Source organism: Ornithodoros turicata, chromosome 2, assembly GCF_037126465.1.
Source record: "Ornithodoros turicata isolate Travis chromosome 2, ASM3712646v1, whole genome shotgun sequence".
NCBI classification, from domain to species: Eukaryota; Metazoa; Arthropoda; class Arachnida; order Ixodida; family Argasidae; genus Ornithodoros; species Ornithodoros turicata.
Genome location: NC_088202.1, coordinates 29,088,070 through 29,160,158, shown reverse-complemented (window position 1 = coordinate 29,160,158; position 72,089 = coordinate 29,088,070). Strand labels below are relative to the sequence as shown.

Here is a 72,089-nt window from a genome sequence, read left to right as displayed (position 1 = left end):
CGAAATAACGTAGCATAATGTAGATTCCACGTTGTTAGCACCCATAACGATAGTGAGCTGGGACTCTGTTATGTGAACGCATGACTTCCCTGCCTTATTCAGCCGTTTTGCCCCTTGCTAGGTAGCAATGAATCGCCACCAAACATCGAGCCTGCTGAATGTGAAAGTGGTTCTGCTGTATGTGACAGTGACAGTGTGCAACTCTCGTCATTGGAACTACCAAGGACTACTAAAGATGATGGTGTTTGTGAACAAGAGGTACACTGCAGTTGCTGCCGCCAAAGAGGAGAAACTGTGCTTTCCAAGGATGCTTCAGTCCAAGCCGATTCAATGGAACAAAAACTGAGAAAACTCACCCTAGCAGACTTAATTTCGAGCAAAGGTGCCTTGCAGAAGTTCACTGGTGTTCCCTCCTTTGAGCTGCTTAACAAGATTGTGCATCATGTAGACAATTTCAGTGGTACCAAAGCCAAGTTATCAACAAACAGCAGGGTACTCCTCCTGCTTGTACGTCTTAAGACTGGTTTGTCCTTTAACTGCATGAGTCCTTTGTTTGGTGTAAGTGAAGCTTCCGTGCACCGCTATTTCTTCTCAACACTGCCCATCCTCGCACAAGTAATGAGGGCCGCACTTCCCTGGCCCTCAAAAGAAGAGGTGATGCAAAACATGCCACTGTGCTTCTCGTCATTCACTCGAGTTAGGGTGGTCCTAGATGGAACGGAAGTGCAGATTGAGAAATCACAATGCCTTGCGTGCCGCATCAAGACCTATTCCCACTACAAAGGATGCCACACTGTGAAATTCCTTGTTGGTGTCTCTCCTGGAGGTCTCATCACGCACATCAGTGAGGGCTTTGGGGGAAGAGCCTCAGACAAGACCACAGTTGAACAATCTGGTATTCTCAAGAAACTGTCCGCTTACAAAGATGATGTGATGGTTGACAAAGGGTTCGCGATCGATGTTGCTTGCAGTGAGAGTAATATTGGTCTCATCCGGCCGCCGTTTCTGAGGAAAAAGCAACAATTCTCTGTCCAGGAGGCAAAAGAAACATCAAAAATTGCTAGTGCCCGTGTCCACGTCGAGCGGGCTATTCAAAGGCTGAAAGTTTTCAAGTTGTTAAGAGGCCCCATTCCATGGGAGTTGCTTTCCCACATTGACAATTTAATGATAGTAGCAGCAGGCCTAGTGAATCTATCTGCACCCATCCTCAGTTGCGACAAATTTTAGAGGTCTACTGCGTAGTATGTAAATGTACAGGGTTCGCCAAGATAAACTTTGGGGTTTGTAACGAAGATAAAACAAAAAAGAACAATGTCGGGAAGCTAAAGTAGATGTTAGAGGACATATTATGTCCCAAGATTTTATGTCGATACTGCCATTCGGTCCGTTCCACTGCGGATAAATCGTGAAAATTGGAAAACCGCCGCTGCCTAGTCAGCTATACCTGTGTTTCAGCTCCTTTCCGTCAGATGGCGAAACGGTCGAACGCGGCGTCACAGACGACATCGAAATCTGAACAAGTGGAACTGAATGCAGAATCGTACTCTGCAACGCCGCGTTCGACCGTTTCGCCATCCGCCGGAAAGATACTGAAACACAGGTGTAGCCATTTAGGCAGCGGTGATTTTTTCAATTTTCACGATTATCCGCAGAGAAACAGACGAAGCGGCATTATCGACATAAAATTTCGGGGCATAATACGTCTTCTAACATCTACTTTGGCTTTCCGACACTGTTCTAATTTGTTTTATCTTCGTTACAAACCCTGAAGTTTATCTTGGCGAACCCTGTACATTATTTTCCCAGCACCAATGTATGCTGTATGACTCTAGAGTGTGTATGTATGTTTTCTGTATATCTATACAATGCACATAAAAGTTATTCACAACACAGGTTACGCATCACCACAAAGCTGCTACGGTGAAATGGATGCATTCCTTAGGCTGCGTTGCTAACTTGCCCATCAGTTATAGGAAATCTATCACAATGTTGTAGAGGCTATTAACACAGAACTGGTGCTTATCTCTATTAAATATAAGTGTTTTTACTTCAAAATAGATATCACAGACTTCACAACATTGCACAGAAATAAGAATCACTCTTGTACCTTGCATAGTGTATCTCACATCAGCTTCTCGAAAGTACAGTGACTAGATTTCAGACTGAAATACTTCCCTCAATAGGAAGCATATCCGGTCAGGTTAGGAGGTACTAAATCACCTTCTAGCTTTTGTAGTCAACCTTGGCAGCACGTGGACAAAATACACATAGTACAGTTTGTTGAGCATCTCCCACAAGTACTCATCGTCTCGGTTCACAATGATAAGGAGCGACGTAACCTTTGAATAAATGTAAAAGTGGCACTCATGCAAGTTAAGCAGGAAGAGACCCAGCTGCACTTGAGAATAATAACTATGCCCCTTTTTCAAACGAATATTTTCACCATCACTGCTGAGGTAACGCACTTTCTTCTGCTTCACCAAATCCACAATAGCATGTTTCTCACCCAATACTGGGCTTTTAACTTCAAGCAGCACCTCTGGCACACCATTTTGATGGATGATTCCATCTGGACTATATCCGAGCCAGGGTACTGAAGGATTGACAACAAAGCCCATAGTTTTGACAACATTCCCTGTTTCATCACTGTATGCTTTCAAGGCAGCTGGCTCACTTTTCTTCCCATATTCAGTTGCCGCATTACCTTTAAATGGCACACTAAAGTAGTGCCTCTCCACTTTTGGTTCCCACAGCATCACATCATTAGGCTGAAATGTGTACATTGCATGGCAGATGGACCCAGTTATCCGGAGCCTCCTGGATGTATGCCAAAGCGAATTATTTTGTGATTCGGTCTGCAAGCAAAGCTTGGCTGCCTCATACGTATTGAGCACAATATGAGCATTGTAAAAGTCCAAACATTCATACTCTAGCTGCTCCAATGAAAATTTTCTAACGATAACTGACGTCATGTCGAGGAAGATGCACGTGTGAAATTTTAAGGAATTCACTGCTGCTACTACACTCGCTGCAGTAGCTATGGCAGAAAACATGGGAATGTAGTGATCTAGAGATGGACTAAGCAGCAGGGGTTGGGATTGCAATGTCACTCGTCCTTGTGCGTGGAGAGCCAAAGCTGACGGAGGTTCAGCCTCGATGAAATCCTTTCTGAACACGTCAAGGGTGTCATCATCAACAGTAAATGGGTTTGTACGTTGTTTAACATGGCAGAGGTGCTTGACACAGCATGGCTGATACGGTTTCCTGTTGCGGGACATTTTCCCCCATTGTTGCTGTAATTCAGTAGATGACATCTGCTCGATGCTCTCTAATCCGTACCTGTGGACAGAGTAGGAAGTTTCAGCATAAGCTGCGTAGAAAAGAGCAAAGATTATCTAAGGGTTGTCTTCTACGGGGTGCTGAGATTTTGCAGTGAGAGTGACACTAAAACGGTGCTGGTTATTGGCATTTGTACAGAAAAATTTATTGGTGTGAGAATTTTTGGTGTGAGGTGGAGTGTTGCAAAATTTAATGTGTGTACAAGGAAGGCGTGGGGGAGTGTTGTAGTAAATTCCCTGCAAAAGGGGAGGCGCGATACTGTCGAATGTAATTTTCACATTAATTGACACGAGAAAATAGACATTTACTGCTATCAATTACGTACCTGTGCATGTACAGCAAAGTTGCGAAGACATGCTTACAGTGGCCCCAGTTTCCAGCCTTGCATTTGCAGTGCGCCTATGAATACAATGACTCGTATCTTAAATTGCAAAACGAGCGATAGGACATTTACCTTTATGGTGCAAGAATCCTCGAGCCTAACTAACACTTCCGTGGGATCGCCGTTTGGATTGCTCGTTGTAAGGACGAGGCTGACGTACTTTTCGTATGTCGCTGATTTCTCAACGAGGCCGCATGCGAGGACATGCTTTGCTTCCAGCAGTCGTTCACCCTCAATTACACACCTTTTCCCCTCGTTTTTCGAACGTTTTTCGGTGTCACCTTGCGTCGTTGGACTGTCATCATCAGCATACAGCAGTATAGCTGCGAGGGAGAGCTTTCTACGTTGACTGTCCGCTCCATCCATCCCTCCGGCGCATACGACACTACAGCAGCAACCCCCGAGATGGCAGCCATATTGAATCCCGCGCAGCGACCCCTATGATCCGTGAAAGTTGCGAATTGAATATCACGTTTTATGACAAAATATGCCATGAAGGAACTGGAGAGAAAGTAAGAAAATGTGTGGATGTGAGTAAAAAGCGAGTTAAAAGTAACTTGGAACTTAAGTTACTTTGGCAAAGTTACCAAAAAAAAAGAACGGGTTCCTCTGAAAGTTACCACGGCGCAAAAGTACCGAGTTACGTTACAAGTTACCAAAAAATGAACTTAGTTACAGTAACGAGTTACCTCGAACTCTGGAAATATTTGTGCAGAAATAAATGCCAAAAAAGTACGAGAATTGCTCACCGCTAAGACGTTGATGGAATGGTACCCCTTATGGCAATAGTAGTTTCCATCCACGAAGCGTGGATCAGCAAGGCTCGGTTGCTGTATTGCCACTTGGGTACCATCAATTGCACCTGCGAAAAATATACACTCAAATAATGAGGATGTTCCCCTCTGGGGTGATTCTCCATGATCACGAATGCTGAAGCTAATCACCATTACTATTTCATGTTATATCCAGTTTGTGTTTTTGTATAGTGACTTTTTGTTACACATTGCATTTAGGCAAAAAAAAAGTGAAACGGAGGAGACGTGTTATTCATCATGATTCTTGCATGCCTTGTGAGAGGCACTCCTATGTTGTTTGTGGAAAACAGGGATTGCTTACCTAGGCACCCAGGAAACCCAGCCAACTCGTAAAACCCGCGCTTTACTTCCAGCTTTTCCTCTGGAGTCGAGGGGAACCGGAGATACTTCCGCGCAAGGTTCATTGTGATGGGTAGGCTCACTGCGTGGAGAGCCTCGGATATTGCATGCTTACTGCAAACGAAGCTCTATTCCCTCGCAATGTTGCCGAGGAATGCCCCAGTGGCGTAGAACCGTAGCGCCATCAAAACTCTCTGCTCGATGCTGAGGGTTGTACGACGCCACTGCTGAGCTGAAATGTGCCGTTGTTTAAAAATGGGACTTCTGCATTGGTGCACAAATGCAGTTAGCAAGTGCACTGTACGAGTTTCTATAGTTATACTTACGCCGCTCTAGACCCGCTTGACAGCTTCGCAGACCTCTCTAGCAGCGTCCTTAGACAAGCGGAAGGTCGCAATGAAGTTGTCCTCTGACATCGTAGCGAAAGCATCGCTGTAAGTGCGATATGTGCGTTCCGGGTCACGATCGTGGATGCCCTCCTCGTCAAAAATGACGAACAGATCCGCCATTTTGATCGCGAACCCCGATGAGGTTTGGGTCCTCCTACCTCCGCTCACAACGTGTAAACTACCGTACTTGTGTACTGGAACACAACAGTATGTGTTTCCAAGCTGTTTTTTGGAAGCCTGCATTCTAGCTTCAACGTATGCATGTATTTCTTTCCTGTTATGCTGTTGAATTGTGTACGTTCCCGTGAACCTGCATCTGATTTTCTATCACGATATACATGTTTCTTCTTCTTCTTCTTTTTTCTAGCATAACTGACTCTCTTCTTTTCGTTCTGCATGGAATATAGTCCTTTAGAAGCATGCATAATATTTATACTTCCATTTCTTCCAGGCGGTTACAGGCGCGTCTCATTTCCTACAGACACTCTGTTTGTGGGTATGAAAGTACCTCGAGAAATTTAACAGGAGGCTGCTGTTTCATGTGTAGTGAGCACACTAAGGCAACACTTGAAGCACTTAACACCTACAGGGGTTTTACAGGGGTTCCATCTAGCGCAGAAACAATGAATGAAGTAAATGTCATTGCAGCTGACTGTCTCAACTCAGAACGTTTCAATTCAACAGAACTCCGGAATAGGAGGGAAAGATGGAAGTGCACATTGGACATTCTCATGTGGTCAACAACAACTTCATTTGGAGATGATGAATGCTCATTATTTCATTCCCTACCTCTGCTCCACTACTGGGGAGCTTCATCGCCAGGGGCGATACCGAACAGTGGTGGAGCACAGGTGGTTAATGAAATAATGAAGCCCTTCAAAATAAGAATCGAAGTCCTGTGGCGTCCAAAAACGGCAAACGAGCTTTCTGGTCTGCCGTTTTGAAGCGGTATACTTGCAGAATTGGCTTCTTGTCAATGACGTATTTATTCCTGCGTGTAAATACACTCCAAGTCGGGAAACAGCACACTATGTGAACATTCTGTGGAGCAATCCTGTGGATATCCATTGATTAGTGCCATCAACAAATGCATGGCGCATACACACCGAGCTGCGCCATCTTTACGGGTACCAGTATCTGGTGACGTGGCTTTTCTCTATTTTCAATTCGTCTCTCAGTTATCGCCACCCTCTTACCTAGTGATGTGGCACGTCTTAGAAATAGGATTGGATAGTGACTACGGCTGCAAGCCTGCAACGCTTTAAAGGAGCATTAAAGTGGTATCTAACATGGCCAAAAACTGCTGTCATCTTGTAAAGCAGTACGTGAAAAGGATTCCCACAAAATATTTTTGTCCAAGGTTGTTTCTCCGCGGCGCAATTAATTTGCCAAAATCGCCCACCTACTCTCTCAAGTCACCCACTCTAGTGTGGCGTTTGTGGTAGAGAGCCCCCTCATTCGTTGGTAGGAAAAACCGTCTGCTACGAACATTGCGAGATGTTTCTTGTTTACTTCTACTCTTTATATTATTGATATCACGATTTCTAAAAAAAACAAAGCATATATGCAGCCTGATACAATAAGGTTGCAATCATAAGACTAATATATCCGTGGCTTCTGTGCAATCTCAGAACTCCCAGCGTTGACCCAAGCGATGACGGCGGTATTGTGGCGCCACCTGTTAGCAACTGAACCAACTGTGCGGTGAAAACTGTCAGAGAGGCTGCACACTGTCGGGAAGCACTGGGGTATCGCTGTACAACACACAGTTAATCTCGAGCTGCATCACTCGTTCTTCCCGTGGCGTCAGCGGTCCCAAAAAAACGTGGTCGTGTTGTTGACAGCCTTCAAATCCTCCGTTTCAGACATCACGCAGCCGGAGAACGCATGGCGTCTCCATAGCGGAATCAGATGCTCCGACCTGCGCGGTGTTGCTCACCTCGATCATGTGATCCCAGGTTCAATGAGGAGCAGCCCTACCACTTGGGTCACATAGTGACGCGCGTGGCGGCGCTCATCACGTGTCTATCGTGAAGTTGAAGGAGGGTGTTTCGAGCACGGGAGGTTCAGGGGGCTATAGCAGACGTCCCAATTTCGCTACGGTTGCACTAATTGTCGGAAAACTGTTTTCGGCCGCCTAACATTACATACAGACTAAACAGAGAAACAAAGTCGTGTGTCTCTAGACTGCTCGTTTAAAACATATGTTATAAGGCTACTTCTAGACGAAAGGAAAAAGAATTGAAGGACGGTAACGCTACAAACTCCTGTAATTTTAAGGGCACCTGTAACGCAAATTCCGGAGTCATTGTGTGTGGTGCAGTGAAGACGGATTGAAGTTTGTGCACAAAATGTTTATTTCACTATCATGACTATATCGCTTTGTGGTCGTTGAAAAGGTGCGACGTTGTCCGAAACTAAAACGTTTTCGCATTCCCTCAACAAATTATATAAGGTCACAAGATTGCGCGGTAGATACATGTTGATCTCGACGGACGTGCCATTCTTGCTATGGTCGAGACTAGTACTGCTCTTTGTTGTATCCCTTGATTTTGGTGCAAGCAGTTACATAAAGTGACTACTTCTTCACCGGACCCCTAATGGGCAATGCCTAATAATGAGTAGTGCTGCCAGAGAACCTATTGTACCTCTCGCAGTATGCATCACCCGACTTACAATTGACGACGTCTGTTATCCGGACGTCCCGTTATCCAGACAAGTTCCTAGTTCTTCGTACTTGTTCTTACGACGTAATTCTCGACTCTAGTATTTGAAATGCCAGGCGGTTTCCCTCACTTCTTTACGTCTCTCGTGCGTCGTTTACGACTTAGCATTGCGTTCACCCCTGCATTCCGGTGTAGGCTGGGCCACAGCAACACGGCGCTGTGTACAACTTGTGGTTTCCCGGCAACAATCCGACACATTATAGAAGACTGTAGCCAGTACGTACGCGAGTGACGGGCCGTTAAATGTCAACTTGAAATGCTGGATCAGAGGCCATTCAACATCTGCAAAGTTCCGTGCCGTGCACTTGGCGCTTTTCTTTCCTTTCTCAGGGCCACCGGCCTCCTTCAAGAACTGTAGGGATTTCCTTCCCTCGTCATCCTTTCATGTGAACCTTTTTGGAATGGGGTAGGGTTCTGCACTCAACGCAGGGAAACATCCCACATCATCATCATCATCCATTCATCTATGTTGTTGTTTTTGTTGTAATTCTCGGTTGAGATTTTCTGTATAATAATTCCGCCATCGTCGACCGTGCCCGCCGCCAGTCGCCTTTCAACTACCATGCATAACATCCTGCGTTGCGAAACCTTGCGAAATCGCCAACGCCCCACATCAAATCCGGTTCTTTCTGGTAAATCTTTATGTGCGGATCGCTCCGCTCACGGAAACGGGGGGGTGGGCACATAACATCTGCCGCAGTCAGCCCTCGATGGACGAACGGTGAACATTTCTAGAAAAATTCTTCAGAAATCGACGTGTGGAAGAACGTGAAAACACAAGAACCACACAAAATGGCTTGTGACATGTGATCATGTGTGAGTACTTCATAACAGTCTTTGTGTCATTGAGCTTCATGTATCAGGTTTTTTCAGGCGGGAAGGTAATAATCTCAACATTGTTTTCATACCTGTACTTGAAAAACTCGTTAATGTCTAGCCCTACATCTCAGAAAACGCAAAACAATAAGCATTCTTTTATTAATCGCATATTGAAAACGATGTGAGATTCTCTTGGCGTGAAATTTATTGCGAAAGACCACAAAGCTCACCATTCCCCGAGGGTGACTATGAACGGCGTCTGGCAACCACTATTATCTTCGCACCTGGTGGGTCTACTGACCATTAGCTGACTTCCCAATTCCTTATCCTTGCGTAGTTTAGAAGAATTATTGCACTCTCTGAGTTCCTCCCATAGAAATGAGGTCACTATCTTTCCAATGAATATGTGGTACAGAGGTTCCTACGCTTCTGCTAAGCCTAACATGTTGTTACACGAGGCCTGTCATGATATGAACAGGGTACGCTATTCGGTTTCGTACGCTAATGCAAGATTACATGACACTACAGGCTTCAAGCGGTATTAGGTTCCAGATATGGCTACGCGAACGCCGCACATGCTAAAAGAACTGACTTCCTCCTACGCAATACGTTGCTGGATACAACGTACGATAGCGTTAATATTTCTCGCAGGGTATTTAGAAGACGGCCACATGTGTCCCACACACACATACACACACACATAAATGGGATGATGATGTGCTCGCATTCTCCGCCGTTATGGCGGTACACTGCCCCATTGCGCTTGTGGAAGGGATGAGAAAGTGATGATGATGGAAAGGTGTCCGGTTAGAGTTCGTCCATTAGTCCAGTGCTGGAGAGGAACTCAGCAACAGCTCGTAGGCCTTGCATCAGATGTGAGGGGTCCGACCATGGCCCGAGAATTTTGGCTAAGTCGCACTGGCGTTGATCGACGCGTTGGAGAGCAGTTTCCATGAGGGCGCGCTCGCGATCGTACATGTGTCCCAGGAGGCAAAGTTGCCCGCTGATTTTAGCTTGCTATAGTCTTTGGATCCTGGCTGCCACAATGTCTTCCTCTGACAGCCTCTATTTACAGTGGCTCATTCGAAGTGAAAAGCTCCTTGATTTCGGGCTGTTCTTGCCATGGCCAAATGAGGGCAACCGCTGCATTCAGTTACTGCTTGTGCAATGCACAAACTAACAGAGAAATACAAGGTGATGCATTAGATGTATACAGCATTCGTTCAAAGGTTAACGTTCGTACTGAATGTTGGGGGAGTCTCAATGGAGCGAGCTACTTGTTGTCCTTGTCTGGCTTTACAGGTTTTCACCGTTCACCTTTGAGCTCCTGCAAATGTAACCATAGCTGCCCTGGCGAACACGCCTTCGGGGGCGAATACGCCATTGACTTCAGTGCAAACATTATAAGCAAGCTGTGAAAGGACTCCAGTGCAAAGGTCTGAACCTGTACGAATGAATCCGAGCCATTCCGAACCTTCCTGAATCCGAAACCATTCAGGTTTCTTGGATCAGACCTGAATCCGGACTGAACCCAAAATTGGGCGGGAATGACGACCATGGATTATTCAGGAATGGGGTATCAGGATCTATTCCGGTAGTTTATACCGGAACTGAATGGGTCCTGAACTACAAGCTGAATGTAACGAGAACAGACTCGCCAATTATCTGGTCGTACCCGGATATGCGCCTGATAGAACACAGGATGATCCCTGAACGAAAACGGAATGGTCTGAATAAAATCAGAAGAAATGCTGAATCCATGGCAGTGCATGCATCCGCTTGCTGTGAACATTTACTCCAGATGTTTTATGTGAAAACAACAAAAATGTGACTAGTTCAGCAAAAGACCATGCAGGATTAGTGCAAGACCTGTAATCGGGCTACCTGGCCAAGCGCCCTTGTCGCGCCTTTCGATACTCTACGCATGAATAGAACACAAAGTGCAAGATTCACTCAACACTTTTATTTCCATGGGTTCGTTTGCATTTCAATTCACATAATTTTGTCCCAAGAGATTTCAGTGGTGCCGAGGGCAACGCCTTCTATTCCTGCCGTCCTACGCTGTGTGCATGGGTGACCTCTGCAAATCAGGCGCACACTTGAAGACAGCGAAAGAAGCCTCTAAACGGAATCGCGGCACAAAGACTTAGAGCAGGACAGCTTACGTTTTGCAAGGTTGAGGGCTTGTGCTGTGGTAATCTAAGAGAGCACTAATTCGATCGAGTTGGTTCCTATCGATTGACGACATGGCACGGAACACAGGGAAAACCTCAGACAGCCCAGCCGTTGGTAGCATTGGGGATGATCCTATGTTCTCTTGCTCTCTACCTCCTCCTTCCCTGCACGACTGGGAACAAGTTGGGTTATAGCATCCCGCTCAGAAGCCGATGACCCTATTGCGGCATGCGCTTCCTGGGTCGCTAACCAGAAATGACGTCTTTCAGGTGGTCACCGCGTTATGCTACACAATATCGAACTATTTGCCTGAAGTTTAACATCACATGCATCAAGACATCCTGTCCAATTACATTCAATTGCTCGCTGGATGCACTAGCTGCTTCAGATCTTCTATGGTCGCTGGTTCTGTGCGGTAAACGCGGTCTCCTTCAGATGTCCCCAAACCAACAAAAAAGTCAGGATGGCTAAGGTCCGGAGATGACGGAGGTCAATTCACGTCACCATATTGAGAGATTATGCGCCCTGTGCTTAAACGTGCGGTATGTGGCCGCGCTCCTTCTTGTTGAAACCATGTGTCCTCCTGGTTAGCGATTTTGGGGGCAAGGAACTCATCGATCATGGCAGTGTAGCGCTCTGCATTCACTGTAACAGCTCTCCTATTCTAATCTTCAAATAATGCCAAGTAATGCAGGAAAATGAGACTGCACACCAAACAGTACCTTTTGGGCTAGGTAATCGCCTCTGGTGAAGTTCACGGTGGTTTTCAGTCCATAAGTACCGATGACTGTGTCCGTTCACCGTCCCGTGAAGATGAAAATGAGCCTCATCTGAGCAGAACAAATTATTCAAAATATTCTCGTCAGCGATCAGATTCAATATTGCCTGACAACTATAGGCCCGCTGTTGCTTCTCTCTATCGTTTAGTGATTGCACAACTTGGATTTTGTAAGAATGAAACCGTAAGTTTTTCAACATGCGGGACAAACTTCGTCGCGACATGTTTAACGCAGCTGGGTTACGGCCGCCAACACGCGTTCCTCGTTTTCCGTGTTGCATACAGAAGGACGTCGTCTTCTTTGATGCGTGTCTCTAACGGAACCTTCATCACGAAAAAAGACACCCACAACAGGGTCGAGTTGCGTGACGGAGCATCACGACGATGAAACTGTCTTCGGAATTCGCGTTGGGTGGCTATAACTGAGTGTGTATTGAAAACAGCTCTACGGTAGCAGCACGATCCCGCACGTGCCAATGCGCCATAGCTAACAAATATCCAGAGTTGCGTCCGACACGGGAGTCGAGGATTGTCACTGTTGCCAAATCCCTCTGAAAAAAAAAAAATTCACACCGCAAACCGTCAGCTAATTATGCCCATCCCTAGATGCGCTTTGCGCCACTATATGGACATACCACCGACGTCACCACTTGTGGACGCATCTGGCACAACTATTACTGACGAGCGGCTCTTCGCGCCTTTTTCGCCGACAACATGTAACAAGTGTTTCGTTCGAAGCAGAAAAGAATCTTGCAGCGAAGCACTGGACAAAATACTGCATGAAAAGGCCACTGACCATACACTAATAGACGAGTTCAGAAAATCCCAGAGTGCTTAGCGTCGCGCTTTGAACTGTGGAAGTTTACTAATACGAAAGAAACGGGTGGCCTCCAAACTGTTCGGATGTCGTCCCTACCGGTCCATTGTCCACGACGTGTCAAGGTCAGCGAAAGCGAAATGTGAAGGATCATTCTTCGTTCCCCCGCTCAGCAAGCGCCCAGGATGCCATGCGTGCGCAAAGGGCACTGGGATTTTCTGAACTCGTCTATTAGCTTAGTACTTGGTTTCCTCATTGAGGTTCTCACAACTTCCGATGTGCACAGTTGAGAAAGTAAATGAGCTGCTTGAAACTGGTGGGGAAATAATAAAGAAGCTAGGGAAGTATCATTGCTTCAAGCACTGGAAGAATCTCACAAAGCTACCCATATCTTGAGTTCCCAAATTTGTCTCCACGAGCTGATGTACGTGAAACGCTATGTTACCTATGTGTGAACATGAAGACCTGTATTTCTTCTTCTTTTCAATACCCTCAGGATCACCAGAGCACAAAAGAGGGGAGGGCCTTGATACAGTAGATAGAACAACAACAAGCGTAGATACAATAAGGCGCGCTGGGCACTCACAAGAGAGTATTGCATAGTGAAAACAACGCAGAATGCAACACACTGGGATGGCAAACTGGGCAGGGTCACATTGAGAGTGATGTCCACTCGTGTGCGACCAACAACGGCAAGCTATTTCGGTATCACTCCTCCTGTTCCCTAGAAGACTCTGTTGCTGCCTTGGAGTTCCAAGGATGGCTGAAACATGGCAAGTCCTGGCTAAAACTGGTGAACTCCCGCTTGAGGTCCTAACTACTCGAACGTGATACGGCTCGGCACTTCCTCCGTTTGTGTGCGCACATTCGCCGTCACCCGCTCTTCAGGGGAATTCGATACCGCTCCGAAAGCGACTTCTATCGAATAGTGCAGAGGACACGCCAGAGCCTCACTGACTTCGTAGCTAAGGACGTCAAACCGCCAAGCCCCATGGTCTCTACCGGTACCGCCCACCTTCGCAAGGCTTACGAACGTACTTCAAACGAAGACATCCGGTTCCCCTCAAATCCTTCGAACCCATTTTCATGTACTGGTAGACGAGAAGTATTCTACGTCTGCAGCAGCAACTCGCTTTACGCATGCCACGAAACACCTTTCGTCAAGATTTTGCATTAATTCATCCACAGCGACTCGATGCGGCTTTTACAGTTCAGTGGCATTACTGTTTCAGACAAGTTGACTCTCCTAGATGCTGTCACTGCGGTGCTCTGGAACACCTACAGCACATTCTTCTTCATTGCACACACTACCAGCCTTCCCGAACCGCCCTTCTCGAGTCTTTTAATCAGCTGGACTCCCGTCCTCCTCTTTATCTCTCTCAAAATTGCTTGGTCCCTGGCAAAATCCAGACCACCAAACTTTCTGCCCTCAAAGCTCTTTTGACATTTTCTGAGTACCACAGTACTTGAATTCCTATTGTGAAGCGCCTCATTATTCCACATAATATTATTCCATTATTCCATTTAATTCCATTTCACCACATTACCAACAGCAATGGGGTATAGAATCGCCCCTGGTGATGAAACGCCTCAGTCATCATCTTGAAAATAAAGTTGTTGAAGACATTGGAGTCGACAAGGGCTATTCTTTCTTTTCTTATCACGCGACGGGAACATGCTCCTCTCTTTATTTCTATTTTAGTTGAAAATTGCGCATGAGACTGACTGTACCCCACACAAACAAAAATAAAATATAATAAAAAAGAAACGTTCTTAGTTGTCGGCTTTGTGCGCGGGGCCTTAGGGCTTGCTCGCCCTACCCGTATACCGGCCCTGTTTTAAACACAGGTTTATTAAAAAAAAATCAATACACTGTCACAGAACAGGACCTCAAAACAATTTCAAAAGGTACGCAGTGGTAATTCTAACACTTGTCAGTAGTATGTCAATACCTCCAGCGATAGGAATTCTGAGGGTTTCCACACAAAGTTTATAGTCTATACTGAGGCAAATCAACAGAATTTCAATAGAATTTCCATCAAAATTTTTGTGAACACTGTTAAAGCTCAACAGAAACGCAATAGTAATTGTGGAATTCAGTGTGTATAGATAATTGTGCAATAAAAATTCTGTCTAGTTCTTTCTGAGCCATTTAGCATAGAGCTGAACCGAAAAAGAATAGTAGCTCTGCAGAGTCTTCATATTGAGCATTGTGCGATAGAATTTCTATTGAGTTCTTTCTTAGCTAAATCAATTCGCATTGACATTCTGCTGAGCTAAAAAGGAAACTCAAGGGATGTTTGCAGAAATTCAAAACTCATTTTCCTAAGGGACAGTACATGTGCTATACCATATATACCGACGTTTCTGCACACATTCAAGTGCACACAATTAATCCACAGACCGACCACTGAGGTGTGCGCTCATAGCTGTCTCCTGGTGCAAAACCTCCAGTTATGAACTTCTTTTCCTTTACCAATTACGATAACTTCACTTGTCCAACGGATAACAAAACTGCGCAAAGAACTCGCCTCACTTATTTCCCTTTCGCCCTGGATGTCCACAACAATCGAAGAGAAAGAAGGCTGCACATCTCTCCTTCTTCTTTCCCTTTCGTTCAATATGCTAGCAAGACAGCAGGTACGCCTTTCTTGATTCAACCAGTACAGTAACTGTCTAAATGGATCCTATGGGCTTTTAATTCAAATACATAGTTCGTATAGCAACAGACAGCGCCGCTGATACATTTTTCTTCTCGTTCGATAGATCACATTAAACTTATTAATCGACGGCGGACAAACAACATGCGCTGCCGCGATGTGATTCCACACGTCAACACACTCCAACCGATACTCATCTGCGTGCCTCACGAAGCCTTTAAAAGGGGCTCCCGGATGTGCTGCTACAGTAAGTCACGTACTCTTGAATGCTCGTCGCCATGCTACCCGTTATGATTGTCTCAGTTCTCTTCCTTATCTGTTCCGTCCTCGGGAAAAGAGCCGAAGAAACTACTGATACTTGGGGCAGAGTTCTGTCATCTCACGATTTCTTAAAATTTGTGCAGTTATTTCTGGAAGGTGAAAGTCTATTGACAGTTAATGCCCCTTCTCGCTGCGTGGAGAATCATACGGCATCAGTGGAAACTTTTCTGAAGTCTATCAATGAACCACTAAGTGTTTGGACAAACTCACGTGCGGCAGGCTATTACTTTCGTCACACCAACCGCAACGAATTCTCACTCCACGTCACCGGCAGTGTTATTCATCTCATCTGTGATACGGACTGGAAGAGTTCTCACGGACCGTTCCACAAGGCGTTTCATGCACGGAAATTGGTTGTGCTGCCGCTGCACAGTTTCTTCGAGACGTCGTCTGGAAGAAAAATAAGATGGAAAATGAAAGACCGAGGGAAGTTTGACGCACGCAATGGCTGGTATTATGTGTTTCTAAACAAAGGAAACATGTACGTGATGAATCTGGGGTCGGTAAAGCATATCACCGATTATCGAAGTCCACTTCTCCGTTCTGCACCTATCTGGGGAACTCATAGGTACGTTTTGTTCCCGGCCGGTGCTTACGTAGATCACCCAGACGTGAAGACATTCTTGAGCATCTTTCAGGCGAAGAACATCAAGTGGTCCATGATCAAGATCAGTACTCAGTTCAATGCAAAATTTTATTACTTCTACGTAGGATCAGGGTATGAGGGCACGGTCCTCCGTGTGCACCGCGACCTATCGATTCGCCATCCAAATGCGATTACTCTCGGGTATTTTGACACCGCTGGATTTTCGTTTTTTGTCAAGAGGCCGGGCCCGATACCAAGAGAACTTGTTCTGGTGCTGCCATTTGATTGGCATGTGTGGGCTGCGATGTCCGGCTCTTTTCTCGCGTGTGTAATTGTAACGTACTGTCTTTGTAAAATCGAACGCGGAAATGACAGGAGCTTTCAGACCACAGCTGGTGTTTTCATTGGATGTCTTCTGCAGCAAAGCGTCCTAGATTCCACAATGCACCTTAGACAGGCTGTTTTCAGACTCATATTGGCCGGTTGGATCCTGGCACTTCTTGTTTTATCCACAGGATTTCAAGGCTCTATGACCTCCTTACTGAGAAACATGCCCTTGGAGAAAGGCATTGATAAATACTCCGAAGACCTTTTCCAGAAGCGAGGCTATAGGCTGTGTATTTTAGAGGAGCAAGGAGATTCATTCTACGACAAATATTCTAAGCCTCACGTCAGTGGGCCAATTATTGCGGGAAACTATTGTTTCAACGCGGACGGCACCATAAAGGAGAAGAACGACGGCAAGGACACCTACTTTACACTGGCAGCTCATATCCACCCGACAGAGAAGTTGAAGTCTCAGTTGCGTGGCATGGGGTACGTGCAGTTAGATGGAATTGTCCACCCGTATAATGTTGGGCCGCAGCAGATAGCCACTTCACCCATTGTAAAAGCCGTTAAAAAGTTGGTCACCCAAAGTATCGAGTCTGGCCTATACGTCCGTGGGAGGAGACTGGCAAAGTTCAGAGCAAACCTCCAATTCGGTGACAGTCGACCTACTGAGGATCAATTGGCAGTGCCACTGAATATGGAGGACCTGAGGCCCGTTTTCATGCTGTGGGCTGCAGGGATGATGATAAGTTGTTCTATATTCTTGGCTGAGAAAGCTCTTCAATTTTGTGGGAAATTGAAAATGAGACATTGAAAATGAATGTAAAGAATGCATCAAGGTCCCGGAAGCCCGTAGACGAACCAGAAAACGTTCTAGAGATATTCAGGCAAAAATGCACGAGTAGAGTGAGCGGAAAGACACGGGAACAATGACCGGATCCTCAGCACCCATTTTCTCCCCAATCATAATGTGTTCACACTAATGTCTTACCAATTCATATACCGGTGTATCGAAAGGGTGAGGTTAAGAGCAGTGTAACACCTCTCCATTAACTTTTCATCTTTGCCTGAAGCGCGTGCTAGTTGAAACAGCAAGCAGTTTGTTTGTTTTTTGCGCGAAAACAATGGCCGTCGCTAACCTGGTCATGTGTGTGTGTGTGGGAGGGGGGAAAGTAAAGGTCCTGTAGCTCTTCACACAGTACAGCTTATACCCTTGTTTCCTTGCTGGCTATAGACGTCTGATGTTTCCAATATTCCATGGCCTTACAAGGCAGAATGTGCTATCTATGTGGCAAGAAGTCATATACACAGTGAGCACTGCTTTGCGTGAATGGCATATGAGTTATCTGGTGTCATGTGTTTTCTAGTTGTGATGTTAATGCGATAACGATGAGCAGCTAACCATGAAATCATCGTTCATTTGTCTTTAGTAGTGAATGTTTATACACAAAGAGAAAGCCTGACAAAAGTAAAATATCGCAATCGAGTTAACGACGATGTGATCTTATGACTTACTAATTCAAAGACTGAAAAGGTAAATGAGGTGTATCGTTTACATATTTATTATGTCACATCCAACACGTGTGTAAATAAAAGAAATTCACTCCACCGTATTTCTTTGTCTACCGCTTATTGAATGAGTGAGCAGTCGACTGTACTCAAGACCTTGAACCTGTGCTTGAAGGGACCTTTAAGTTCCCGTCCCAAACAGATTGTGTGCCATCGACCTTAGACGAGGTCGTGGCTCCTCTGTTGTGGCCAGTCTCTTGATTGGCCACTGGCAACGTGGGAGGCACTTGCGTGTCTCCCACATCCTGCTGGAGGGTGTGGAGTAAAGTCTCAGTTACCTGAAAACAGGTCTGAGTCTCCACAGACCTCTTCGGTGGTGCCACCTTCCTGCGCACCACGTCGGAAAAACTACATTTCTTTGCAAAGTCAAGTTGTGCCTTTGCAGCTTTATATTTGAGATTGTGCTCGGTCTTGATTCTAATTATCTCTTTCTCGTCATTCCAACGGGGACATGACCTTGAGTACACCGGATGGTTTCCCTCACAGTTTGCACAATGGAACTCATTCCTGCAGCTTTCTGGAGTATGGTCCTTCCCGTCACATTTTGGGCAAACGAAATTCCCACGGCAGACTTGTGAACTGTGCCCAAAACGCTGACACTTAAAGCAAGGCATTGGGTTTGGAACGTAAGGTCTCATGTTACAATTACGGTCGCCGGCTTTGACACTTGAGGGTAGTGAATGAAGCTTGAATGAGAGTACAATGTGTTTAGTTTGGATCTCTTTGCCATCTCTCCGTATGACTATTCTTTTTGCTGTCACAACTCCCTGATCTTTCATGCCCTCTTCAATTTCCGATTCCGAACAGGAAAGCAGTTCACCCTCTGATATTACACCCTTTACAATGTTGAGTGCACGATGTCTACTGACTGTTACTGGTGTGTCTCCTATCTCTTTCAGTGACTGAAATGCTACGCTTTGCTGCTTTGTATGTACTTCCACTTGGATGGAACCTGAGCTCAATTTCTTCGCTTGATAGGATTTGCCCATTACCTGCTCAAGAGCCTTTGCCACGAGAAATGGTGATACTTTTGCCAAGGAGGTGTTTTCATCACTTGGCTGAACAATCAAAAACTTGGGGAACCGGGGTTCTTGCGATAAGTCAGTGATATTGAGTGTTTGTCGCTCGGTGCGGCTCCTTTTCAGGCGCCGATCAGATTTGTTTGATTGTGATGTTTCCATAAAAGAGTATCAAGATTCAGTGCAGTAGGCGTGTCGCCCACCATCGAGCCCAACCAAGGGAACGTGTCCAGCACGCTAACACGTACCTCTGCACTATAGCCTAGTGCAGGTTTCAGAGGAGAGAAAGACCGCACAAGGTTGACCCTCGCCGCCAATGAAGGTGAAAAAGGAAAGATGAGAAGCGAGAGAAGAACACAAACGAGAAAGAAATGAGCGTGGGAGATGGCGACTAGGCTGAATGGTCCTGGCCGGGCCTTCCAGGACCACCCGTCTATGGGAAGCAGAGGCCAAAGTGGTGTGTTGCTTTTCCAGAGGGGCCCCGACGGATCAAAAACACCTCTGGGACCGCTCAACCACCAGGATCCTCCTTTCCCCAGACACGGGACAGCCACACACCTCTACGTGAAGGTCAACTCTCCCGCAGCGACCCTACCGTAATTGCGGGAGAGGGCTATTGCGGCAACACTGCCGGGCGATGGGGGCGCCACTTTCCCGACGCCGGGATCCGGGCAGATTGTGCTCCTGAATCGATAATCGGTAGCCTTCTGCAACTGAATTAAAATGGATGAGTTGAGTGCATTGTTTCGCGCAGAGAAGGGTTCAGTGAATTGTGGCAGTGGTTAAGTTTAGATGTCGATATCAAGTCAAAAGTGTGCCAGTCCGTAATACTGTTCTCACACACAAGGTTCTGCAGAGCTTCGGAAAAACCTTAGCAAATACGTGGGATGTGGCATGACAAGAGGAGTCGCGTCTTCCCAGGCGAAAAAATGAACTGGGAAGTCAACTGGTACTAGTTTGTTCGCAGTTGCTTCCAACTGGTCATGAACTGGAACGACCAAACTGGCGGCAACTGGAAACTAAAGTGGTACCAGTTCAAGCTGAGATGCTGGCAACTGGACATGAAGTGGAACCAGTTCAAGCTGGGCTGGTGGTAACTGGACATGAAGTGGTACCAGTTCAAGCTGGGCGAGTGGCAAGTGGACATGAAGTGGTACCAGTTCAAACTGGGGTTTTGGCAACTGGAAAGTGAAGTGGTACCAGTTCAGGCTGGGATGGTGCCAACTGGACATGAAGTGGTACCAGTTCAAGCTGGGGTGGTGGCAACTGGACATGAAGTGGAACCAGTTAAAGTTGGGCTGGTGGTAACTGGAAAGTGGAGTGGGGCCAGTTCAAACTGGGCTGGTGGCAACTGGAGATGAACTGGTGCCAGTTCAAGCTGGGCGAGTGGCAACTGGAAAGTGGAGTGGTGCCAGTTCAAGCTCCACCAGCTGACATGTTTGGGGGAAGTTTCGGTTTCGGTACCGGGATAGGTTTGTAATAATGTATATGAAGATTACAAAACAAAGGTATGGGGGCGGTCGGAAAGAAACTTTATAGTAGAAAATCATATTTCTATTTTTTGTAAGGTTCGTCAGTGTTAACAAAAGCTAATTTGGAATTCTTATATTTGCATTTTTGCGCTTTCCTACTCCCCTGATGAAGGACGCGTTTGAACACTTTGTAACGATCGCTTGCTGCTTCCTGATGCAGCGTTCGCACTTGTCTGCCGTGTTTTGAGTTTTCGCGTTCGTCTCAGCATGTCCGAAGTGACATTTTTGCCCCTTATGTTATTAGCGTGACACGCGACAAAATAAATTACAGTGAGCGTCAGCGGCTTCAGTACGGCCGGACAGGTGTCATGCGATTGCGGCACTGCTGCAGCTGTGGAGACCGCTTCATCGTGAGTACTACATACTCAAATGTTTTTTTTTTCTTCCTTCCTATGAACAGTGTAGAAATATCAATAATTGTACCGTGCTGTTACACGTAAGGTTTAGCTCCCTCGTCTGTTCCACGAGAACATGTGGACGGCGTTCCTTTCATGGCTAACACCCGGTTTATGCGAATGCGGTGTTAAGGCTACGGTCTCACGGTAGCCATCTTGAATGTACTTACGGGCTTCCTACGACGGGGCGCCACCATCGCGGTTTCCGTGGATGACCCCGTTACGCGTGGGCAGTGTTGTACCCGTTACCGAAATATGGTATCGCGATACCGATACTCGTTACTTGAGTAAAAAGTATCGAAATACCGATATCGATACTTCTTTTGTAAAGTAACGAAGTACCGCTACCGTTACTAAAAAAAAGTAACGCGATACTTTGGGCGATACTTTTGTTTGAAATACGGAGATGGTGCAACATGCAAATATCGCTTACGTGAACAGTTTTGCAGTGAAAAGACAGCGTATTTCGTATGTAGCTCGGAAACGTTATGCTTGACTTTTAGCCATAGCTGGTTCTTGAAATCGTCTTCTGTCATCCTTGCAAGCCGTGGTGTCTCCGGCAGCTGACAGAGGCCAGGGTGACAATTACGTTAGTGTCAGGCCCACACATACCATGGAGTCGAATGACCCAGGGATCCTATCTGAAGTTTACAATGCCACAGTATGTGTGAGCGTGACTCAGTGCGACACGGCAGCTTAGCATTGGAATCCAGAGCGCACTGTCAAAATCTTGACCTCTGTTCGTTGATGATGATGATGATGCTTCAGGTTTTCTTGGCGCATAAGCAAAGAAGGCCATAATCTGTTCGTTGACCTCAACTCTTTTGTTGGACACAGCGTGGTTATTTCCTTCAGATTCAAAGAAAAACGGTGAGCACGTGTTTGGTATAATTTCATAATTCCGGTTACGGAGCACGTGGGCGTGTCCACAAGCTTATTGTCGAGGGCTAGGCGGACCATTGAGAATGAATAAGAGTAAGAAATATGGTCGGTAAAGAAAGGGTGGGGCACGAAAAAGTATCGGTATCGATAACGATGCGTTACCATAAATTTGTAACGGAAATACTTTCCCGATACTGATTTTAAAAAGTATCGCCGATACGCACTCCGATACCGAAAAAGTATCGATTACTGTAACGGCGTTACTTGTAACGGCGATACGTACAACACTGCGCGTGGGGCAGCTAGGGACTGCACACTTTGACCTTGGGGCTCTCCTCTATGCTATTGTTCCCGGTGTTTATGCCTGTGTAGAAGGGACGATTGTCTCGTAAAAGTCTTTTGAAACTGTCGTGCAAGACGGCGAGTTGATTTTCGTGCTTTCGTGTTTTGAGTAGCACAGTGGTAGCTGCCGCGCGCGTAGCGTGTGACGAAGACTATGCAAGATGAAATATATTTGAGATATATAAAAATATATATCTCAAATGGCACAATGGTCAAACAGCCGTCATAAAAAATGGACTAAATAATTGCAGTCAGCAGTGCCGATCGGTAGCAGTTTTATCTCAATACAGCTTACAGAAACAGGATTTCTTTAAATGAATTATGAAATTACCAATTCTGTTGAAACTAGAAGTCACCAGCTCGCTTGCTTCCTAGCCATTTTTTCATAGAAGTTCAACTCACAGTGCGCACACAAAATAATAAGAATCAAAGGAATGGCATAACCGAAGTAAAATAGGGAATGACTGATAAAAGAGAGAGGACGCTGACAAGCTGGTGCATACTTGAAGAAGGAGGAACCAGAGACACGGAGGCCAGAGGGAAGTCGGCGATTATACGCTAATGTAACCTGTCCTTATTCCGCATAGTAGCGGCCGTGACTAGTAGGTGTAGATAACTTTTTTTTTTCTATTTGGCTGCGATTCGTGTTATCGCGTTGTGAGACGAGAAGTGTGATCTTTGCCACGAAATGTGGTCATTTCACTAGTTTATTTCAGTCGTCTCCATCGCATTACGCGGCGCTGATTGCCCACAGTTTGTCGTGAGACGATGGGAGTAAACGGAAGATCCTTCTACAGACTTCAGAGCTCAATCCAAGAAATTGCATTTGCATTGCAAGATAGTTATCGTGCGACAACAATTCCTCGTAGCAAAATGGATGCGACAGCACTCCTTCCCCTTGCCTACATAATAAACATTTACCGTGGTGCCCCCTCCTTCCATGTTCCGGTTCTTCGTTCAGTTCCCCCACATGTAGAAAAGAAACTAGTTGGAAAGAAAAAGGAACGAGACAAAGACGCGCGTGCTCTGGGGAAGGGGATTGGCTTATATTATTTTCTCTCTGGGCAATAGTATTCACGCCTAACACTGACAATTGTTTTGTAACAGCCTGCTTTCCGCCCCTAACAGGCTTCGCTGTCATAGAAGTTGTCAGTGGCACTGGGAGACCGAAGTTGATTCGTCATGCGCAGCGAAGGGCGCCGTTGTTATGAATCGAGCCTATTGTTGTGCTTTGTTTCTATGATGTTGTTTTACGCTTGATACACATAACCAACCAGCCAAGCAAATACAGTCGACACAACAGTACGAGAATACAGTAGCATTATGGTAGTTATATTATTTTTATCTTTGGAATACAGCGTACTGAGGAACGTAGACCGGGACAACGTCACACGCGAAATTGATACATTAGGGAAATGTGACTGGGTTTTCATTTCGTCATTTCGACTGGGGCATTTTACCCAACGCCGTTTCATCGGACGCCGATTTTTCATCCCTTGCCTTTCGTCGTCCCTCGTCTCGGGATTTTACTGTCACGCAAAAACAATTCTCCAAAGCATCGGGGTGCACAATCGGTTACGAAAAGCAGAAAAGCGTGAACGCAAATACAAGAAAACGTACATCTGGTAAAAACGTCTGTGATCTTTTCAGCCTGCTGGCCGGCATGAGCCCCACGCCATCATCATGTCTTCGTGTGCGTGTGTTGTTGTAGTCTTGTATTTTGTTTCGTTAGAACGGATGCGGAAATGTTTTCTTCCCTGTCCCGCAATAATTATACTTGAGCCACTACACGAGGAGTTCCTCGTGGCATTCGCACTTTAGGAATTAGCTAACTCTGAAATTAGCCGCAGGAATACCGCTGGTAGCCTGAATAACGCGGTCAGTAGGGGACATTTTTGGGGCGGGAACGGGACATTTCGGTGTGGAAGTTTCGGTGTACGGACCTTTTTTTTTTCGGGGATATTGTTTCCTACAACCATTCTTCGCTGTTTGCGAAGGCAACGCCGATAGCTACTGTCATAATAATAATAATTCGAAGCTTTACGTCGCGAGACAACTGCGATCAGTTACGGTCATGAAACAGGTTCTCCGTTCATGGGCTTATCCCCTTTACTATATACTGAGCCTATACTAATATTATGACAATAACGTGAAGGTAATGACAATCCTATGAACACGATATGGAGAAATGCAACGAAATAAAAGCAAGTTTCTCACAGACACGTAGCTGATTGACGTACTCTCACTAGCTGTGACTTCCCTGAGAGAAACATGCGACGCATATGACACGCTACTGCTATTTCCTTTTTATGTTCACTCCCAAAATCGAAAATTATCTTTCCACACCCAAGGTCATCGAGTATAGCTTGAGAACAGGTTTGCTAGCCAATTTTAGATAGCTTTTAATTATGACACCCAAGTACTCATAACGTTGTACTCGCGCGCTTTAGCCCGAAGAGGAAAAGCCAGTTCGCCGCGTGACTCAGAAGAGGCACCCGAACATATGTATGTATATCCAATGTCTTGTACATCCTCGAAGGAGGAGCAGCAGTCGCCAAGTAAAGATGCTCCAGAGCAGTCGTGTGTTTTGAGCATCTAGACGAGCGAGAGGTTGTCTACACATTGAGCACGCGACCATTAGGATATCCCACGAAACGTTCGTCCTGAGCGTCAGCTGGATAGACTGCTTGGAGGGGACCTTGCCCCAGCATGATAAAGTTCCGAGGGGCAGTGGGGCAGACACTCAAGCCCCCACGTAGTTGTGTTAGTGTATATCTCGCAAACAAATGTCGTTGTCTAACAACGCTGTGTTGGGTTGGTATGACATTTCAGACGCGACGGAGCCACGGCAGACGAGGACAATGCGGAAAAGGGCGGTGTGGTGCTTTTCTGTCCTTTACGTACTGTCCTCGTCTGCCGTAGCTCGGTCGTGTCTAAATGCCGTTGATCACACATTTTCCGCGGCACCCTTTTTTTTCTTCTTGTCTTGATGGGAAAGTTATGCATCAACTTGTACAACTTCAGGAAGATGAATTGCATTTTTGGTGATACGATATGCCATGTAAAACAGTTGACATGGTTACAGAAATACAAGGTTTTTATTTTTATTTTATTAAGTTATTTAACTGACTAACGACTAACTACCACGTTTTTGTGGCTTCATAAGAAGAACTATTAGCTGGGAAGCCACATATGTAAGGAGGCGTACATGTTCACTTGCAAGAGTCAAGGACGTTGGAGATGGAAGGAACGTTTCACGGAAGCTTTTCGAGATCATGCAATGCCGGAATACAGAAGGCTTTGGACAATAATTGCGGGAAAAAAATTTTTTTTTTCAATTGAACTTTGAAAATTGCCAAGCGAACCAAACTTTTTTTTTTTACAAGAATATGATGTCCTCCACTGATAACCGCAGACTCAACAAAGACTATGCACAGTATCGCAACAGAAATAGTCGAAAAAAAAAGTAAAAATCACGCTGTAGCCCCGCCTGCTTGATTTTCGCAGAGAACCGTACACGAAATCTAAGTCTAGACGAGAAAGTGTCCCCGCCTTTGTTTTGGCCCTTATGATAAGGACGGTTGTATTCTTTGTGATAAGAGGGTTGTCACCAGCATCAAGGTCAACGCGGCCCAAAGGAAGGTAAAACTCTAGGTAAAACCACGGGTAAAACGAAAGGCGGGAGCACTTCCCCCTCTCCCCTCAAATACCGCGGGCTCTCCTTTGTGACAATCAAGCAGGCGGGGCTAAAGCCGAGTTTGTACTAATTTTTTGGGGGGGCCTGTCGTTATCCCCTGGAGGACTTCATATTTCTGTGAAAAAGTGAGGTTCACTTGGCAATTTTCAAAGTTTATTTGAAAAAGTAAAAATAGATTAATTAATAGATAATTAATAGAAAAAATTTTGGTAATGTGTCTGATGCTGCTACCGCTACTTTCCGGCTACTTTAGTGGGCGAGACAAAAGAAGTAACTCGTATTCCACGCCATTTCACTTCGACAAGGCAGTATCCGTGTCACAATCCGGCATGACTAAAGTGATATTTTCTAATTTCTGTACGCTCTTATTCTGCCTATAATAAAGTTCAGAGCTGGTATCGACATTTTTCATGGTTCTTGTTCCTGCATAAAACAATATTTTATTGCCTAAGCGTTGTGTGGGCTCTACTCATCATGGTTACATGTTCGTCATTAAAAAAATATCTTACGAGGCAGCTTGGCAGTAGCGCCGGTACATATTTCCTTCCGGTAGCGGTACCGCGCTACGTTTCGGAATGAGTAGCGGCGTTTCAGAGGAGTAGCGAATAGCGGTACTCCGCTACCTAACTGCCGACCGAAGGGACAGGGCGCAGGGCACACCCAACGGAGAATAATGCAACTCCTCAGCACGAAATTCAGCCAAACGGACACAATATAACCGTACGATCAACAAAAATACACGCGCCAGGAACCTGCGTATACGGAATCACGCACGGGACCAACGTTTCGTAAGTCAGGGAGGTCAGAGAACCGCTACGTGATCACGTGATCAGCACATAGGAACCCGTGCCATCTCTCGGCAACCTCTTGCAACGCGAAGCTGTAGGTGGTTTCAAACGCGTACGGCAGATGTCGCTAGTCACCACATTTTCTGCGTTTCTGTGTATTTAGGTGTGCGATTTTGAACCACACTAGTTTATTTATTATTCTTTCATTTGCGATAAAACTTTGGACATCACTCCTGCTGATAATTACCCGCCCGCTGATCATATTTTCAGCCGAGAATAAGTACAGAATAGCCTTTTATGGCAAGTGTAAAAGTAGCGTTTTTTTCTTAAATTTGATAGGCAATAATCAATTAATGACGCTTTACGCGAGTAAAAACGTTCTTGACTTTCTTTTGCTTACTGTGCAACGTCACTTTGAAAAAAGGATGACAGCGCTATCTCTTTTCGTATTCGCATCATCCTTGACTGAAAAACACCTAAAATGGAAGGTATGGTTGTAGAGGAGGTGGTGTCCCTCTACATGAGTCCTGTCCGGCGATGATGGTATGTCCAAGCGGGAAGATGGTCGTGGCCTCACACTAGGACGGTGCCGGTAGAACTGCCGTGCCAGCGCCGTAGCGCGTGGCAGCAGAGGCACGTCTTCGTCATCACACACGGGCCGCCACATCACTCCCCCCTCAGACGCGGAGCGGTGTAGAGCTGGCGGTTGAGATTCCGCGTCGATACAGGAAGAGGAGGAAGACGGGCGACACGCAGTACAGGGACGGCTGGTCTTGCGTCTTGTGATGAGTGGGCAGAAGTGGCGGGATGAACGGTGCGGACAAGAGCTGGCCGGGAGGGTTCCAGGGGCGGGCCGAAGCGGAGAGCAGAGTAGGCAGGTAGGCAGAACGTAATGCAGGATGGGGCGACAGAACCGCGACCGGTTCGTGAGCGGTGAGCTCGTAGTGTCGCCAAGAAGAGTGCCGGGGAGGGCCATCGCGAAGCACGGGGAGACCGGGAGTAGAAATCGGTGGCCTCCGTGCGTGTCCCCGGTGGAACGTTGGTCCCGGTGCCTCTTGAGCGCCATTGGATGGGCTGCCAGCACCCTGTATCGAAGCCTGGTGGGAAGGCAAGGCGGGCAGGGTTCTTGGGACTGGCATGACGATGAGGATGGGGCCATGCAGCCGCAAGCGGCGTACCGCGACGCGATGAGTGGAGCCGCGGTGAATTGACGTCGTCGCCTAGCGGTTCCTCGGTAGAACGTTGCACCGTACCTTCGGAGGTGGGCTTGCAGTAATTTGGGATGGTGCTTGGCCGAATTATGCCAAACATGGTGTTCGTTGTTCGGGTCACCAAATGTAGAGGAGGTGGTGTCCCTCTACATGAGTCCTGTCCGGCGATGATGGTATGTCCAAGCGGGAAGATGGTCGTGGCCTCACACTAGGACGGTGCCGGTAGAACTGCCGTGCCAGCGCCGTAGCGCGTGGCAGCAGAGGCACGTCTTCGTCATCACACACGGGCCGCCACATGGTCGTCCTTCTCGCTTTATAACGCCACAGCTAATCATCACATAAAAAAACGAGCTCTTGGCTTAGCTTGCCCAGAGAACAAGCTTTCCAACGGTACCAACATATTTCACGTAAGTTGCCGAGAAGCCGTGTAACCTTTGACTGAAAATGACACTTTTCGGGTGATGAGTGGGACCGTAGCCTTAACATTAACAAAGCAACTTTTTGCGCACCGTACGTTGTGAAACGTGTCTCTTGGTTTTTGTTCTTTTAATTATCATGTACCAGTTAGCCTGCGCATTCCCCCTTTTGACGCACGTCCATTCTCGTGTTTCAGATCCTTCACACGGAATACACGGGTTGCTCTCGAACCCGCATAGCTCGCCAGAGTATTCGTGGCGTGGGCACAGGAGGGCCACTGGGAGAGTTTCGCGGCCGCGCCAAGTGTGTCGCCACGGTAGTATCGATTGGGGCGCCATCACTTCGCAAGACTTCTTCATTATGAAAACAAAACCCCACTTAATAGGTGTACTTCTTCTAGAACAACTGAACAAAGTGCGAGCCTACGTTTGTTTGAGTAAACTCGTTTTCTTCGATTTAGAATGTGTGTCACATGGTCACATTCCTTTCAACCTTTCAACCGCCAGCAAGCAATCCGAAACATTGAGCGCGAGCTTTGCACCGTTGACCGTTGGAGTGGCAGCACTGGAAGGTGGAAGCTAGTGCGTTAGTGTGCGCTTTGTATCAACCTGTGTTTTTCAAAGTAAGCAACCGTAAAAATATTATGAGTTATGATGAATGTGCCTGGGTGGGTGCGTGAATTGTTGTCCGATTTTGTATTGCACAGATGTGATAGACACCAGTTCCGGATACACGGATATACGCCAAGCAAAATCGCACTGGTAAGAATAAGAATACTCGTATCTCTGCAAAGGTAGTTAGTACGTGCGGAAACCGGAATTGCAGGATTCACATTTGATCGATTATTTTCAGGTCTTTCGGGATGCAGAGCACCGAAACTGCTTTCCAGAAAGCGTTGTGTACGTACGGAAATCCACATTGGGCATGCCAAAGAACCTTGCAAGACCGCCTGAATGCCAAGCTTCATGATACTGGAGAGCAAGTCACAAAGCGTGCCTCCTCCAGAAGAGACTTGTTGCGAAGAAACCCTGTGATGTGTTTGTAAACTATGTAATTATGCTATCTTGCAACGCCTGTGCAGCGATTTCGAGAAAAGCAGTGGCATCATATTTGCATATCTATGAGTAAGCTTGATGAATACAGTGTTTCCGTTCCGATATCTGTCTTTTGTCACTTTCTGACGTCCTCGTAAACCAGTAGAATAATTAATGAAAGGCACAGAACCCCAGCACCGGAGAGGCCGCAGAGCGATCCGCCATGTTGGATAAGCATGAAAAACAGCGTCCTCGGATGAATGCGCTACTCGCCGCCTTATCCAAAATCTTGGCGAATACGCATGCGCAGAATTGGTTTTGCAACCACTGGGGTCGTATTTGGCGTTGCTGCTGCACGAAAAACGTCCCCATTGCGATCAATGGGAGTGTCCCATCCCTGGCGTGGGACCGAAAAAGAATGTGAGTCCGTTGTGGAATAGTTGTGCCTTTCAATTCATGTTTTGGTTAAGTAATATTGTGCTTCATTGGTACACAGACCCAGGCGAAAATCTGGACTGGTCCCAGAATGGTTCCAGTTGAATCTGGACTGGTTCCAGTCGGACGTTTGATGGTCCCGGAATGGTTCCAGTTGAATGTGGATGGTCCCTGCTGGATTCCCAAGTGGGGTGGCTGGTTCCACTTTGCTGACATCAGTGGTACCACCCTGGTCTCAGATAGTTCCGAACAGGAGCCTCACAGGTACCATTTTGTTCCCAAAATGGTCACTTGAGAAGTTGAGACTCCAAATTGGGCTGCTTCCCAGCTTCCCCCTTTGAGATTTCATCTTGTCCACACTTGCCATATATCCTTCTGGTTTTGTTTGATCTATTACTCTGATCTATTTTAGCACATGCATGACCTCTTTTTATTGCTGTTTATCCAGGTGCGCGCCTCTGCGATCAAATATATACTATATCCCTGTAACTCCAATTCGTGCACATATTCTCATCTGAATGTGCATGAATATCATGACATATTAAGTACCAGAGAAATGTAAAAAAATACATCTCAACAACAACAAAAATTAAACTAAATAACTAGAAGAAAGACAACGAAAAAAGAAGAAAGGGTAATTGCAGAGGCTGATGCGATGTGAAGACGCCACGGCGGCTCGGCGAGAGGGAGAGGAGAGGGCGAGAGGGCAGGCAAGACTGGCAGGTGGCAGTTGAAACTTGGACGCGTCGCAGCAAGTTGATTTTGTCTTCCGTTGCCGTCGCAAGGATGATGTATCTCCATCATGTGCAGTATTTGCGTGTGTTTCAGTGCGCTTTGTAAGACAATGCGATGACAGTGGTTTCTGTGCAACACATTGTCGATTTCCCGGAAGAGTTTTGACGCCAAGAAAACGTAAAAGGCGTAGGGGCAAGAGCGCACTGTGAAACGCCAATCGGACTGCACGTCGTGAATGTTTGCAGGTATGAGTGATGACCGTGATGTTTTGATTACTATTAATTAGATGTTTCATTTTATAAACTTAGGAGGAACTTGAAGAGAAACAGGATAAGAAGATTCCGAACGTACGGTGGGAAGGGGGTGTATGTCGCGACCTGCATAGAACACAGGAGTGTCATGTGTCATCTTCTCTGAGAAAATACAAGATGTGAGGTGGCCAATAGACGAAAGCTCCCTGTGGTCAGTGAGTGCATCGCACAGTCAGGCATATGCTTTGTCCAGACACAGTGAGTGATCAGACTTATACTACGTAGTATGTACATGTAGAGACGTATTGATTATTTCTTTCTGCTCAGTGTATGCTTTTAGCAGAATAAACGGCACTTACTTGAGCAATATGTGCATTTCTACGCATTATTTTCGGTCATGCATTCAGTGGTCCTAGCTGCTAAGTGGCCGGATCCCGGACCACTTAGCAGAGGGGACCACTGGATCAATTTCACTGGTTCCACTCCAAGTGGGACCATCGTGAAGATGGTCCCACTCACTAAGTGGGACCTGTCCAAAAACCACTTTGAAGTGGTCCCACTCCAGAGTGGTCCCATTCTGAAGTGGTTTAACGAACTGGTCCCCCATGGGACCACTTGGCAAGTGGGACCCGAGTGGGACCATCACCAGGGTGGGACCAGAGTGGGACGATTACCAGGGTGGGACCAGAGTGGGAGCAGTTCGTTAAACCATTTTGAAATGGTCCCATTCCAGATTTCTGCCTGGGGAACGACTGTGAAGCAATAAGTCGGGCTCTGCAAGCGCCCCATGTAAGGGGGGGGGGGGGAGGAATACACAGGAAAGGTGAGTGTCTGCATATGCGTGTATTGAACTAAATTAATTATGTATGATACAGTCTCCTGCAGTTCCATACCAAGCAAATCAACTGATGACGGCTTCCCCGGCTGCCCTGAATGCTTCCCGTTTTCCTCAACCGTTCCTGTAAAGTCAGTGAGAAACTGTATCGGCGAAATACAAAATGTGTGTTTCAGAAGTGCACAATAAAATAATTCATGTTTATTTCAGAATCATGCTGCATCTGTGGGTTTCATCATGGCAACCCAGATAAGCTCCCGAGTAGCTCCCAGTTCCGCTTAGAGGAGAAATCATTTCCAAACTTGCTATTTCGGCTACGACCAGTTGCTAGCTGGTATTTTGAACTGGGACCAGTCCAAGGTGGGACCAGCTGCAAACTGGTTTTTGAAGTGGTCCAGTTCAAGCTGGTTTATTGAACTGGGACCGGTTCAAGCTGGGACCAGCTACAAACTGGTTTATTGAACAGGGACCAGTTCAAGCTGGGACAAGCTGCCAACTGGTTTTGAACTGGTCCCAGTTCAAACTGGGAGCAGCTCAAACTGTGTCATTGAACTGGGACCAGTTCAAGCTGGGATCAGTTGCAAACTGGATTTGACCTGGTCCCAGTTTGAACTGGTCCCAGTTGGAAAATTTTTCATCTGGGGTTTCGATACCCAGTAGGTCAGTTTAGCTAATACGTTTTTTGAACAACACATAGCGCCACCGCGGCAGTTGGGGCGCGTTTTTGGAGTTGTCTGGAAAACATGTGTATGTTTTGCTTTTCCTATTGCCTTTGATCGTCGTCGTCGACGTATTTCTGGTGTATAGGTACGTATACTGACTTCAGTGCGATGATTATAGTTACCGAACTAATCAGGGACACAGAATAACGGAAATGGGATGACTTTTTAATTCATAGTAAAAGCGGTAAACTTTTAGTGCGCGTTGGGACAGTGTGGTGGATGCGCTCTCTCTGCACTCATCATGGAAATCTTAAGGAGTATGCTAGAAGGAAACCTCTGAAACTGGGACGTAGGGACGAGGGGAACGCCATATTGCACCAGCCGTCGGTGTCGCACCAGGACTCTGCTCCGCCACTTATCTTAGCGGATATCATAGCGCAATTAATAGCCACAGTAATTATTAGAAAACAAGACCTGTGCTCAAACACGAAACACATGAACGGTACACTGAACAAACGGCCATGTACATTGCGCATAACGGCTGTATAGGGAGTTAGCAACGTATACCTAGGCATGCAAAAAGAAAAAAAAAGAAACCCATAAGCATACGTTGGAAATAACGCAAAAAAGTGTTGTTTGGAATAGTAAAAAACAGACGTTGCCCATTACTGAAACCCCGAAATTGGGGAGAATAAACAGAGGCACTGCACGGACGCCGTCACCACGTTTTTGGAGGAGTAACATACAGCCGTAATCCATTACTGGAACAGTGAGATATTCTACAAACAGGGCACGAAACGCAGAAAGGACACGGACGCAACGTGTAGGACGCAGTCACCACGTTCGTCCACATTGTAATTCGGGTGCATAGATGCCCATACCATACCACGGTATAATCGCCGTTGCCTCGACCAGCCTTGGCTACGAGCCTGGACAAGAGCGGGGAGTGTCAAAATTCATAGCCAGCGAAAGCAGCGGACCCGATCAAAAAGTTCAACAAGACTCATGAGGAATTTTTATGATCCACTTGAATATTTTGATTAACTATCAAAACAGGTTGTTGGCCCATGGACAACTTCTAGTGGCCCAACAGGACAGTCAGGAGTGAGGAGGAGAAGGGCTCGCGCGACGAGGTGGTCATGCGAACAAGAGAAGAACTGAAGAAAGAAAGAAACGAAGAGAGAAACTTGGTTAGCCCCCATCGCACTTTTTTCTTCCCTGGCTTCCAGGTCTACAGCCTGGACAGGCCTGCGGGCAAGGGTGGTGGCCTCGCAACACTTATCTCTTTAAAACTGGTGCATTCTTCTTGTGTGTTATCTCAGACCTCATCTCCCTCATGCGAAGCTCTTGCCGTTCAGATTACGCCCCTCGTGGCGGATCTTTGACGATAGTGAACGTGTACTGTCCGGCAGGCTTTCAATCACCTTCTATCCTCCACAATGTCCTCGTTAACGCATCTCATCAGTTCCTCGTCGTCGGCGACTTCAACTCCCATCACACCACATGGGGCCTCAAGACTGACGCATGCGGTAGGGAGCTCTGGAACTGGATCTGCCTGCGTAATCTCTCTCTAGCGAATGACGGCTCCCCAACGTTCCTACGCGGGACGACGCGATCCGTTCTCGACCTCACTCTCTGCTCCCCATCGGTACGGGTGTCGTCGTGAAAAACGTCTGATTGGGGTTCGAACAGCGACCATCTCCCTATTTTCTTTGAAGTTCCGACGCATGACAAACAGACTATCTCGGTCCGCTCTCACTGTAGCCGCTCTCTGCAGCAAACAAGCCTCGCCCTACTCCTTGACGAATGTGTTGGACTACCTGCCGTGGACCGCGCTTCCCGAGCTACCGATGCACTCTCGCGCTCAATAGTGACGGCTACGTTTCACCTTGAGAGGCACTCATCGTCAAATTGTGCGCCTTGGTGGTCCGAGGAATGCACTAGAGCCTATCGCCGCCGCAAGGCCGCCTGGAAGCAGGTTCTCTCAAACACGTCCCATGCAAATTGGAAGAACTACCAATTCCTCAAGGCCGTCTTCAAGCGTACCATCTCCGCCGCTAAGCAAGTCTTTTATAATAGCCGCAACTCCTTCCTGTCCCACCCGAAGCGCAGGAAGGCCTTGTACAAGCACATCGCTTACATTCGGAGGTCTTTCTCTAGCGCCTCATGCAATGAGCTTTCTGTCGCCCCTGACGACGTCGCAAAAGCCAGGCTTGAAGCTGTTGCCGAACGTCTCTCCCTACGCTTCCGGAATGCAGTTCCCCGTGGCCCTCCCTTTCCCCAAGCGTCGCCATCTGGCTTCTTCCCTGTAACTGAAGAGGAGCTCGATGCTGTCGTGCGCTCCCTACCTAGATCTGCACCCGGTCCGGATGGCATCACCAGCGCAATGGTGAAGTCTTTGTGGGCGTCTCACCCTCATGAACTTTTAAATATCGCGAACGTATCCGTGGAGCACGCATGGATCCCCGGTGTCTGGAAAATTGCGAGAGTGGCGGTCATCAAGAAAGTTCCCTCCAGGGGCCTGGAGATAGACAACGTCCGCCCAATTGCACTGACTTCTGTCCTTTGCAAGACCACAGAGCGCGTTTTGCACCGCCGGCTCGAGTCTTACTTAGAGGCCTCATCTGTACTCAATGATAGCCAGATTAGGTTCCGCCCTCGATGCTCTATCTGGATGGCACATGTGAATCTTGAAAGCCAGATCCGCCACGCACGAGAGACTGGAAATATCTCTGCCCTGGTTGCACTAGATGTTGCTAAGGCTTATGACAGCGTGGAGCACAGCGTCCTACTCCACATAATGGCTTCGGTGCGCGTTCCCCCCTACATCATCTCCTGGGTCGACAGCTTCCTTACAGGGAGGTCATTCTTCTGTTCCGACGGCCGCTTTACCTCCTCGCAGCAAGCTCAGCACAGAGGCGTACCCCAAGGCTCCGTCCTGTCACCCCTGCTTTTTAATATCCTGATGAGCTCTCTGCCCTTCGACCAGAACATCCTCACCATAACCTACGCTAATGACATAGCCTTCTTTGCCTCTTCCCCGTCGCTGCACCTGCTATATGAGAAGCTGCAAGTGTACCTCAACGCACTTTCCGCCTGGATGCGCTCTGTTCACCTCTCGCTGAACGTTCAGAAGTGCGCGGTGCTCCTTTTCACACCCTCTAGGTACCCTTCGAGCCCTGTGACGACCGATCTCAAGGGTGCCTCCGGGTCCATCCGCCAGACGAACCTGCTGAAATACCTCGGTGACTGGTATGAGGGACACTTGGACTGGGCCCACCATCTGGAGGTTGTCAGCCAAAAAGCCACGAAGGCATGTAGCCTTCTCCATCGCTGCTCCAGCACCCGTATTGGGATGCGCAGAAACGCCCTCCTGCTCGTTTACAAGTGCTACATCCGTCCTGTCCTGGAATTCGGCTGCGTCCTTTTCTCCCACCTCCCTGATTACCGCCTTAGAAGGCTCTTCATCATCGAGAGGAAGGCGCTACGTCATTGTTTGGGCCTCCCTAAATACACCTCGAACCAAGCACTATACTGCGAAGCACGCATCCTTCCTCTGAAATCACGTTTCCGTGTCCTGCCAATTAACACTTTCCTCTCCTTGTGCCAGAGCCCTTTGTCTTTGAGGCACAATGGAGCCCTCAGGGACATGCGTTATTGGCTGGACAGGCGATGGCGCAAATCAAACACCCCGCAGCTGGTCTTCGCCGAGCTTTTGCTGAAACCTTTGGGTGTGTCGCTGACAGACGTCCCTCCGCCTTGCTACCCCCTCTTCTGCCCATCTGTGAAGATTGAGGATGTCTTTCAACCCGGCACCAGTTTTACAGACCACAATAAGCTTGAGGTAATCCTCAATCGCCACATTGACCGCTTTCCTGAACACCTGGTGGTAGCAACTGTCGCGTCTGTCTCTGGTCAGCGCGCCGGCGTGGGCCTCGTTTTCCCCCGTCTTGATGGTCACTTCCCCATCCGCCTCCCTGACTACATCCCAGTCTTCGAGAGCGAATTCCTCGCTATTGTTCTGGCTCTTAGGATGGTCCCTGCCCGCAATTGCAAGACGCTGCTCCTATCAGACTCCCTATCAGTCATCACATCTCTGGCGAACCCGTCTAGCCCACTGCTGCAATTGCTTGCCTCCCTCACTCCGCCCCACATCTCCGAAATCGTGCTAACGTGGATCCCCGGACACAAGGGCCTCACGCTCAATGAAGCAGCTGACAGCCTGGCGAAGATCTCCCTTACTGAGCCCACCCAGACAACACGCAAAGTCCCTCGGATGTCCTGGCGTTCCCATCAGGTCCCAAAAATAAGAATGTCCCGCTGAAACTTTGTGGGGATATCCCACGCATGTTTCAGCAGGACAAGACTCTGAATATCCCATAGGCGTCTAGCCGGGATAATTTTTGTCCTTCTTCATTCGGCTTCCTGAGCAGGTGAAATTTCGGAACTGTGGTTACCAATAATATAGCATAAGTGTGTATCTGATCGTCTGAAATAACGCTGTGCCTGAAGCAGAAAAAAAAAACGACATATATCTGCAGTTAGACACGCTTACTGAAAAAGTCCACTGTATGTACAGAGCAGTCGCAAAACGTTGTACTGTACTTTATTATCCTTTGATTATACCATTCAATAAATATATATCCCCCCCCCCTTTGATTATACTGCACAACAACTTGCCCCATCAATGTGAATGACCCCATGACGAGCGCTGCCTGGCAATGCGGCCAGGACCTACGCGCTAAGCGCGATCTAGATCCTGGTTTATTAAATTTTTGACATGGAATATTCTCTGTATCCCTCGCAATGGGACCTGCGACATAAATTTGAAACGGCGCCTAAATCGCTACTTTTTACAATGAAAACGCAACTCCGCGACCTCATTTCTTCGAGGAGATTTGCAAATCAACACGATGTGTGAGGATGTGTGTGCATCTGCGTGGTCACAAAGTGGTGTTCACTTGTGTCGCTGACGCCGCTTCCACCACTAAAAAACAAACGCGTGATGCGCGCACACGCATCCGTCCAGCAATACACTGCCGCGCTCGCTGGGTCCGTCATAAAAGAAGTAGAAAGTCAGCAACCATGGTCGGTACCCCGAGCGGTCAACGCAGGGCACTAAAGGCCGATCCAATGCAATCCGTTATTTGTTTTGTGGCGTTCGTTGCGGTGACCGTTTATGGTGTTCATGCGTGTACGTAAATGCAGAAGAATCTGAGTTTCACAATGGGTGAGTGAAAAGTGTGAAGGTAATGAGTCAGGAAGGATTGTTTACGAATGTTTGTATTTATGTTGTGAAATAGAAAGTTGCGCTGTTTCGTTTGTGCTTATGTGCATGCGTTCGTGTAGTGCAGATCCCCTTGTGTTTTGTGTTGACAAAATGACAAGATCGATGGCATTTTCCACTGACGTGTGAAAAGCAGCTGTTCAACGCGCTCCTTCGTCAGCTTGCTCGACATCTCAGACTCGGCTAGCACAACTGTGCGAACAGTGAGCAGGGTGAAGATACTGATACATAATATCAAGTTGCGAGTGCGCTCTCAAATATTTCAGAACATACCCAGGACGCACAGGACAGAGTAATTATAGCTTTTTCGCTGCTTCTAACAGTGCGATCAAGAAACATAGCATATTCAGGTATGACTTGCTTAGTTCTGTGTCCCAAAAGGAAATGCTAGCCTGACTAAGGCTGACAAATTTCCACATTGTGTGTTCCTCAAATGAAGCACAAAATTTTCGACATCAATGTATTTAACTGTACTTACAATGCCATTAATTTCGTTATCTCCCAACGCTGATGTTACCGAGGTTTGCTTCTAGGGTAATTTCGTTTAATAGGCAGGCTGATTCGGTCGTAGCCTGTTCTATTGCCTAAAGAAGTGACTAGTCTGTTCAGCTTCTCTATACTTATTTGTTGTCGATAAAAGTGTGAGATGGCTGATGGGTTTCTTCACTTTCACTGTAGAATTTTCTGGTGAAGAACCAAAGCTTTTAACATTTGAGGATACCAGAAAGGCAAGTTGGTGTTCCAGCTTCTTGATAATAGACTTGAGCGAGGAGCAAATTTGACTTTGAACATTTCTCTAACAGAAGTTCATTTCTCCGGGCAGCAGCGACTGGTGCGAAAAAAATTGCTCTTCGAGGTCCCATATTTACGTGAAAAGATGAGTGACGTGGCCTGCTAATCAGTTTCACCTGAGAAACTGAGAATTTTACGAGCGCTCATGAAGGACAAAGTAGCAACCTCCTCCAGCTCGCAGTGAGGCAAGGGGACGATGAAGTTCAGCGACCTGTTATGCTGTGATGTAAGTTCTTGTAAGATTCCATAAGTTCTTATGCAGTCCTATTCATTTTTGTGAACTCCCTCATCATGGTTTACTGCGATGTGTCTAAGTTGGACTCGAATAGTGATATGGTAAGTTTTAACTACAGTGCTGGCTACAAGAACAGTACTTAGTCCGTCCCACTTTGCTATAAGGAATGCATGTGTAGCTATAGTGCTGAACAATTTGTTGTCAGTAATAAGCATTTTCCCACACCCTTGCATTCATGCTGCAGTAAGTATTAAAAATGTGTTTGCATATTCTGTATATCTGACTTGTCACCTGTGTTTCTGAAGCCGAGTCACGTTTTTAATTATAGGCACTGTAATGTCAAACCGGCTGCTCAAGGACGTGACCCGCAGTAAAGCAGAGCAGCACATAAAGTCCTGGCTGAGGCACGCCAAAGAACCTCATGACAGGACGTCGACAAAAGATAAGGGCTCGGAGTACTACACAGAACAGCAGCGACAGCTGGGCCAATCCGTGCGAAATTCTTCAGGCCTAGCTTTGAGCCTAGATTTCACGAGAGAAAAAAATGTGCATTCTCTGGGAGTGTGGTAGATACACATTTCTTTCCTCTGTATATTTGGCTCCAGACTGAGGGCTATGCAGGTGTTGCCTTCAAAATGAAAAGTGTTATGCCATTGTCATCTCCATGCAATACACATCGACAATATTAATGGGTTTTCGACAAAAAAAAATTTAGCTCATGAAACAGAATGTGGGATTATTAAGTTTATTCTGTGTAGAGAGCTCGGGAGCAGACCATAATTGTGACAAATAGTTAATAACTTTTTGGTGAGGATAATAAGCTTGATTGTGAATAATAATAATACGTAAAGACAACTCGAATATTGTTCGAGTTGTCTTCGTGTTCATGTGTATTGGAAGGTGACGACAATAGAGCTAGATATAACTTTGCAACGTAGAAGGCCGCACATATAGGGTGTTTCACCTATCGTGATACATTCTAACCGTAGACGTACACGCCGTATAGGATTGTGGGATTTTTGGCAATTACCCTCTGGCAACTTTTGCCGACACTTAGGAAGGCTTTGGACAATTTTTAATTGATGGAAATTTATGTTTTCAATCAAATTAGGAAAATTGCCAAGCACACCCCTATTTTTTAACAGAAATATGAAGTGCCCTCCGGATGACCGCAGACCCAACAAAACCTATGCGCAGTATTAACAGAAACGGTCGAAAAAAGTAAAAGTGCTGCTTTAGTCCTGCCGACTTGATTGTTGCAAAAAGCCAGCAGATAAGTTGCAGGGAAGAAGTATCCCCGCCTCTTGCTTTACCTTTCTTTTCCCTGGTTTGACCTTGATGCACAAAGAAACGAAAAAAAAATCAAGGTGGGAACACTTCTTCCTCTTCCTGCACATTTTGCGCACTCATTTTTGCAACAATAAAGCAGGTGGGGCTATAGCAGCACTTTTGCTAAGACTTTTCAACTATTTGAGTCACTATACTGTGCATATTTTTCGTTCGGTCTGCGGTTATTCGTAGGATCGCTTGGCAATTTTCAAAGTTTTTCATTGAAAAGATCCCTGAATTAAAAATTGTCCAAAGCTTTCCAAAATGGCAGCAAAAGATTCCAGAAGGTAATTGCAGAAAGTGCCACAATCCTCCGGCAGGTACGTTGCCAGTTAGAATCGTTTATCACTTCAGGTGAAGCGCCCTGTATGTATACGTTCGTAAAAGAGACAAAAAAGAAACACCAGGAATTTTCCTTGCATATGTGACCCCTCGGAGACTGCACTTGTTTCAAGCAAGCTCCAAAGAGGCCAAATTGCACCTCTGCTTATTTTCCGCAACCTGATTACTAGTCATGATGGTGCGTTTATTTCATTCATGAGCATGTTGTGTAATCCGGAAGTGCTCAGAATGTTTGAAATTCCATGCTATATTTTACAGCTGCTATTGCAGCTCTTGTAGTGTTATCTTGAACGCCCAAACTGGGCTCCTTACATTTCATCTTGGCCGAGGCCAACTGTAGACGACAGAAGAATGAAGTGTGAAGTGCCCTATAGATGACGTTATTCATTTTATTCATCTATGTATTTTGTAAAGACTGCACTTGGCTCGCATTGTCATATCGGACTCCTGATACATGTTTCTTGTTCGGGTTGTTTGTTACGCGACCACGCTGTCCAGAAGGGAGTAAATAAGGTTCTCTTTGAAGTGATTGGTATTTTTGTGCATATTATTGTAGCCAAATAATGTTCATCGGCTCAGTTAAAGAAGACTCAAATATGTGTATCAGGAATTGTGAAAAATGGTTTTGCTCAGATGACAAAGGTGGAAGGCACTTTTGAAGGCTCGTAGTACAACTTACCTCGACTGAAATGACGAATTTCTACATGAATCTGATGTGTACTGCACGGAAGTGGCTTTGTGGTGTTTGCTCATTTTTGCTAGGAGGTGCTTCGAACCAATTATGTGATGACGGCGTTTGCTAGGTGCTACAGCGCATTAATGCGATGACATTATTTACTCATTTATGCTGAATGGTGCTTCAGCCCATTGATGTAGTGACGTTAAATAACAGCACCAAGGTGATGATCCTTTAGTTCCATATGTCATGTGTACATTTACAGAGCCTTTTCTAGATAGAGGGATGCCATTTTCGGTCCAAATAAGCGTATCGACTATTTGTTTAGCGTTATGAATATTTCTAACTGCTGGCGCAAGAATCGTTCAGCTTTTCCCTGCATACAAGGCAAAGTGTGGTCTGACCCTGTAAGCCATCCAGCCACCATTAATTCCGAAGCACCCCTTGTGGGCTCAATGACTGAGAACACAGTTTCTGCTCGTCACTGCTATATGCAGACTACAAATTGATTTCGCCTCTCAGCAGCTTCAGATGTTGGTGTGATGTAGAGCTTTTCTAGAGGTTTTATGCGTTCATGCATTGAGCACTTATCTGCTTTGTTATCATCCAAGTCAAATGTCATTTTCTTTTTATGCATATTGTGTAGTATTTAACAGTGTGTAGCTATACATCACTTGAAGTTCCTTGAAATAAAGAAGCCATGAAAGCTTTGAAACTGCTCTGATCACGTGAAAATTATTTGCTGCAGCTAGTGTTAAAGCATATTGGATACCGTGAAGGCACGGTATGGCATATCCGATCAAAGCCTGACCATATCCCAGACTTGTCCCACGGGATGTCCCCAGGAAAGGTCATAGGACGTCTTTTTGCAGACAACGGGATGTCCCATGGATGTCCGCCGGATATATTTGGACATCCCATGGATATCCTGTATTCCCAAACAGATATCCATAGGACGTCCTATGGACGTCATTGTGTCGTCTGGGCATCATCGATACCTTGCCACTGCTTCCCCAAATCGTTAAATCCAGATACCGGAGATTGTGCCTTGCCCTCCCCCTAAACTTCTACCTGCATCGGGCTGGCGTCCACGATTCGCCATTGTGCCCACACTGTGGACAGGACGAAACAGTGGAACACTTCCTTCTCCACTGTCGCCTCTACGACCGACTTCGTCAGAACTATCTGGTTCGCCGTCTGAATATGCAAGGCGCCCCCCTCTGCCTAGCCTCTCTTCTATCGTTCGGGTCTTCGCATGCAGGGAGGTGGAACTGGACGGTAGCATCTAGTGTGGCTGCCTTCATGACTCTTAGCCAGCGCTTTTGAGCTGCGAACGTATCTTCGCCTCGCCTTTTCTCTTGCGCTTAACTTCACGGCTATCCTCCGCGAATCCCATACCTCTCGTTAGTCCGACAAGCCTCAACCTCCTCCTCCTCCTCCTCCTCACATATATAGCTAGTGTTCAGGAAAATCCACGCCTATGATCCTTATCTGGTACTGGCCAATCGCCCTTAGTGGATAACGGCCATTTCCCCGAGGATGAAGAAAAAGAAGAGAAGAAAAGGGCAACGAGCCGCAACGGCCGCAATGGCCAGTAATTCTGAAGAATTTCAAGGGAGTCAAACAAAGTGTCCACGTTACGGAACCAAGCTGGCACCATAGCATCTAGACTGGGCATCGCAGCCAACACCGCCCTAAATCCTGCTGCGAATTCCCCCATACGCTTTCCCTCCGCTACCACAGTGCTCTCGGCCGCATTCTGTGCAGTTGCCAATCTTAACCTATCCAACTCTATCTGCAACTTTCAAGATCCTAACTCCAACTCTTTGTCTCCAGCATCAGTGTTCGCTCTAATTGTACCGCTTTGCATAGCCAACCCCGGCGGCGCGTTCTCCTGTTCGTCCTCCGACCTCCTGCCTGTTCCGGGGGAACGGGTATTGAATCCGACCAGTCACGATCAGGGCCCCACTGCTCCATGCCCCGCGTTCTAACCATGCTGGTCAATCCAGGAGAAAACCAAAGTCTCACCCACACCGTTGATCAACTGATACTGCTGCAGACGAACACCGACCGGGACACCGGGCGAAGATGAGAACCCTTGAGGATCTCCCCCAGCCACGTCGGATCAAGGCCAATATTCGTGTTGTCCGACGATGGGAGAATGCCAGGCCGCAGAAGAAATCCTGTCGACTGCGCCAGTCAAGAATACAGGTCCAGTTGCAGCAATAGTAAACTATTTAATTGTCTGAAGGCCCCTAGTCTCCAGCTGCTCGTTCGTTGGTGTTCTGACAATTAAATAGTTTACTATTGCTGCAACTGGACCTGTATTCTTGACTGGCGCAGTCGACAGGATTTCTTCTGCGGCCTGGCATTCTCCCATCGTCGGACAACACGAATATTGGCCTTGATCCGACGTGGCTGGGGGAGATCCTCAAGGGTTCTCATCTTCGCCCGGTGTCCCGGTCGGTGTTCGTCTGCAGCAGTATCAGTTGATCAACGGTGTGGGTGAGACTTTGGTTTTCTCCTGGATTGACCAGCATGGTTAGAACGCGGGGCATGGAGCAGTGGGGCCCTGATCGTGACTGGTCGGATTCAATACCCCTTCCCCCGGAACAGGCAGGAGGTCGGAGGACGAACAGGAGAAACGCGCCGCCGGGGTTGGCTATGCAAAGCGGTACAATTAGAGCGAACACTGATGCTGGAGACAAAGAGTTGGAGTTAGGATCTTGAAAGTTGCAGATAGAGTTGGATAGGTTAAGATTGGCAACTGCACAGGATGCGGCCGAGAGCATTGTGGTAGCGGAGGGAAAGCGTATGGGGGAATTCGCAGCAGGATTAAGGGCGGTGTTGGCTGCGATGCCCAGTCTAGATGCTATGGTGCCAGCTTGGTTCCGTAACGTGGACACTTTGTTTGACTCCCTTGAAATTCCTCAGACGATTCAGGGTGCGGTTATTCTACATTTTCAAACTGAGCAGGTGGGATCTTTTGTGGCGTCGCAAAGCACTTGTAATTTATTGCAGGATGCCGATGGGATATCGTTAATTTTGAAGGAGTTGAGGTTGACAGCTACCACGTACAAGTGGCTGTTCGCCACAGCGGTGAAATCAAACGATGAAACGTGGAATCAGTTTAGTTCCAGGGTAGGAACTCTTTTCATCTACTACCTTGAGAGTCGTAAGGTGAAGGCTTTTCAGGACCTTAAGGAGTTAATAGTGGCAGACAAACTGAAGGAAGTCATGCCTGAAGAAATGTTAGTACATTTGGTGCAAGGAGAAACTAGTTAGTGGCTGGGCCGTGAAGATATTGTTGCCGCAGTGCAAAACTACGAGGAAAGTCGTGGGCCCATGAGTGTTACTACACTCCCGCGAAAGAAATGGATAAATTCACGCTTACGTCCAATCTTACCCTTACTAAGCGTAAATTTCGACAAAATGGCTGACACCGTATCCGTCAAGCTGTTTTTTAGTCCTAGTAACTGTAAACGCGCCCGCTGTAAGCGTAAAGGCCGGAGTTTTATGCATAAATGGCACGGGGAGCATGGTTTACTCTTATATTCTGACGCATAAGATTTCGTCTTGACGGATAAACTAAGGCTCTGCGTCGGAGTATTAGCCCTTTACGCCTATCTTGACGCGTATTGTTTTTCAATTGTTATACGGGCCATGCCTTCTGAGAACACGTGCATAGTTCCGTGTGCAAAGCGTCTTTTCTTTCGCTTGGTTAACGGTCGCTCTGGATTCAGTCGTCTCATGGTCTCACATCATGCACCGTCTAGCAATGTAAGCTGTCACATTTTGGGCTGGGTTTCTTTGGTTTTCTTGAATTTCGTATTTCATTTGTGTCAAACGTATGGCAGGAAGGAATGGCATCGAACCAGACAACGTCGTACGATGTAATGGGCCAAGCAGGCGGACGCTGCTTAAACAGTTGCGATTCTCCAAGCTATCTCTACGCTACAAATTCATGTGCGTACGCCCATTGTCCAAAGTGCTGGTGCCTTATGTGTGATCGTCATCCTTGGGAAGATCATTTTGTTATATGTGAGATTCCTTTCGCTTTCGTTTTTCTCCGATGCAAGAGCAGCATCTCGGGACACCCCCTCTGAAACTCGACTTGACCTGATAGCAGAGGACTACGCAAGGAAGCTAAGTTTACAGGGTGGTGCATGAGTACGTGAGGAGGAACAGATTTGAGAAGGGAGAGGTAGACATATCTGGGGGGAGCCGAACAATTTCCTTTTCGCGCCCCGACTTGATAACAACACCGATAACACGCCCGGGAGCTTTCGCGTAAGATAAAGAATAAGACGTGATGTATAACTGTGGGAACGAGCATGAGACTTTCCAGATATCGGAAGATTGTCGGATGAAATTGGCAGATTGGAGCGTGATAGCCTTCTGGACAACATATTGACTAAATGCGAGCTCTACGGGTGCAGCAAGGAAAACAGCTACGGTCCGCAGACGATACACAGACTACGTAGTTTTATGATGATATCGTCAGTATCAAGTTGGTATCAAGAGTTACGAGCTAAAATATGGGGTTAGAAGGTGGTAGATACTCCGGTGTCCTTAAGAAAGGTGCAGAGGGCTTTAGTTGCCTTGTCCTGTTGTTGTTGGCTGGGCCATGCGCCAAGCAGCTTGACAAAACTGAATGGTCGCCGGTCCATTTTGTTGATGGTTGCTTGGAGTTTATCCCTTTGTCGCTGGAAAACAGGGCACTGCATGATGACATGAAGAGTATCCTCTGGAGTGTTGCAAGCTGTGCAGAGCGGGGTCGGTGAACTGCGCATCTGGTAGAGGGTCGTTTTGCTGTAGAGCGCACCAAGCCGGATTCTGTGGAGGGAGGTTTGAAGTCGTCTGTCGAGCCCTCGTGGAAAGGTTGTGGCCAGGTCAGGGTCGATGTGGCTGAGGTCGTCGGCTGGCCTGATATTGTCGCGCCACCACAAGTTCGATCGTTGCTGCGTCCTCAGTTTGAGGTGGCGTTTGGCATCAGCCTTCGTGAAAGGCATGGCACTTAGCCTCGTCTTTTCGAGTGCTCCCTTCGCTAAAATGTCCGCTTCCTCATTGCCGGGGATGCCGCAGTGTGAGGGGATCCACTGGAATGTCACACTATGGCCTGCTTGGGTAGCGTCGTCTGTGGCGGTCAATATTCTGTAGAGCAGGAAATTTTCGGTGTCTCCTCTGATGATTGACTGCAGTGATGGCTTAGAGTCAGTGCACATCAGCCAGTCTGCTGGGGTGCACGTCTTTATGTAGCGTACGGCCTTAAGGATGCCGTGCAGTTCTGAGGCAGTTGACGACGTCCCATGGGATAGCCTATATCCTTTCCTGGTGTTACCAGCCACTACACCACTGGCCGATCGTCCTTCTTTCGTTGAGCCGTCGGTGTAGATGACGTTTTTACTCGCATGGCGTTCCTCCATATATGTCATCGTGAGGGTCTTCAGTACAGATGCGTCGATTTCAGATTTCTTGGTGATGCCTGGGATTGTGTCGTGGACTTTGGGTCTGTGCAGGAGCCAGGGCGGCCTGTCTTGCTTCAGGGTGTGGAGTCTTCTTTTTGGAAGCTGTCTTTGGAGACGTTTGAGCGTGCCGGCTGCACTAGATTTGTACCAGCTTTCAATTTTCTTGATGAGGCTGTGGTCGGTGTGCCTTGTCAGTAAGCGGATCAGCTGTCTTTCTTTCTCTTGGCTTCTCAGGACAGTTGCAGGGGGTTCACGGGCTTCAGCGATGACCAGGGCGGCTCTTGTTGTCCTGGGAACACCGAGGCACACTCTCAGGCTTGCTGCTAGGATGCTGTTGAGCTTGTTTTCCTGCGTAGGGGTGATGCTGTTGAGGTGGAGGATGCTGGGAGCCAGGCTCTGTCGGATGAGTGCTTGGTGGACGTTGAAGAGGGCCTTGGTGCTGCCCCACCTGTGGCCTGCGATTATCTTCATGATGTTGGTGTACGTCTTGGTGTTATTTTTCAGCTTTTTTAGCTCTGGGGTCCAGGCTAGCGTCCTGTGCAGGTTGACGCCCAAGAACCTATGGCTGTTTACTCGCAGGATTTCTTCTCCTCGTAGCTTGAGGGTGAAGTTCTTCAACCGCTTCTTAGTGAAGGGGATGTATACAGTTTTGTCCGGTGATAGGTCCATTGCTCTCTCTTGGAAGAAGGTTGCAGCTGTGTCCAGTGCTAGCTCAAGGGTCGCTTTAAGTCGGCTGAGATAACGTCCGTACGCCCACATGCAGACGTCGTCGGCATACACAGTGATCTTCACCTCTTTTGGCAGCAAAGGGATCAATTCGGCCATGATGATGTTGAACAGAGTGGGGCTCATCACTCCCCCCTGAGGCAAGCCCTGATGCGATGACACTGGTACTGTATTGCCTTCTGTTGTCCTCATTACAACTGTTCTGTCACAGAGCTACTGGGAGATCCAGGTGAAGGCGCGGCCTCCAACTCCTGCACGAACAAGTCCCTGGCGCACATGGGGATGGCTCACAGTGTCAAAAGCCCGCCGTAGGTCTAGGAATGCCGCCAGGGTGATGTAGGAAAGGGCCATGTTGTGCTCAATGTCGGAGATGAGGTCGGTTACACAGTTTGAAGCACAGCGCGCTCTTCGAAAACCAGAGAGTTCTTCCGAGAAAAATTCGCGTTTTTCCAGCCACCACTGCACTCTTGTGAGAACCATACGTTCCATTGTCTTTCCAACGCAACTCGTCAGGCTTATCGGACGGTAGGAGTTCACTTCAGTTGCTGGCTTGCCTGGCTTTAGTACAGGAATGACTTGTGCGGTTTTCCACTCTTGTGGAAAGTTCCCAGACTGCCAAATTTCGTTGAAAAGCGTTAGAAGGTGCTCTGTGGAGGTCGGTCCGAGGTTTGCTAGATGCTTGTACGTGATTTTGTGAAGTCCCGGGGCAGATTTCTTGGTAGCAGCCTTTTGGATTGCTTGGGTGAGCTCTGAAAGGGTGAAATCTGCGTCCAGTTCAGGGGACGCAGGTGGCTGGGTTACGTTGATGTGAACAATCGCAGCCCTTGCAGACTGTGTGTGAAGTGGGTTTGAGGCAGCGATTGATGGTCTTGTTACTGTTGCTAGGAATTCCTGGGCAATCGATTCTTCAGTGGCTCCGTGCATGAGGGCTATGGCGTCGAAAGGGGAGAGCGGCTTTGGGAGTGACTTTAGGCTTTTGACGATGGTCCACAGCTTCGACGGGTGGGCAGATGGTTCCAGTGTAGAGCTGGTGTCTGTCCAGTTCTTCTTGGCCAGCGCTTTTAGTCGCCTACGGATTTTTTCACGAAGGGCGTTGGCCTCCCTCCAGTGTTCACTCCAGTCACTGATAGGCTGAGTCTCCCTGAATGGTCTGAGTCTCCCGAGCGTCTGTAGCGGCGCTCGGCTCTGGCGTTGTGCTCGAAGGCGTTCGTACTCCGCATCGATGCGTGAGTACGCAATTGGTAGCGTCACAGTCTTGCTAGCTTTCTTTAGGTTTGCACTAATCCCAGCTGTGAAAGTAGCTGCGGTCATGGAGGATCGCAGGTTTTCAGTGTTGAGGTGACGGAAATGCATCCAGTCGTAGAGCGTGACGCTCTTCTTCATCTGTGTTGATGTAGATAGGTCGTCACAAATGTAGATAGGAAGGTGATCGCTGCCCTTGGAGTCACAGTCTACTGTCCAGGAGAGCTGGTGCGCAATGTCCTGTGTGCACAACGTCACATCAATGCAGCTGGAGTAGTGAGGACCTCTCAGGAACGTAGGTGAGCCGTCATTCAGCACCGCTAAATCACATTTCATGAAAAGCTTTTCCAGTTGACGGCCTCTGCGGTTCGTTTTTCTACTGCCCCATAAAGGTGAGTGTGCATTGATGTCACCACAGATGATGGCGGGTGCGCTGAGAGAGGATGTCACTGTCCTTATCGCATTAAGATCAGTAGCTTGTCCTGGAGGCATATACACTGCAATCACTGTGAAGCTTCTCGAAGAGGTGCGCACTTTGACGGCGACGTAGTCAATTGTGGTGCTCGTCGCTGTCTGGAGGAGCACGCATGGAATATCCTTTCGCACGGCAACTAACACACGGCTTTTAGCACCTGGACACACATATATCACATAATTGGATATCCTGAGAGAGGCAGGAACGTTGGCTTCCACAAACGCAAGCACAGGTATTGGATAGCGATGTAGGAAATTGCGCACGTCACTTGCTCGGGCCTGTAAGCTGTTGCAGTTCCACTGCATAATGGTAGCACGCTTGTACACTTTATCCATGACTGGTTTGAGTGATGATTCGTAGGAGATCTGCCTCGAAAGCCAGGACTTGTTTCACCTCGGGAAGTTCTTTGGCGTTGGGCAGACTTGCAACCACTGCTTTGAGGGCTGCTAACAAGAACGGAATGATTTGCAGCACTAGGGAAGACTCAGTAGGAGCGTCTCGTGCATTGCTGGGGCGTGTGCCGCGTCTACTTGCTGTTGCGAGGGGCTGTCGCTGTTCTGCAGGCTGTGGAACATCCCACACACTTCTCGGGGGCTGTGATGCTGGTTGGGATGAGGAGCTTTTCACAGAGGACTTTCTTTGACGATTCACCTTCGGCGGCCTTTGGGGGAGCGGGGGAAATCGTTCCTGTGAGTTCTGGGAAGATGATGGCAGATGCATTGCTTGTTGCTTGTTTGCGATGGCTTTGGATTGTGCCGTTGCTGTGGCCTTTTCACGTCCCGTCTGCTGCTTGGGTGTAGGCTCGCCATAAGCTCCCGCTTTCACTGCTGCGAGTGCAGCTTTACGTCGCAGGCAGCCGCCGTACGTGGCAGCGTGAGGTCCATGGCAGTTGGCGCACTTCTTTTCCCGTCGTGAGGTGCACTCACGGTGGTTGTGGGGTCCGGCGCAGATTTTGCATCGGGTTGAACCTCTGCAGTTCCTGGCAAGGTGGCCGAATCGCATACAGTTGTGGCATTGTGTCGGCGAAAAATACTCGTGAATACTGTAGGTGTCAAACCCAAGGGTGATGGTTTCAGGCATCTTGATGTCAGACTTGAAAGTGAGGATTATGCTAGCTGAGTTTTTCACTTGCATTTCACCACTGTCACGTTCACGGAAGGCTTTCTGGCGCCGCACGTCAATCACTCCGATGGGACGCAGGAACTCAAGGAGTTTCTCGTCTGTATAGCGGGCACGTAGGCCCATCACCTTGCCAACATTCCTGGCGTAGGAATCAGCAACACGGGTAGTCACGGCAATGGCAGCTAGGCTTGTGAGTGCTAGGAGAGCTTTTGCAGCAGGCAGCGAGGCAACGGATACAATGAGGCTTCCGTCCTTTGCGATGCGGTGGCTTTTGATCGTCTCCTGTGTGGCTTGGAGGACTTCTTTTGCTATGACGTTGGGGTTCGCGTGCAGGAAGGATTCACCTGGATTCACCGGGCGGAGTATGACGGGTATCTCGGCTTTTCGGTTCTTCTTGTGAATAACAGTGACGAAACCGTCGTCATCTTCCATGTTCTCGTGCTGGCTCTCGTTGTCGCGGTTCTGACTAGCAGAGCGTGACGAGGCTTCTGATGAAGAACTTTCGCTCCTCACCTTGCGCTTCTTCATCTGTGGAGTCGGCGGAGTGACGCCTCCATGTACCATTACTCGAGTAGGTGTCCCTGGCCTTCGGGCGTGCTCGGGAACCATGTCGCTAGCCATGCTTTTCAGCTGGCTTGCTAGTAGCACAGGAAAACACGATAAATGAAGCCCTGAGAAGGGCTGTTTACTGGGTATGGGGACCGCTTGCGTGCAAGCGAGCCTCCAAGGCAGGGGAGTAGCAAAAACACGTCTTCACTCAACCAGAGCAAAGAGGGGAATGTGAACAGGGTCATCCAGGGAATACACCACAAAGAGTCACTGGTGTATTCTGCGTAGCGAAGCCATTATCAACGACTTATACTATGCCCTTGTACTGGGATTCTAACAGTGGTGATCGCAAAATTTGGAAAACGTGCCAGCAGGGCCCTTTAAAACGGGCGAAACCCTTTGTATCATGCTGCCAAAGGCATATTCGCTACGGCTTATGCTATTGCCCTTCCCACTGGGATTGTAACGGAGGCGACCGCAAAATCCGTAAAAGACCGTACCAGAGCCCTTTACAACGGGCGAAACCTCTTTAATCATGGTTCCAAACATGCTTATGATCAACGGTTTATAATGCTCTTCTACTGGTATTGCAACAGAATCGACCACAAAATTCGGATAAGGCAGCAGCAGAGTCCTTTAAAACGCACGAAACCCCATGTATCATGGTACCAAAGGCATATTCATGACGGCTTAGGCTATGCCTTTCTACCGGGGTTGCGCAAGAGGGGACCGGAAAATTCTGATACGGCGGCAGCAAGGCCTTTTAAAACGGGCGACACTCCCTGTATAACGGAGCGAAAGAAAGTTGTCAGTGGCTTGTGCAATGCTATTTTGCTGGAGTTATAACACAGGCGATCGCCAAATTCGGAAAACGTGGCAGCTGAGCACTCTTAAACGAGCAAAACCCCTTGTATCATGCTGCCAAACACTTATTATCAACAACTGATACTATGCCATTCTACCGAGATCATAACACAGGCGACCGAAAACATCAGAAAAGGATGCAGCAGAGCCCTTCAAAACGGCCGAGACCCCTTGTATCACGCTGCCAATGACATATCATCAATGGCTGGTGCTATGCCCTTCTACTGGGATTGTAACAGAGGCTACCGCAAAATATGGAAAATGCGGGAGCACAGCCCTTTAAAACGGTTGACACCCCTTTTATCATAGTTCCAAAGTCATATACGTATTCGCAGCGGTTTATGCTATTGCCATTCGACTGGAATTATAACGGCCGCGGCCGCAAACTCCATAAAAGAATCCAGCAGAGCCCTTTAACACAGACAAAAGCCTCTTTAATCATGGTGGCAGACATTTTGCACATATAAAGATGCGACGGCTTATGTTATGCCCCTTTCCTGTGATTGCATCGGAAACCACCACAAAATTTGGAAAATGCGGCAGCAGGACCCTTTTCAATGACTCAAATTACTTGTATCATGGTGCCAAAAAGATACTTGAACGGCTTGTACTGGGATTCTAACAGAGGCTACCGCAACGTTCGGCAGAGGACCGAGCCCTCTACAACGTTCGAAGCCCCTTTAATCGTGTACCACACTGCACTTCGACAGGTTGCGTTTTACAAAATAGCTTCCAAAATGGCACTCGAAATGGCCAAATAGGCAATTACATCAACTCGTGACTTAATATCATTGGATATAACGATAATATTAAAGATGTCCTAAGCTGATTTCGTAGTATGTATATGTCAAAATAAGATCACGGGGTTTGAACCCCGTACCTTGTTCCCCTGTTGCACCCTGAGAGGTCGCGTTTGACAAAATCGCTTCCAAAACGGCACTCGAAATTGCCAAATGGCCAATTTCGTCAACTTCGAGGCTTAATATCATTCGATATAAAAATATTATTAAAGATGTCCTAAGCTAATTTTGTAACATGTATATGTGAAAGTAAGATCATGGGGTTTGAACCCCGTATCTTGTTTGCCCTGTTGCACCCTGAGAGGTCGCGTTTCACAAAATTGCTTCCAAACCGGCACTCGAAATGGCCAAATGGACAATTTCGTCAAATTCGGAGTTTAATATCATTCGATATAAAAATATTATTAAAGATGTCCTAAGCTAATTTTGTAACATATATATGTGTAAGCAAGATCACGGGGTTTGAACCCCGTACCTTGTTCCCCTGTTGCATCATGAGAGGTCGCGTTTGACAAAATCGCTTCAAAAACGGCACTCGAAATGGCCAAATGGCCAATTTCGTCAACTTCGGGAGTTCATAGCATTTGATATAAAATTAAAGATGTCCTAAGCTGATTCTGTAGTATGTATTAGTGAAAGTAAGATCACGGGGTTTGAACCCCGTATCTTGTTCCCCAGTTGCACCCTGAGAGGTCGCCAACGTTTGACAAAATCGCTTCCAAAATGGCGCGCAAAATGGCAAAATGGCCAATTTCGTCAACTTCGCGGCTTAATATCATTTGATATAAAATTAAAGATGTCCTAGGTTGATTTTGTAGTATACAGGGTGTTCAAAATTTTCAAAAGCTTTCACTAGCACTTTATAAATAGGCGAACAAAAGAAAACTGGTGCTACTTTTTCTGTTACTTGAGTAAGAAACAGGTGCTACATAATTAGCAGCACCTAGGCCAAGTGACCAATTTCGTCAACTTCGGAGCTTAATATCATTTGATAAAGTTGTCTATTCTGTCAGCCTTTTCAAGTTCTGGAAAAAATGACCGTTCGCCTTTCGAACTCTTTCAGACCAGCCGTACAGTCTGAGCGCATGCGTATTACGATAATATTGGGACTTAGTCCGTCGAGCGCCTAGGAGGGGAACCCTGTCTGAGTCGCAAATTTGAAGGCCCTGGGTGCATCAGGAGTAACACTCACACATCGTGCCGTGGTTGGTATGTGGCCTGGAGGACGTACTGAACAAAAATAGGCCATGACATTTCCAGAATTTGACTGTCTTCATCGAAAAATCGTAGTCTAAACATGGGCGCTGTGCAAAAATCGACGGAATCCCCATAGGCGCGATGCATCAAAATTCATTTGGCCAGGGTGCACTAGGTTTATATTCTGCTAGCGCATTTCATGTCTCCAGGGATTCTTTACATGGTGTTCTTTTCTATTAGACGATTACGTCTTAAAAATTTTATTCTGTTTTGCTGTTAATTGGCATAAACACGGTCTCCCATTGAATTCACATCCTGTAAGGGTGCTTCACGCATAGCGGCTGAGCATAGTGGCGGAGTGCGCCGGCGGGAAGGGTGACAGCGAATTTTCGGGTTGGTGCGTTTCTCGCCGTTGAAGCATCTGTGTTAACATTCCTCAATCCGTTCTTGTAATGGCAGTTCGGATGATTATTGCTGATTATAGCGCAGCATGATGAGTTGACAGGAAGCAAATGGATTTTCTGACTTGTAGAAAGCAGTCACGATTTTCGATAACCAGGTGGTGGTGGTGCTGCTGCAAAACACGTATGGAACACCACTTCTTAGAGAGCTAAAATGATTTATGCATTTAATTCAGTTAAATGTTATGTTGAAGGCCAAGAGTGTTTCCAGTACAGTAAGTGGTTTTTGAAGTACGTGTTACATTTATGACTATTTCATGTAAGCAGCCTCAGCGAGGATGGACTCAGGTCTGGCAAAGAGCACCTCATCGGCATGATTTATTTCGGGATTGCCATATTTTCGAGATTAGCTTTCTCATTTAAACACTAGAAAGAGTATCACTTATGCGGTATATACAGCTGCACAGACACGTGTACCCATTTGACAATACCACAGGTCACATGAATGACATGATGAAAGGATTTACGCGTCTAACAATATTCAGTAGAATGTTATTTAAAGGATGAGAAAGATTCCCGTATGGTATGTTGTTTAGCAGTCCACGTTATGTTTGTGACTATTTCATGTAGGAGGTCTCGGTGGAGATAACCCACGTCTGGCTAAAAACACCTTATCGGCATCATGTATTACGGCGCTGACATATTTTCGAGATTAGCTTTCTCATTCAAATACTTCAAACAGTACCATATCTTTGGAATCTACTGTTGAACAGACATGCGTAGCCATTTGACAATACCAGCAAGCACATTATTTTGCGCTTTTGACAATAAATTTCCAGCATCCCCAGGAACAGGACACGCTCTTCGCAGTAATGCTGCACTGCACAATACCCCGCATGCGCCCCCAGCTGCAATAGGTCGTGCTCCTGAAATTTCTACTGTGCGACACATTGTAGAAAGAAGTACACAAGACTATACTGCGTCACGCATATACAGCCAGTACAACCCACCTGTAAAGATGACTTGTAAGTTGTGATTACTTCACGAATAATGATGCGTTGCTCGATAAATGCTACGTCTGAATACACTGAACTATACTTCAGTAGTTATAAATAATTAGCTTACGACCTGTCTGCTACAGATTTCTTTTTGTATATGTCTCATATTCTATGTACCTCGATGCCTCATCCTGTGATATAATGCTCATTAAATATTTTGACACTATAAACGTAAACTAATTCAATTACTAGCTCATATATTAGCTAGTCTACATTTTATGTTTGTGTTGTGCTGACGTGTTGTGAAGATGCACAAATGTCATTTCATATTAGTCCAAAATATTGCAGGTATCGTAATCTGTTGGTTTATGGCTAGTATGGTGTTCCTTTTTTTATGTTAAGTCACGTCTCACGTGTGCCTTATGCCTCATCATTTTCAGGCCATAGGTGCAGTATTCTATAAACACATGTATCTATTATTGTGGGCTCTTTCCTCAAATAAAGTGGAATTGTTTGGTGAATTTTTGTTGTATTACGGTTTAGATGTATGCTGCTAACGCTGTGGGAAATACTTCCATGTATCCAGTTGTTTTGGTTTAAATGAGGTAGGGCGTACGCGGGCTACGGTAAGCTGGTGGACCCGGTTCCAGTGATGCACTCGTGCTTCTTATTTTTCTTTTGACCGTCGCGAGTACTCTTGTATATTGCTTGCTTTGCGCAAGAACGTGCCTTTTACATCAGTTATTCACGTGATGATGCGTTTGTCTGTGTCATACGATTTTGCAGTGCAGTATTATTAGCTATTGTGGCGTGCTTAACCGTCAACTCCCACGTCTTTTGGATCAGCCACAAGCTATGCCTATACCAGTTTTATGCTACAGAAGTAAAACGGGAAACCGTTTTGTGCCATGTCGCATTGCCGCCTCCCTCCCCCACCTCATGTCAGCATCCCCGACAGTTGCTTATCCAAAAGACGCTTAAGACGACAGTCAAGAAGCCTTTTTGTCATTCACAACGTCCTTCGTTTTCACTCTTACTATGCGGCATATAGGAACTGTGCGACAAACCGGTGGCGCCGCTACGCGGCCTCCGCAGAAAGTACCCGGCCGGGTAGCCAGCTTTGTTTACATGTGAAGTGCGAGCGTCATTCTTTGTCACACTGGAACTGTTGCATCACTAACTGTGCAATCACCTAAAAGAACTCTTCACTGGGGACCGAATGCTCCACTGATTGTCAGCTCTTTTTTCTATGCGAGGATCCTTGTACATAGTGCGGATTCCTTGACAATCATTGTGTTCAATCTAAGCGTACGAACTATAAGCTGTTTTCGCTGCGATTCGTAAAATTTATCAGATTGATGACAAAGATTACTTTTATTATTTCAGTTATACACTTGTTTATTTCGATAAACTACAGTTGTTCTATTCCAAACTTTGTTTGTTTGTTTCGTTTGTTGTCTTGATTGATGAATTCAGAAGACATCAAATAGTTTAGTCTTATTATTGGGCGCTGGAATCCAGCGTTGATTAATGCAGGCGATATGTTGTCGCCGTATTTGTATTGCTTCAGCAAGCAACTGCACTTTGTTGCGACGAACTTGCACAATCTCTTATTGATGTTTCCTTTCTTTGTATGAAGATTATTGAATGGCGTACAAGAGTATTAGACGAAAATCGCCCGGTGGTCCACCGCAATTGCTATGTTCGTTGAGTTTCAATAAATGATGGTACATCAGACCTTGTACGACAATATTGAACTTCTGCTCATTTGACATCATTGCAAGAACTGGTAAATCTGGTAAAATCTGGTAGAAGAAAATAATTGTGTAGACGCTGTAGTGAAACATGTCACGTGATAAGATTTTTTTTATGTACTTTCCATTTCAACTGTTAGGTGTAATTTCAACAAAACCGTAATGAATCGTGCGATATAGACTGCTTGTAAATGATAATTTGATCCGATTGTTTTCTTGATTAATGCAATGCCCATTGCAATGATTACAATTACATCTGCTCTAGCCCAGTAAACCATATATATCCATCCTACCGATCATCCTACCGGTACATCCTGCCGAGATCGCAAATTGGATGTTAGGATATCCATGGGAGCTTCACAGAGAGCCCGTTTACGTAGAAAGTACATCCATGCGATTGCCAGATTCCTACTGTTTTCACATCCCAGAACCGTCGGATAGACATCTATTTTGGATATTTGGATGTTCCGGGGATATTTTAAAATTCATGCTATTTTTGCATTGAATCAATTTGAAATTGATAGCTATTGATTGCTGTAGCAAATAAATGCTGCACACAGTAATTAAACAAAAAGGCATCTACTTTTGGCAGCACACGCCGGTTGTGGAGGGGGGTAGTAGCTCATAAGCACCAAATGCTCATAACCTCCAAACGCTCAAAACCTCCAAACGCTCATATGCACCGAAAAAAAGTTGGTGGTTTTGAGCGTTTGGTGGAAATGAGCAGGAGGGGAGAAGCTGCTCATAAGCACCAAACGTCCAGAACATCCGAATGCTCATATGCACCGAAAGGCGGGAGGCCACAAAGGCCGGGTCTTCCTCTCCCGCATTTGGAACAAGGTCATAGGGTGAGAAAGGTGGAATGAATGGCGACTACCAAGGCCGCTTAATGTGTCAGTTTGAAGTTTATGTAACAGCTTGGTCCTGCTTGTATGTACCAGAACGAATTTTTATGGAAGTTTATTTTTATCTATCGTGAGTCAATTGGTGTTTGAACGTTTGAAGAAGGCGTTTGATCGAACGCCGCTTGGTCGAAAACCGTTTGATCGAAAGCCGGTTGATCGATGCCGTTTGTTCGAAAGACGTTTGTTCGAAGGGAGTTCAAAACTGCATGCACTGTGTCATCCGCACCTCTTTTTCTGTAACTTTTGACTCGAGCATACGGAGCTGGCAATCAGGGTACTCTGCTTTTTTTTCATTTTTATGATTATTATTTCTTTTTCTTTTCTTTTCTTTTCTTTTTTTTTTTTTTTTGCAGGGAGACCGCTGGTTACTTGCAGACGTTTGTAATTTACGAACCAGTCGGACACATGTTGAAGAAAGTTGCCCCAGGTTGGGAGCAGCCGATAGTCTGTGTTTCTTCTGAGCACCCTTCTCATTGCTGGTGACATATTTAAAGGGAACGGTCTGAAACGGGATAGCCATTTGGCGCGAAAGCCACTCCAAGTCTGTGGATGGATGCTAAGAAGGAAATTTCGCCATGGCACAACGAAAGATATTAAATTAACAGCATGTAAAACCTTAGTTCAACCTCGTTTAGTGTATGCATCTGCAATCTGGGTCACTACACATGCACGCTATCCGAAAAAATAGAGAAAGTACAAAGATCTGCTGCCCTGCTTATCTTCTCTAGGTTTCGAAGGACTTCTTCGGTTACATGTCTGTTGCAAGAACTAAATTTAGATTCACCTGCGCATAGGCGAAAAGTAAATAAACTAAAACTGTTCTTTCTCCTATACAATGGTCAGTTGATTGTCAGAAACAATAATACATTGTTAAAATTTATCCACATTCAACAGGAATAAATAATCGAAAAACGTCATTAATTTATTTTTATTTATTTGCCAAGAACGTTTAATACTTCAAATCAATTATTATTTGACCAAGTGGGTTAGCATGAGGAATGTGTTTACGAGCAAACGGGCTACACGCAGTTAAATGTCGCTTAGGATAACGGCATTTAGAACTCCGGCGTTCAACACTCCAAGTGAACCAATAAAAAATCGATCAAACGACCGCTGCCGTTTCGATCTTCGATTAAATGTCTTTCAACCAAATCATATGTCGGCACAGTTCCTATAGAAGTCGACCAGGATGCACATTCCCCAAGGCCGTCAGTCGTGACGTTGCCCACCTCTGTGAGGCCAACAACGGCGAGACCTTTCATCGTCACCACAGTGAATTAAATTCGCCTACCTGAGGTAGAGTGTGGTTGACAAAACGTGTAAGAGAAAATGTGGCCGATGAACGGATATCAACATGGCTGTTTTTGCATGTTCTTGCCTGTTTAGGTATTTTTTTGGGTCTAAATATCAGTCTATTTTCATGGTTTTGGCACGTAAATTTCCGAGTTCTACTTATAAGAGGAAATAATGTTGTTCTTGAATGCCTAAAACGGTGAGCAAACAGAAATGAGTTGAAAACCAATCACCCAAAGAACCAAACCAGTCATCTTCCAGACCGAAGGTAGAATAACTATAGGAGTGAGAATATGTAGAGCATGTTAGATGGAGTTTCGGAAAAAAATAGTCCCGGAAAAGTTCGTCCCGGAAAAATTGGTCCCTGGTTGCGTGGCGGAAGAAATGGTCCCGCGCGGTTCCGTGCGCCCAAAAATACAGGAGCGTCGTTGTGGACATCTGATAAACCGAATCATAGCCAATAAAGTGCTATCATTCGCACTCCTCATTTGTTCGAAATTGGAAGACATGCTTTTTTAAATTAACATTAATCTTAATGAACAATAAATGCTGGACGCCATTTAATGAGGAACATAAAAGCGGTTCCATTTGCTGCACCGCTTGTATTGTACAAATTGCGTCTGTTCTTTCTGTTCCTCTCTTTATTTTTCGGAGTGCAGACAACGCGACAAGATCATGAAGCAGTTCTGCAATGTCTGCTACCTTCTCCTAAAAGTGAAAAAAAAATAAAAATAAAAAGGAAGAGTCGTCTTTCTGCAGAACGAAAATTCAAATCTCAGTTCTTTCTTATTCTCACTGATCAGGCCATATCTTCTGTTTTGTCAACCAACTCGTGGAGTGGTAAAAGTTGTTTGGATTTCTGTAAAACGCTAACAACTTGGGGCAGCGTCAATGGGAACTTGAACTGGAGAATCGCAGCAAAAATTTTGAAGTAAAAATGGTAGACATCGATGCCAGCGAACCTATAATGGAATATCCTTCTGTGTCATTGAGAAAAAGAGAGGACGCCAAACAAAGAGACGCCAAACAATTTTTAACGTACACGATGCATTTGCGTCAGCACTCTATTTTCTGACCACACCAGCTACTGTCGCTGATGCTGAAAGAAGTCTCAGCACAATGAAAGTGACCGATCAAGAATATCCTGTGCTCAATGGGCCTTTTTCAGGTGGACGTGCTACGCATGCGCGAGCTGCGCCGCGCCGCCGCCATCATCTTTGGTGGCTCTCGGTGGTCAGAATAGCACGGCCGGGGCGCCCTTGGTTCTCGTATTCCGTGCGAAAAATGCCTCAACGATGCGCTGTCGTTGGTTGCACAAGTGCATGTAGTTCTTAGCTGCATAATTTTAGCCTTCTTATCTTCAGCTTCATGGGTTGTTTTTTCTCGTCAAGCACATAAAAGTCATTCTTGTACCGCTGAAAGGGCACACACCCTACCCATTTTGTGTACAGAAACCCTAGATGTTTAACGTGCCTGGTACTGCTCCTGCCTTGTAAAAGTATACTAGACCTTCATGGACCTCATTCCACATTTATTTGCCGTTATCTAACATGCGCCATGTGTAATCCACTTGCTCATAAACACATTCCTCATGCTAACCCACTTTTTCACGTCCAAAATGCGGTCCAAGAGCCTGGGTTGTTCACCCTAGCCCGTTCGACAACTTGACAGGTTTTTCTGCTCTAACACAGTGACTAAACATGCCATATATGTTTTTCACTCCTAATCCCCAACACTTTGTCAAATAATAATTAATGTCAAATAAACATTTTATAAATAAATCTAAATCTATGGCATTTTTTTATTTATTCGCGTCGAATGTGGAAAAATTTTAGCAATGTATTATTAATGTTTGTATTTAACTGACCATTGTATAGGCGAAAGAAGAGTTTTGGTTTATTTATTTTGTGCCTACGTTCAAGTGAATCTAAGTTTGGTTCTTCCAACGTACATGTTACCGAAGAAGTCCTTCGAAACATAGACAATATAAGCCGGGGAGCAGATCTTTGTACCGTCTTTTCTTCTTTGTGTGATATGCGTGCATGTGTAGACACCCACAGTGCAGATGCACACTCTAAACCAGGTTGAACGAAGGTTTTATATGCCTGATAATTCAATATTGTTCGTTGCACCATGGCGAAATTTCCTTCTTATCATCGACAGACTTCGAGTGGCTTTCGTGCACATATGGCTATACCATTCCAGATCGTTCCCTTTAAATATGCCGCCAGTAATGAGAAGGGTGCCCAGAAGAAGCACGGATTATCGGCTGTGCTCAACATGAGGCCATTTTTTTTTCAAGATGTGTCCTACTGGTCCGCCGGATTGTTCCGCAATGTTCTATTCAACGGTTCTGCTCGTGAATGACAACGATATGCAAATAGCCCATGGTCTCCCCTCTTCAACTAAAAAAGAAGAAAGAAAGCAGAGGACACTGGTTGCCTGCTCCGTACCGTCAAAAGTTACAGAAAAATAGGTGCGGACAACACACTGAACTCCCTTTGAACTCCCTTCGAACAAAAGTATTTCGAGCAAACGGTGTCGATGTACAGACACCGCGCGGCGCGCGAACCACCAACCGTGTTTCCGACTCGTCCCGCTAGAGGCGCTTTTCCGCTCTGAAAAAGGTCCATTAACCATAAGAGATGTCAGGCTTTCTGAGTTCGTAGTCAACCGAAAACATGGTTATCATATCTCTGGACTATGATGCATTGATTAACCAACTTGCGAAGAACAAGGCTCGAAAGAAGGGTTTTGCGCAAATGTTCACTGCAGGCCTATGTATGCATAATATAAACCCTATATAAATATCGTATTCCAGCTTCTGCACTGTAAGTGAACCCGGACATATGTTCGGAGGGGACCACGCTTTTTGTTGCTACAGCCCTGGGAGCCGAGTGCCTTTCGAGCTAGAATCAAGTCTTTAGTCCTAGGCTGCCTCCATGTCTATGAAAATAAAGCTCAAATTGAAATCCATAAACAAGAAGGCGCTATTTGGCTACATACAAGCAGGACCAAGGTGTTACATAAACTTCGAACTGACACATTAAGCGGTCTTGGTAATCGCCATTCATTCCACCTTTCTCACCCTATGACTTTGTTCCAAATGCGGGAGAGGAAGACCCGGCCTTTGTGGTCGCCCGCCTTTCGGTGCATATGAGCATTCGGATGTTCTGGACGTTTGGTGCTTATGAGCAGGTTCTCCCCTCCTGCTCATTTCCACCAAACGCTCAAAATCACCAACTTTTTTTCGGTGCATATGAGCGTTCGGAGGTTTTGAGCGTTTGGAGGTTATGAGCATTTGGTGCATATGAGGCGCTGTGCACCCCTCCACGGTTGTGCGCGGATTTCAAGAGATACCAGAGCGAGCATATACTGAAGTACAAATTGTTCGAGTACGTTCATCAAGTGTAGCGTGGCGTATCACATTTGCAACGGTGACAACGTTTTTACAGTTAATTTGTGAGTCTGCAAACCACGTCAGCTTATACCTGCGAACGTTCCTGACACCCCATCCTAGCAGCTATCGTGTTTTTAACTCAAGCTACCGCCTATAGTGTGATTACGTGGTAAATAACGTAGTAAACCCCAAAATTTTCCCCGTTTGCTTAGGTCATGCCATTAACGGTCACGTGGCCTAGATGTCTCCGAAAAATAACGCGCGATTGCTCCCTTCTTTTTACATCTACCAGATGTTCCAGGGATATACAAAAACAAAATACAGAAGCCGACACTGAAGATTTTTGTTTAAGTTTAATTTGTACAAGCTTTCGCGTGGAGGTCCACGCTTCCTCAGGTACAAAGTGGATATACAAAGTAAGACACCTTTCGAAGTCACATTGTGGACGTACAGGTAACGTCGCATAGACGTGGCGGATATGTGCGACGTGTGCGACCTTTGTGGGACGTACCTAGGATATTTCTGGTTTACTGGGAGTGTATTTCAATTCTTCGTTAGCAAACCTCAAAAACTCCACCATCAATCCCAGTGGGCCTTCCGATGTTGACGTGCAAATATTTTTATAACTATTGTAGATTCGGCATACAATTCCGTAATGTGTACCATATCTCCGAATACGACCATGTCTAGGACGTATTGAAATGCTCTGATAACAGAGTCATTTCGCAGCTCTTCTTTTCCGAAGCAGCTTTTTATCGTGCCCTCCCGCATGACCTATGGCATCGAGTACAAAATCCGTCCATCCCTTCGCTCAAAACTACCTTGTTTGTTCTGTTTTCTAGTGCGCTTCTACACTTAGTTAAATCATATCTGTGCTCATTTCATTCAGGTGTAGAATATTAATAATATCCCGGTGTGCGAGTTATGGAAAATGATTTACAAAAAGATGCGATATGTAAGGAAAAACGTGTGCTTCCATTGTCTCTGCTGTGTACATTCCATCCCTCCCTCTCTTGACTTGGGTGGGGGCGAGTTTATGGCTTTCAACTACATTGTGTGCCAAGACCATGGGAGAATTCCCCTACTCCCTGCGGCCGTAACCTTAACGAAATTGCACAGGAACTGTATGGTTAGCGGCTTCCCTCTCTTTTCGAATCCACTGGTGGGTCCTGAATGAAAAAGACAGGTTTATATTGTGTATTCGCGCTGCTTGTTTAGAAAATGTTTGCCTGAATTAATTACTGCTTTGACTTTGTTTCAGATGATCACCCGATTGATATTAACAAAAATATTCTACGAGTTGGGAAGCTATTTTTAGCCTGTGTGTGTGTGTGTTGATTTTCTCTGTAGAAAGCTTTTACATTAATTTGCATTTCAGATGTGATGTTTGTTTGTGGCTTCTGCGTGTAGAAATTACTGTTGCAAAGTTATTATAAAAATGATGTAATTAAATTTGTTTCTCGTTTTCGAATGAGTATTGTTTCTATCATTGAATAAACTTGACTTTCTCTCTTTGCTTCAGATGTTCACTCGATTGATAGTTTGTGAGTTGGGAATTATGTATGCATGATAGTTGTGTCTGTTGGTGTCTTGATTGATTAACAATAATCTGAAATATGTTAAATTTGGGACGTTTCTCGATTTGTTTCTGCCGATGGTAGCATAATATTTCTCCTTGCTTTGATAACGTTTCTCTAAAACCAGTTTGCAGCGATATTGATGTCTGTTCGTAGATTTTGTTTGCTACTGTTTGTTTCAGGTGGGTCAAGCTGCCGTAAAATCAGCGTCAAACAGCGGAGGCTGCCATCTTGTGGAACGCAGTTGCCAGACCCGGAAACCCGAAGTTCGCCAGTTACGGCGGCACAAAACGCCGCCGTTGTCTCTTTGTCATATTTGCTTAAACAAACGAATTTCTTGAAAAATGATGCAGTAAAGAGGTAAAGGTGTAACGCATGCACAAGCTAGAATGATAGTTTCGGTTTCGTGGTTGCGGGTTTTGGTGTGCTACATATCTATCATATGCAGGCACATCTAGAACTGCATGTTGAGCCAAAGTCTGTCTGAAATGTTTTTGATATATTTGCAAAGGAGGGGGAGGATGGAAGGCTCAACACTCCGCATTACAATACTGCTAAGGGTAAAACCTAATTGATAAATGCAGACGTCCAAAGATCAGGAAATGTGACCACACCTCGATGGCATGATCCTGATGTGAAGCCTCCATAGACCAGAGGAGAAGGTATAGCAAAAAGAGAAAAAACAAGACATCTACCAAAATGTTACATATCAATTACTTGATGCTTCCTCTTTTCTTCTATCGTGATTACTCAAGCAGCTCAGTTCTAAGGTACAGCAGTGACGAACTTTCACCCTCTTCCTGCACCAAAACGAGTAGCCTACACTAAGCGTATATTGGTATGATGGTTGACCACAGTGGGAACAGCATACTTCTGCTTATGGAAAGCAGTCTCAATATAGCTTATCCCTCCTTATTGGAGAAAATCTTCTTCACTGTGATGAGCATACATACAGGCAAAGCGCATATGTTGCTTTGCAACCACTTGTCATCCGTGCATTTTAGATTTCCGCATAGAGACAACGCTTTGGAAGTGCACAAGTGAGATATTTTACTGAAGGGACAGTGCGCGTGATTTCAAAGTTTCGCGGTACGACGTGCCATTCAGACAGAGGTAACGATCATGGTACGTGACAGAGCTCATGCCAGATATGTTTTACATGTCCATACATAAACAAATTTTAGTTCAAAGCAATAAGTAGTTACGTCCAGCGCAGTAATGAACTTGGACAACGTAGAAATATGGGCTTGTTGGTACATGATGCCACTGCAACGCGCCGAAAAACAAAGACACCGCTGAAGCCTTGTGTTCTGTCTAACTTCAGCTGTGTCTTTGTTTTTCGGCGCGTTGCAGTAGCACAGTAATGCCACTATGTGTGCACACATTTTGTGTAGGCAATTACGGTGTTCCACATTTCACTTCTATCAAGTAGGAAGCGTTTGTGTGGAAAAAGCAACAAGCATATGGGTGGGTGAATATGACTTTTGCAGATATTAGTAATACAATCCATTTACTTATCTTTTACAGCTGCACAGATGTCTTAATTGTATGCATGCCCCAACTCATGTGAAAGCGAAGCAAACAAATTTTGTTAAGAAATCTATAATGAGTGATCTACAACAAAGTAAACTTCATTTGTGCATATGCTTTGTGAACGTAATCACTGTTTCACATCTTACGTCTAATATAGTTAAAAACAATAAAACCCCCTGTGCAGGAAAAGACGAGAACGGAACACAAAAAAGATGAGGACACCACACTGAACTGCCAACCAAATAATTATTTTGTGAAACGAAGCCTACATAAGAGACCTCCTCTCCCCCTTTGTTCCCTCTCATGTTGGACTTCCTGTTTACACCGACAAGGTAAATACAGGGGTTACTGACACAGTTACTACCTGCTTTTTTGATGTCATGCGCCTCTCGAAAGAGATGGCTACTTTGTTTTTTACACCTGAACAAAACTTTTGTTTTTGGGAATTCTGCCTGACATCCCACACATAATGTAAAAACTCCGAGAATAGGGAACACGAAGAGACAGACACAAACACGATGTCTTTTTCACACAAGTGACACACGTCAAACACGAAGTCACGTTTGTGTCTGTCCCTTCGTGTTTCCTAGTCTCGGGGTTTTTACATTATGCATCATCTTCACCAGCTCGCTTGCTTCCTAGCCATTTTTTCATTGTCACATCCACATGTAAATAAGTGGTCCCCCAATGCACCGTATCTATTAGAGGTATTAGTTGAATGTTCTTTTAAACGAGTGTTCATGCACCTTTCAATTAAAAACAATTGAAAAAAACCAGTGCTTTATCAACCAGCCAAAACACTCGCTCTGTTTATGCACCTTGATGATTCCCCGATATACCTTATCACACTTTCGTGGTAGAGAGTAAACTATGTGAATATGACATTCTGCAACTTTCTTCCCGTGATCACCAACCAGGCCGAGTTTTAACCGTTTTTCATGTTATATCTATTCAGTCAGGCTTTCTGTTAATTCATGTGAATCACCAACCAATCCTTTTTCATGTTACGTCAATATGCTTGCGTATGTGGAGCACTGAAATGTATATGCTACGTGTGAATATGAATGTCATTAGACTGGACGGCGGGAAAGGTCTTTTACGATACAGCTAAACACACACCGTCCTTAAGCCCCTTTCTTTGAGTGTAGAAGGGGATGACGTGAACGATACGGTTGCAAAAAGAGGTGCATGAAAGAGGTTCCACTTCCAAACCAGACTTTTAAGAGAAAAGTTACATGGTGGTTGAAATTGATTCATGGAGTATTTGCGAGGGATTCGAAGTGGTTATGGAACTTGCCTTATCAAATATAACCGATGACCAAATATATATTTGCGAATAAATCCAGTCTACCATTATCATACGTTATTATTCCACAACTCAGTCGCAAAAATATTTGTAGTTACAATAGCGTTTGGAAAATTTCTATTGGCAAACGTTCGCAACATAGCTTTCAGGGTCGTTGCAGAAGAAAATTGTTTCACAAAGCACTTGCGACAGAAAACATTCTTCACTTGCGAAAACGAAGCTGCCTACTTCAAGTACTGCCGTTCATTGGCAATCACAAAACATAATCTGTGCATCAACGAAGAAGTGTTTTAGCCAACATACGCAGGACGATGGGCATGAATGTACAAATGTTCTCTTCTTCGCATGAATGTGCACTTCTTCGCACAATGTCGTCGTAGAGAGATGCGTCGTAGAGTTACGCTGGGCGCCTTCTTCTACATCATCCAAAGCAGCCTCAGCTGGCTGGCGAGCATCACAATATTTAATGAACATCACAGTCCACAGACACAACTGCACAGAACGCACAAGATCGTACGTCCGCAGTGACTGGAAATACCGTGAACACATCCACATGCCCATTGAGGACCGACGGCAGCCATAACCGAAATTGCAAAATTCCCATATCTAACCCCCCTCCTGGGAACAAGGCTAACCGGAAGTCACGCGTCGCTAGTAATAAATTGCGCTGTAATTTGCAAATTCCTTAGTGAGGTTAGGTTAGGTTAGGTCAGTACATATTACACGCGCGGGTGGGGGGGGTCTGGGGGGGGGGGTATCCACCCCCGCAGTTGTTCGAGACTGCGCTCACTCTGAGCACAGTCTCTCACTAGCTCTGTCTAAGCCTCGTTCCCAGGGTTAGATCGGAGGGCGTCCAATGTGGGATATCTGGCTCACTCCAGCCATAACTCACGCTGGATTGAATACGGATTGAAGTGGGAATGGGCCGAAATACAAGGCGAGATTGCGACTTTGACCCATCTGGTTGGTTTTGATAAAATTCTTATTGTGTTGTTTCGAATCGAATAATGCTAACGTCTGTTTGCGATAGTTGATAAAAAAATCGCCTTTGTGCAAACTTGACCAGTCCTAAGAATATTCCCCTTTGGAGGAAAGAATGTGAAAGAGAGAGAGAGAAAGTGCCCCACTCCATAGATTGACAAAGGACGTGCGGTTTCTTCGCTTTGGACTGTATAGAGGGAGAGCGTGACCCCCACCAGGCTCAAGTAGCAAAGATAGCTGGCTTGGCTGTATTGTGTGTTGGATACCTCCGTCAAGGTAATGTTTATAGTGCCTGAGTAGGATGAAAACTGTATATTGTCCGACTAGATTAGGTCGCAAGGATGATTTTGTGATGGTTCAAAAGATAGATTATTTCCATTTCCAGTTATTAAATTTTTAATGTTTCTTGTTTTGATAGTTTGTTTCGCTATTATTTTCCTGCATGTGTCTGTTGTTTACACGTTGGCAGATGCGCCGGCTAGAGTGTTTCTCTGCTATTCAGGGTTAGCTCTGTGCTAGTCACAGTATTAAATTTGTAAGTTTCTTGTTTTGATAGACTGTTTTTCAATTATTTTGCTGCACGTGCCTGTTGTTTACACGTTGGCAGATGCGCCGTTTAGAGTGTTTCTCTGCTATTCAACGTTAGCTCTATGCTCGTCACAGTATTAAATTAGTAAGTTTCTCGTTTTGATAGATTGTTTTTTTTTTTCAATTATTTTGCTGCATGTATCTTTTGTTTACGTATTGGATGATGCGCCGTTTAGAGTGTTTCTCTCTTGATCAGCGTTAACTCTGTGCTGGTCACAGTATTAAATTTGTAATGTTTCTCGTTTTGATAGATTGTTTTTCAATTATTTTCCTGTATGTAGCTCTTGTTTACGTGTTGGATGATGCATGGGTTTGGCTTTCTATTAGCTGTTGATCGTGTTTCTCGTTATTTCCTTGCATGTGTGCTATTCACGTCATAAGAAACTGATTAATTGTGTCGTGTTGAAATATTCAACTTAGCTTCCCATATTCTTCTGTGTGTTTCTTCTGTTTCATGTTTTTTGGTGGAGTTTTTCTCCTTCACACAGAGTCACAACATAATTCCTGTTACTAGTGGCTTTAATAAATATACTTCATCTTGTACTTTTGTGTATGGCTATCCTTTGCTTATCTATACTTGCATGTGAACCGCCCACTGCATGGCTGTTGTAAGGAAAAAAAATGCCTCTGAAGCTGACCCAGGTGTGATGGTAGCATTGCCTGGCTGGGATGACAGCGTGCATGTCCCAACTTTTATGTAAACCGCCCATCGCGCAGCTGTTGTAGTGGGAAAAAATATGAATGAAGTCGGCCTAGCGTGAAAAATGTGAATGAAGCCGGCCCTAGTTGCGTGTAAACCGCCCACCGCACAGCTGTTGCAGCGGAAAAAAATACGAATGAAGGCGGCCCAGGTGTTGTCAGTGTGCATGTCCCAGTAGGACCTATGCTACAAGCGACCGCACAGGAGACTAGTCGCGGGCATGAGCGAAGATTTCACTGAACGAGAACCAAAAAGGGGTAAGCGCGAGCGGGTAAGTCACAGGTGATGCTCGTCGTTGTCGTCGGGCCGCTACACCACTTTCCCTCCGCTGCAGATGAGAGGTGTTGTCCAACGGACCATGCGGCCCCGCGGAGGGTGAGTGGGGGCGATAGGGAAAACCGGCGGAAGGGTTATATGATGCGGGTCGAGATAGGCGGGCATGAGCCGCTTCACAGAAACAGTGTCCTGACGACCGTTCAAGTCCAGGGTGAAGTGGCGGTCCGTTCGGTTGAGGACCTTGTATGGGCTCTGGTAAGGTGGCCGGAGAGGAGTGCGGGTGGCGTCGGTCCGTACAAAGACGTGTGACGAGTCAACGCGATCCCTAAAGATGAAAGGGCTTGTGGAGCAGGGTAGGCGGGCTGGGATAGGCTGAATGTGCCGGAAGATCTCCCGGACGTTGTCGAGGGAGGATTGTACGAGAGGATGGTGAGTTGGGGAGAGGAAGAATTTGCCAGGAAAACGAAGGGTAGTGCCGTAGACTAACTCTGCCGGTGAGCATTGCAAGTCGGTTTTCACGGCTGTGTGGAGCCCAAGCATGATGGCGTGCAGGTCGTGGGCCCATGCGTTGAGGTCGAGGCGGCAACGCAGAGCAATCTGCCGGTGGAGTCGTTCCACAAGACCGTTGCTCGAAGGTGTTGCGTAGGATGCCAGGAGAAGAGAAGAGCAGCCAGTACTGTTCGACAAAGAACTATCGGTTTTAATGAACGTGCCAACGCGTGTGGCTCAAGGCGCGCGGTGGCAGGCCAAACAGCCAAAGAAGAAATAAAACGAAACCAACTGTCCAACAAACTTCTGTCGACACGTTGTCCGATCATACTTGACAGAAGGATGGTATGCAGTTGTACGAATTCGTTTGCAGCCGAGGAAGCACAGAAGGTCTTTAAAAGTCTTCGACTCGAATTGCCGTCCTCTGTCGGTTGTGATGACAGCGGGGGGCCGAAACGGGCGACCCAGGTTGAGGGGAAGGTGTGGGCGACAGTGCCTGCGGTGATATCGGGTATAGGTTGAGCCTCTGGCCAGCGGGTGTAGCGGTCGATGCATGTGAACAAATACCGGAAACCTCGTGACGTGGGCAATGGTTCGACAATGTCCACATGCACGTGCTCGAAACGACTGCCGGGCGAAGAGAAGGTCTTGGGTGGTAGAGTGCCGTAACGGGTGATCTTTGCTCGCTGACATTGCAGGCATGAGCGAGCCCACTGTCGGATGTCGGAGTTAATGCTTGGCCACAGGAAACGGGCAGTGACTAGCCGCTGAGTGGCGCGAGTGCCTGGATGCGACGGGAAATGGAGGGCCTTAAAAACGAGGAAACGGAAGGCCTTTGGCACGAACGGGCGGGAGGTGCCAGTAGAAACGCCACAGGAAAGTGGTGTAGCGAAGTTGGGGAGTACGACGTCCTTCCAAGAGAGGGAACCAGGGGAGGAGCGGAGAAACGCGAGCTCGGCGTCGTTGGCTTGCGCTTGAGCCATGGCGTCGAAGTCTATCGGTTCACCGACTGAGAGCGCCGCGGAAATATGAATGCGTGACAAAGCGTCTGCGGCAGCGTTGAGAGGTCCGCTAATGTGCCGGAGGTCGGTGGTGAATTCGGCAATGAAGGCGAGCTGACGGATTTCCCGTGGACTGAGCGTTGGGTTACTTGAGTGGATGGAATGGGTGAGAGGCCTGTGATCGGTGAGCATGTGAAAGTGCGGCCTTCAAGGAAATACCGGAAATGGCGTATGGCAAGGTAAATAACCAGCAGCTCGCGGCCGAAGGTGCTGTAGTTACGCTCCGGTGGCCACAAGGGCTTCGAAAAGAATGCAAGTGGTGTCCACACGCCATCTATCTCCTGCTGCAACACGGCACCAACAGCGTCGGTGGAAGTGTCCACGACGAGACTTGTTGGTGCATCGGGGAGAGGATGCGTGAGAAGAGCAGTTGTGGCGAGAGAGGACTTGAGATTGTGGAACACCTCTAGAGCCGATTCTGTCCAAACGAGATTGACTGAGCGAAACTGCTTCTGAGGCAATAAGGCGTGAAGATGTTGCATGATGTGCGCGCAATGGGGAATGAAACGGCGATAAAAGTTGGTCATGCCGATGAATTCACATATCTTCTTCGGCGAGTCTGGTAGCGGAAAATCTTGAAAGGCCTGGACACGATGTGGCAGAGGTTCGATACCACTCTTGTTGATGAGGTGGCCTAGAAATTCCAGCTCCTCAACGCCCAACAAGCATTTACTGGGATTGATGATCAGTCCGTACTCTTGCAAGCGAGTGAAAAGCTGGCGGAGGTGCTGGCGATGTCCTTCAGGGGGAGTGCTCGCAACTACAACAACATGATGATGATGATGAGATGGCGTGTTTCACCGCGGTGGTGCGGTACCCTACCCCATTGCACGGGAACATTATGTGAAGATGATGAAGGAAGGATGAAAACACAAGAAAGAACTAAAGGGTCTGAAGCAATCCAGTGGACTACAGGAAGTCCATGAACAGGTGAAGAACCCGACGATGGAGCCCAGGATCTTCATAGGGGCCAATGAGTGCAGCTAAGGTGAGCGGCCTCTTGCTGATGCGGACCAGCTCATCACACAATGTCCGCCTTTGCGGGCAGTAGAGTGAACATTTCATAAGAATGTGCTGGGCGGTCGCCACGACACCGCAGGTGGAACAGAGGCCCGTGTCACAACATCGGATCATACATTTGAATTGCGGGGTGAAAGCAACATTGAGCCGGAGTCTACGCAGGAGGGAGGTAAAACGGCGTAGGAGACGGGTAGGGAAAGAAAACGACAGATTTGGGTCTACCGAATGCATTAGGGATTGAGTCGTGATGTCCGGCGCCATTGCTCCAGAGCCAGGGGTTGAAACCATGCAGTTAGTAAGGCCCTTCTGTCGCCTCTCCTTCGCCTCCTCATTGCCTCTTAGAACGCAGTGACCTATAATCCACTACAGGGATATATGATGACCTTCATCATGTAGACGCCGAACTTGGTGGAGAATGTCTAC

General features: G+C 46.4%; 2 protein-coding genes and 1 long non-coding RNA gene across 4 annotated transcripts; 2 read left to right on the top strand and 1 right to left on the bottom strand.

The window, feature by feature from the left end:
- The first annotated feature begins 20,421 nt into the window (after nt 1-20,421).
- On the top strand, nt 20,422-36,604 carry LOC135384474 (uncharacterized). The gene is made up of 7 exons (XM_064613676.1): nt 20,422-20,536; nt 31,191-31,433; nt 31,829-31,978; nt 32,085-32,274; nt 33,374-33,534; nt 33,603-33,928; nt 34,058-36,604. The coding sequence occupies exons 1-7, from the start codon at nt 20,422-20,424 to the stop codon at nt 36,602-36,604; spliced, it is 3,732 nt and encodes a 1,243-aa protein (XP_064469746.1).
- Nucleotides 36,605-37,429: 825 nt separating this feature from the next.
- Nucleotides 37,430-38,553, top strand: LOC135383280 (uncharacterized). 2 transcript variants are annotated; one of them, XR_010419791.1, is made up of 4 exons: nt 37,441-37,510; nt 37,630-37,917; nt 38,246-38,295; nt 38,371-38,553. It is a non-coding gene; the product is annotated as an uncharacterized LOC135383280 (long non-coding RNA). The 2 variants fall into 2 exon arrangements; XR_010419790.1 differs by lacking the exon at nt 37,630-37,917 and having other exon boundaries at nt 37,430-37,510.
- Nucleotides 38,554-45,485: 6,932 nt separating this feature from the next.
- On the bottom strand, nt 45,486-47,327 carry LOC135384473 (uncharacterized). Its single transcript, XM_064613675.1, has one exon. The coding sequence runs from the start codon at nt 47,325-47,327 to the stop codon at nt 45,486-45,488; it is 1,842 nt and encodes a 613-aa protein (XP_064469745.1).
- Nucleotides 47,328-72,089: the final 24,762 nt, after the last annotated feature.

Excerpts from the sequence above, each read along its gene's own strand:
- LOC135384474 (XM_064613676.1), top strand. The coding sequence starts at position 20,422 with ATGAACTGGTGCCAGTTCAAGCTGGGCGAGTGGCAACTGGAAAGTGGA. Across the intron at positions 31,434-31,828 it reads CGAGTGGGACCATCACCAGG|AATCATGCTGCATCTGTGGG; the intron begins GTGGGACCAGAG and ends TGTTTATTTCAG. Across the intron at positions 33,929-34,057 it reads TCACTCTCTGCTCCCCATCG|CAAACAAGCCTCGCCCTACT; the intron begins GTACGGGTGTCG and ends CGCTCTCTGCAG.
- LOC135384473 (XM_064613675.1), bottom strand. The coding sequence starts at position 47,327 with ATGAGGACAACAGAAGGCAATACAGTACCAGTGTCATCGCATCAGGGC.